Genomic DNA, 72,089 nt, shown 5'->3' on the forward strand with positions numbered 1-72,089 from the left:
GAGATGATTAATTAGAGGGTTTTTCAATATTAAAACAACTTTTTCCGATAGATTTTTGAGGTGTGTCTTTAATTCTACATTTAACGTTACAACGTTATATAAACTTTTTCCATTAACCATTAGTTGCAAACTGCTATCCATTCTAGAACCTATCCCAAATGGAACATTAACTCACGAAGAGCATTGAACGTACTTTGAAACTCAGAATTATAATTGTAAATTTTGGATCGATTGTCATGATTCCATTTTGTTAGCCCACCAATATTATTTTAGGCTCAAAAGCTTAGGGTACCCTTAATGAAGAATCAGAGTTAGATAGTCAAAGAAGATAGGTGATACAGAAGATATTGGCATAATGATTGTTCATATGTACCTTGCTTACGCAGAGCAACTTACTTTGTAAATTTTTTTAAAAATACATGCGTAACAGTCAGGCTTAGCCTTAACATAATTTCGTAATATAAGCATGATCCCTACAAATTCTTATCTCTTAAGGCTGCCTCCCTGCGAGATATTCTCCTCGGTTTTGTTCTAGACGAGAAACCTTATTCTTGGAATGGAATTTGTTCTCATATAATGGGGTTTCACTTTGTCTAATAAATGGATGTTTAACTTGAAAATAATAGTGGATTGTGTGCTCTATTTTAAACAAACCCAAGGTTACTTCACATGGGCTACCGGTTTGTTTTAAAAAGAGTATTGAAAGGAATGTCCAAGGACCAAAACTATGGAATAAATACTTTGGAATTTCTCCCAAAATTATAACAACATTTCAACGTAATGAATCTTCAGTCAGTGTCCCCTTTTCTTCTTTGAGGGGACTCATATTTGGATATAATCTCCATTATTTGGCCCCATGAATATGAAGAGAGGGAAAAATTGAGATGCCATGCTATAATTTGATCTATGTAATCTGTTGGATGAGTAATAAAGTTCCGAATATTGTAAAAAAATAAAATAAAATTGAGATGCCATGGACTGTCTTTCTTTGTTGCATGTGATGCCATGTGACATGCGATGTTGAAGAAGAGAATGTCTTCTTTCCCTACTATAGGCAAGCTTTTGGCTAGTGATATTTGTTAGCATTTAAGAAATATTTTATCTGAAAAAGGGTTTTTTCTCTTTTTTTTAAAAGTATATGATTAAGACCATTTATTTCCGGCACAAAGTTCCATTTACCCTTAGCCATTAGAGATGAAATTAGACCGTTAAGGGTTTACCTAGGCCACGCGCAAAGTCCAACATGTTTTTTTTGTATGTATTTGTGATGCACTTCTAAGCAATTGATTTCTCATATAGTGACTATGGTGATTGTGTCCTAGTATAAAAGTAAACAATATCCTACATTATACAATTCTTTTTCTTTGTTTGAGGATTGCTACCTCTCACCCCCTACGCATCAAGCAAAAGGTTTGCATAATAAGGCAAGGGCCCTAAACCTAAAGGTAAGTTCGTTTGATTAGGGGCCCCAAACCTAAAGGTAAGTTCGTTTGATTAGGTTACTTTGGTCCATTTTTTTGACCAGTTTTTAGGTATTTTGAACACCTGACTTCCACCTCTAGACTAAAGCCCAAGCACCATATCCTTCTTTAATACTTTTTCCCTTGGGTTTTTAGGTGCCCTACTTTTTCTTTTCTTTTTAATTAGGGGTGACAACGGGTCGGGTTGGAATGATATGGGACCAGACCTAGAATCAGAAATATACTATGAGACCTGGACCCAATCGGATTTGACCAAAAAATTAAGATTATTTAATGATTATGTCATATATTGGGACCCCAAAAATATTACCGGACCCGGACCCGTAGCCGATCTGCCAAGTCCAATTTTTAAACCCATACCCAGACCTTGGTCGACCACCTCTAAGGTCCGGGGTTGATTGCCACCCCTACTTGTAACGATAATAATTGAAGGCATAAATTCGGGGGGTCGGTTAGAAGAGCTCCTTGTTATTTGGCCCTACTCTGAACCCTTTACCTGTAAAGCATAGATTCTAATGGGCTTATATAATACGCCTTCCCTAAACGCAGTCTCATGTATAAATGAAGCAATGGAGATGCTCCCTCTTTCACAATTTCCAAGGTCCCCCATATCCATATCTCCTAGGCCCCATATAACCCAATTTGAAGCCCCAAACTCCCCTGTATCTTTCTCTTTCTCTGAACCAACCAAACATGAAGATGAAGGTAGACAAGGAGATCATCCACTATTCCCACTCACAACACAGGCTCAAATTTGAGTGCAGTGACGCCCTTTTCAACTGTGATGGGTGCAAAGAAGCCGGGATCGGTGCTCGCTACAAATGCGACATCTGTGACTTTGATCTCCACAAGAACTGTGCTACTCCGTCGCCGACCCTTAACCATCCTTTCTACAGGAAATGCAACTTTCAATTCTACAGCAGGCCACCGGGTGATAAGATGAGGTATTGTGATGCTTGTGGCCAAGATGTTTTAGGCTTTGTATACCACTGCAATTCTTGTGGCTTTGATCTCCACCCTTGTTGTGCTTGCTTGCCTCCAGTTCTAAATGATGGAGAGAGAAACCTTTACTTGAGTCTTAAAGTCTCGGCCGCTTGCCATCGATGCGGACGTAAAGGAATAGGCTGGTCCTACAGGTCAGAGTGCAAGAAATACAATCTCCATGTCTCTTGTGTTAAGGATATGTTAATGGAGAGTTGGCAGGAGATCTACGACTCTGGTGCCAAGAAGATCAATGAGCTTCAAACTAGGATCCCTAAGCTTAAAGGGCAAGTGAGGAGCTACCATGGCAATGCCAAGGGAGGGAAGGTGATGAAGTGTTGTGAGATGGCCGGCATGGCCATTAAGGTCATCGTTTCCGCCATTCTCGGCGATCCGACGGCCATTATCGGAGCTGTGGTTGGGGCCCTCATATCCAAGAAGTGACATGTGAATTAAATTGGGCTTCCATGGGTGTGTTGCTCTCTCTCTCTCTCTCTCATAGTGTTTGTGTTGTGTTTTGTATACATCTATGTCCTTCATGTAGGTAGCCATGCGTGAATTGTTGTAATCTTTATGTAAGTCTTATATATATAGTCGATGTTTCTCTCATGGAGAGAGAGAGAGAGAGAGAGAGAGAGAGAGAGAATGTTGTCCAAATCGTAAATGTAGTATAGACTCCTTTAGGCCCAAAAGTGTGAAATTGTAGTTATGCGAAGAGGCAAATGTTGCATACTTCTTTTCAGGTGGTGTTGAGATTCTTTACTTTGGTTGAGGTGTTTCCGGTTGAGATTTCTCACTTTTCTTTTCCCAAAGCAAATTCTTGTTTGTTCTCCATACTGACAAATATTTACTTTTTCCATAAGACCTTTTGTTTTCTCCCCCTAAACTAAAGGTGCAAATGGGCCTGGCCAAGGGCCCAAGCCAAGTACTCTTGGTGTGCACTAGACCCAAGCCCAACCAGACTTCGCTTGTTGGGAATCATGGGCCGACTATTGGCCCATAGGTGTTAAGCCTAGCCTAACCAATAAATAGCAAAATAGAAAAAAAAAATTTAAATTTTTGAATACCTAAACTTGGGTTACAAAATCTATATGGCTATAGTGATTTCGTTATCACCAAACCCAACAATCTCCACCTTTGATAGCAAAATCACCATAATTGCCTTGACAATTTTTATTGAATAGATTTCTTAATTTCTTCTCTTGCCTTCATTGTAGAATTTTCACAAACAATTTGCCTTCATATTTCTTCACCTCAAACCATGTACCCATCTAACTTCGCCATTCATCTTCATATAAATCGTAGTCTTGTCCACACCTTGTACTCTGATACCAATTGTAGGGTTCTCAGTAACCCTAGCTTGTAGAACCTGGATTCCTAATTATCGGAATCCCACCCAATATCGTGTACATGATTGGCTAAATACGAAGTAGATGAATAAAACTATAAATTGAGCGTAAGAAATAAAGCAATAAATATAATCACACTACAATACAAGATTTACATGGTTCACCCCGTAGGGCCCACCTCCACGACCTCGGCAAGAAGAAATCCACTATCACGATGAAGATTACAATTTTGGATTACAAGAGATATACTTCTTTTTAAACATCGGCAAAAATCATCACCAATCTTCCTTTTTCTAAACCCGCTCTTCCAACCGAGCACAACAGTCGATCAGTATCTTCTTTCCCATCTTCCCTTCTAAACCCGCTCTTCCAACCGAGCACATCTGTCAATCAATATCTTATTTCCCATCGCAATACTGTTATCAGAAATATAACCTCTAGAACAACCGGGAGATTTTCTCTCTCTAGAAGTAAAACTTTAACTAACCCAAACCTCATGTGAATACCACATCTATCTAAAATGTCATGTCTCTCTCTCTTGGAGACCCATCGACTTTGGAGATCTATTATCATAACCCCCAAAGGGGTGACCCCCTTAAAAGGATGGGTACTAGGTCTTCTTTTGGTTCTCTTTTTTAGAGATCACTTGAGCTTTTTTCTTGTTCACCAAAGAAACCCCTTTTTTCTTTTCCCATAATACCCTCAAATTTTAAATGAAATTTAGGTGTGGTGATTTTGACTATCACCAAACCTAATAGTTTGAAGCTTTATAATCCTCTTATAAAACCTAAATTGGTGATGGGGGGCGGGGGGGTGTTGGTCTGGTCACTTGAACTTGGCTTGGCAATGCCGATTCCAAAGGCATTGGTATCCAGTTTCTGGCTTCGCCCATCCCATCAACTCATCTTGATAGGCCAAAACCCAGTCCTTGTCTAGCCTAACTAGCGGAAAGCCCAATCATTTAGACTTTGCAGATATTAGGACCCAAAAGACAATGATCCTTAAACTATGTTTTATAAATACTGGAATTTGTATACTTAGGATTTGATGCATAATCAGGTTTTGCGAATATTAGGCCCTAAACGGCCATAAACTATTTTAAGTCACATAAACTCCACAAAATTACTAAAAGAAGGCAGTTAATGTCTTGCCATAGGAGCACACTGTGCGTTTATTCCCTCAGGTAAGGGATTTGCTTATGAAGATTCTTTCAATATGAAGGTTTGATATCGACTTTAGAATCACCAAAATGAGTATTCTCACAATGACCTAATCATTAATGATGCCTCGAAATCTGGTGAGTCTCGCTCACCAGATCCTTTTCGTGTTGTGTAGACCTGCAAGTCACATTCAAATAGAATCCTTTGGGATGCGTTCGGGGGAAAGCATACTATGATCCATATGGTCCATGTAAGGACATGGCCGATAAGGACAAATATGAATGCATAATAATATGTGCAATTGAATTAAAGAAAAGTATACAAAGAGATTATTTACGTTTTGTATAAGGATGTCATAATTACTCCTATATCTTGAATTTCAAATTGGGTGGTTATAAGAGTGTTATTAACAATACTCAAAATTCGAAAAGAAAAATTCGAAGACTTCGTGACTAATCTAAATCCAATTTGACATTTAATAAGTAGAAGTAATTGTGACTTTTTTGTAGTAAAAATAAATAACGTTATTATATACGATCCCTTGAATTAATGACAATTGGTGAGAGAAAATCTTATTCCATCACCATTCTTCCCATTGATTTGACCTTGGTGGACGGTACAACTTTCCATGACCACTATATATTGTGTTAGCCACACGTAGGAAACATATGCTCAATATGGAGAGCTAGAATGTCATTCAAAAAATGAGAAACTTTCAATTTAGATATCTTTAAGATTGTTGCTATCACTAATTAGCCACAAAATTGGGAATGATGTCTACGTATAGGTGATCCAGGTGGCGAAGGGTCACAACATGATATCTAGAATTTCATTTTTTTCAAAATTCCAAGTTAACATTAGAAAAATAAAAAATAGTGATTCTATAAGACCCTCCCTCACCCTTGTGTGTAGGATCCCAAAAGATCACCATTAAATTTGATACGGATCTCTAAAAAAGTTATCACATGGATGTGATATTTGATTTTTTTTAATGATGATCCTTTGAAGACCTACACATATGAATAACGAAAGTCCTATTGGATTATTTCTCTAAAAATAAATGCAAAATTATTTTCCCGTTGGCCGTCTTGGGAGTCTTATTAAGTCTTTACCTTTACCCGCCTTTACGGGTCATGAAAATACTCTTAAACGGTCATAATGTGTTCTTTCTTTTGTTGCTATGAGTAGCTCCTATTGTTAGCTGCATTTTGCAGATAACATTAATGAAATTGTTCCCTTGTATAATGACTTGCCAAGATCACATGGCACAAATATGAAGGAGTTTTATTTAGAATGCTAAATTTTAATTGAAAATATAAATAATGAGACTATTTATTTTTTATATAAGGAGGTCACAAGCATCATTAATCATTAGATTTGAAATTGAGTGGTCGATGATGTGTCATTGTTTAGGCACAATGTCTAAAACAAAATTTCTCAAATATTACGACACTTTTATTTATTGAATTTCACATCTAGCTAAAAATAATTACGACCACCTTGTATAAAAAATAAATGGTGTCATAGCATACAATTCCATTTTAATTTTATGACTGAAAATGTTGTGGCATTGCAAATTCAGATTTTGGAAATGTCCTACAAGATATTGCACATTGACCAGGATTGATAAGTCAAAGCATACAACGCAAGAAGAACTATAATGAAAAGTTCTATGAATCATATAATATATGCCCAAATAGTTATACACTAGAACCCATTATAATTTCCGGGTAGTCCGCTTCTGTTCAACAAGATAAGAGCTACTCCATATCAAATTTTCTCTATAAACAAAGTCATTGCATATTTAGTTAAGGGCATCAAGCATCAAATGAAAAAGCATAATTTTTTTCCAATTTAAAGATTCAAAATGAATACAAATGAGCAGGATGATAATTAATGGTACTCATGAGTCCCCAAATCAATGGTTTCAGAAAATGTTTTTCTCTCCTACTATGAGTGACAAATGATTAAAACTATCACCTTTGCTCTCCTCAACAAATCTCCTTCCATGAGTCTCACATGATTCTGCATTTAGAGATACTCCTAATACATGACCTACTCAAAACACTCCCTCCTTCAAGGTCTCTTACCCCTCTTCTGCTGCTACTTATCCCCAACAGCAGGGTCCTTTTCTATTTCACTGATATGTCACCTACCCTAAGTTGTCCCTAGCAATAGGGTTTTTGCCACTAAGATTGCCATGTATCCTACCCTTAACTATAACTTAATATATGTGGTACTGAAACTAGAGACACCATAAATCACTTGAACAGGGACCTAAAAAAAGAATCCAAGCATCAAGTTAATCAAACCCACAGTCCTTTTTTGTGTATATATGCTAGGGTCTAGGATACGAGCAGATCACCGAAATACGACCGCAAACTTCATAGGTTAAAGTGCTACGTAGTTAAAATCAACCAGACCTTGTTGTAAGATTTGCAAGTGATAGGTTTCAATTTCATGTGGACCTGAAAACACATCAAACAAACCTCTCAAATAATAAAATTTACGATTTCACTTAGAATTCAAAGTTAAAGGCTCCGTTTGGATGCTGATGTATTTCTGTTAAGGAATGGAGTTACCTAGAAATAAGGCTTTGTTTTTTCTCTCAACAACAAGCAGTAGAGAATTTTGTAGAGTTTTTTGAATAAGGAAAGGAGATGAATGAGCTCCACTCAATAATTTTTGGCGGAAATTACATTGCCATTTCTATTCATTTATAGGCATGGGAGAAAAACAAGGCAATCTACATATTGTCCAAATTCAAGCCCCATATTTAAAAGGGCCAATTATGTTTTTTTTTTTTCCATTCAAATTGGATCCTAGATTAAAGAAGATGTCGCACATGGAATTAGAGCTGGGTGGTAGAAGTGGAGATGTACAACTGGAATGTTATGTGTTTGCCGCGTACCAATGAAGCTGAAGGGGAAGTTCTATGGGACAATTGTGAGACAAGCTTTGCTTTACGATGCATAATGTTGGGTAGTCAAGAAACAACATACCTATAGAATGAATGTAGTTGAATGAGCATGTTGACATAGATGAATGACAAGACAAGAAGGGATAGAATTCAAAATGAATACATTCGGGGGAACTTAGGTGTGGCTTGGATAGATGATAAGACGAGAGAAAGTAGACTTAGGTAGGTTGGCTATGTGCAGCACAGACTCAGTACAATACCTATTAGGAGGTGCGAGTTGGTTCAAGTGGAAGGCCAAAGAAAAACAAAGAGTTGACCTAAAAGACATGGTTAGAAGTAGTGAGAATATATATGAAGACTTGTAGCCTCACTGAGGGTATTTACGCTTGATAGAGTAGAATGGCTAACCAAGACTCATGTAGCCAGCTCCAAATAGTTGGAAAAAAGCCATGATGATGTTGAATAAATCCAAATGTGTTCATATATCTATAAAAGTCATATCGAAATGGGTTTAAAATGTCATCCAATCTTAGTAAGAAATGGACACGAATCAAATTGTTTATCTGGGGTTGTAGAGTAGGAATGAGGCCCCATATGACAACGTTGAATACAACCACTAAGCCCCAACATCCCAATGTTGACGACCTTATTCCATCCAAACTAAGGAAGAAATGTTGTCAACCTCATTCCATAACCACCAAACAAGAAATTTTTTTGTTTCTTTCCTTCTTATCTTCTATTTTTTCTTACTTTAGTGGTATGTAGGGTTCAAACAAGGAATAAAGTGCTGCAATTGTCAACACTTTACCCGAGCTTTGATCCAAATTAAGGTTGAAGGTGAAATCGCTTACGGATTGCGTACTAGTAGGTTATGCTATGGAAAAGGTTGTCCTATAACCAATTGGGATGTTTCAGTGGGCCCTTGGCCAATTATCTATAAATATGCCCACTACTCTGTCTTGCTTTGAAATGGTAAAATGCATGGTTTTGTTTGTGAAGACTTTTAGGTTTATTTGAAGAATCTCAATATCCATTAATCAATATGAATATACAAGCTTGTCTTATATAGACAAATTCAGATGACAAGAATATAAATAAATCACAGACACCTATATTATACCAAAACTTAATATAAAATATAAGATATTGTACCTCATATATATTAATTACAATATACACATTCCATATTAACCTGGTATATATATATATATATATATATATATATATATATATATATATATATATATATATATATGTCCTTTCACACTCCCCTCAAACTCAAGATGCTATGAAAGAGGGAGTAACTAGAGTTTGAACACTAAGTTGTGGAAACGAGTTGTTGGATCTTCAGGTGCATATTTAGATTACTTGATCAACAAGTACAGAGGAACAACATAATATGACATGCTCAAACAACGACAGATCAATAAGCCTAAAAAACAGAAGACTCGAATAGAGCATGCTTGAGCAACAAATGAAAAATTCAAATAAAAAAAAGTCGAGATAGTGAGAAAACAAAATAACACTTGGAAGAGCCAACATAATTCGGTGTATATTCGAGATTGATTCAGTAGCTCGCAGATAGGATTGAGAAACAAGATAAAAAAAATTATCTCATGCATAAAAGAACATGAACGAGTAACATACTTGATCATATGGGAATGTACACGCTGGAGATGAATATGGCTTTGATACCATGTGAAGAGTATCAGGTTTCTTAAAAAAGACTCAATGTCTATTAATTAATATTAATGTACAAGCTTGTCTTATATAGACAAATACATATAACAAGAATAGAAATAAATCATAGACACCAATATTATATCCAAACTAACCATTGAATACATGATATTGTACCTCATATATACTAATTGCAAAATGCATGTTCTATATTAACCTGGTAGAAAATATATGCTATCCTTTCGCATTGTTTTTTTCATCTAGGTAGGTGAGATGGGGTATTAGGTTAGTGATAGTGTTTGAACACGGGATAGCATTGCGATGGTGAGCGAGCATAGAAGGCCATGCCTGTATTTACTATTTTCTTTAACCTTTGAAGAAATTTTAAATCAGAAAAACTCAAAATTATTGGAGAGATCTCTCTTTCTCTATCTTGTGCTTTAAATACATATATTTTAGCAAGGAAAAGTCTTACAAACTTCTATAAGAGAAGTGCTACAGTGTTTTGCCCCCACACAGATTTGCTATGTCCGTGACGGTTTTGCCTAAAAACTGTCACGGACCTATGGGGGCCTTGATGGTCCGCTCATATTTTTTGCGTCAAATTTGAGTGAAAAAAAATCCCATCACGGATTTGCTATATCCGTGATGGACCGCCACGGACATGCTAAGTTGTGACGGTCTTTAATCCACGGCCTCTGAAAAAATCAGACGGCGTCGAGCCTATGGGCATAAATATTGTTCATTTTTGCCTTTACACATTTTGTAGTCTCTCCATTTTGAGAAATATATACAATAAAACTATTTACTTTTGGTAATAAGAAAATCACATTCATTATTTACCTTAGATATGAAACTAATTGGCTAGGGGTGTATCATTGAATTGAATGGACACAAAGTTCAAATGTAAGTTCTCTAATCTATGTGACATTCTAAGTTATCAGATTTCATATTTGACAGATGGAGGTAATTGTGACTTCCGTTTTTTTTAAATACCTGTTTGTTGGATTCCTTTGTTTCCAATAAATTTTGACAATTTCTATCAAGCAATTAAAGGGAAGAAAAAAAAAAAAAAAAAAAAGAGAAAGAGAAAGAAAGAGAAAGAGGGGGAGAAGAAGAAGAAAAGAGAGAGAACCATTGTAATTTCAAACTCGTCTACCAAGATCCAACTTGTCACCGTGGATCCATTTCCGGAAGCCTTATACTTCGCTTGGCATGCATGATCTAAGATACACGTTTATAAGCCAACTAAATTTCCTCCACTTCCTTTAGATAACCCTTGCTTGGTTGAGATAAACCATCTTTTGGGAAGATGGCCTCATTCTTAACTCCTTTGTTAATGGTTATCAATAGTTAATTATATAACATTCAATCCATAGACACATTTGTCAGCATTGAGACCCAAGGGTCCATACTTTGTGACCAGTAATTGCAATATCAAATCCTAATGTGTAGAAACTCTTGAGTAAGGGGACGAAACATATCCGATGGCATGAGCAGCCTAACATGTCTTGCTGGTTTAGGTAAACTACAATGTAAATGCAACATATAATAGGGGGGTGACAATGGGCGGGGCGGCTAGGTCCAATCCATCTAGTTTGGTCTGGCTTAGCCTGCCTAGGGCTATATGTGGTATGTGGGGTCGGGCCCAAGCTAGGTATATCAGGTTCGGGTCCAATTAGGGTTAGGCTGAAGGGTTTGGAACCAGCCACAGCCTTCCAACAGGTGGCCATTCCAACTGCCCACGGCCTTTGCCTGTTGGGTTAATCAAAGCTTGGCTATTGTTACCCCTACATATAATTGCAAATATATGAGTGCTTATGATTTCATCTCAATTCAATCTTATCATGCATTTTACATTTTTGTTAGTGTTACCTAGAAATAGAAATGGGTGTTAATATTTAGTACGTGTCTAGGTATCTAGTATGTGGACCAAAAACTCAATACTTTTCCAACACCTCTATACATGTAATTTCTTGATATTGATCCACATGTATTAATTGTTGGAGTGGTATAAGTAGATGTGACATTTTAGAAGGCATGACATCGTGGGCTCTATGACTTTTTACTATCGTCCAACTGTTACAGAGGCTTTTGCCTCTGTTCAATATATAATGACTGAAGTAAACTTTGGTTGGTTAATCCGATCTGTTCATCAATGGTTGGCAAGTATGATGGTTCTAATAATGATCCTGCACGTACTTTGTGTTTTTCTCACAGGCGGATTTAAAAAACCTAGCGAATTAACTTGGGTTACAGGTGTGGTTCTAGCTATATTGACACCTCCTTATGAGTTTTTTGGCATCGATTACTTTGAATAAGATCATAATGTATTTGCTATATAATATAGTATCCCACACATGTTGAGAGCCTGGATTATGCTGTTGAGATAATTTTATGTACACTGTTGGCTGGGTTAATCTATAATACGTATTCGGATTAGTATGCTCTGCGTCTGCGTAGCTAGTCTATGATCTCTCGCATCAGAAACAAAATACGAATTAAAGGTTAATTTATTGAAGTGAAGTTGATATTCCACTGCCAATACTTTCTGAGGTTTATTTGACAGGAACTCTGAAATCGGCAAAGAGGCCTGGAGTGGAATTCATACTTTATAAACCAGAAAGGGAAAGTTGACCTTTAACCTATCTGTATCTTTTACAGTCAACTCTGTACATTTATTTTCAAAAATGGCAGATGATAGTATTTATGATACTTCTATAGATTTTCCTTTTTCTTCTTCTTTCCTTGATTTAGGACCTATGTTTTCAAAACAGGAACACCTTTTTGAAATAACATTTACCCCTGAAAAGTTTTCTGAAACCCGCTCTCAATTTATCAATCCTTATCATGTTTATGATAAATCAAGTTTGAATTGGACTAAACGAATCAGTAAACTTTGTGGGAAAAAAAATCTAGAAGCCATCAAAGAATATGTTCAAGCCTCATCTTTTGACCAACACCACATTCTTGCTACCCAAGCTGAACAATATGTAACCACTACCCTTCCTAGAAACCTTTTTCCTCAATGGCTTAAACAAGGATATACCCATATCCATTTTGAAGCCATTAAACTAGCCCTTACCTTTCATGGTCGAAAAAGAATGGAAGCAGTAACCAGAATAGCTTTGTTAGATATCAGGTTTTTAGAATATCAGTATGAATGCATCGGTACAATCCAAACTACTTTAAACGTTGGTACAATCTTTGTTACCTTCTTTCCTAACTTTAACATTCCTATTAAAGATCCCCATTTGAGTTCTACATTTAAAGTTCAACTCCAGATCACAGGAACCAGACAGATTGAAACTTCTTCTGTAGCCACACTCCATTATCAAATGGTGTACAGGCTTCAGAATCATGCTTTCGATATTGTCCCACCCTTACCCCTGAATGTGAAAACACTGCCTTATTCATTAAAGTTGATAATAACTCCCAACCTGTTTGCCACTATATCCCGAGACAGATATCAAGGGAAAGATTGCTTGAGTTAATTCCATCCACTTGGGTTAACAACTATGAAAACCTACAGACCCAATGTCAGTCTGTGATACAGTTTGAATCTAGAATGACAAGGATGCCAGATGGAACAGTTCAAATTAATTTTTAGTCTTCAAAAGATAATGACTCTCAAACCATGGAAATATTCCCTACACAGTTTCAAGGTCTTCTTGAAAAAGTTCCAGTGGTTGTTTTTGACAAAAATGGGAACCCTATTTATGAACAAAAGACCTCTGACGGTCACAATTGGTTTGATTGTTGTAACTGTTCTACATGTCTCCAATGTGAAGAAGATTTTGATGTAAAGCCCAAACAGAAAAATAAAAAGAAAAAATCTTCTCAAAAGCTTCATGAAAGATTTCTTAATGGAGATCCAACAGTTGGACTTCTTGGTGAAAGTTCAGGCAAGTGGGATTATTATGTAACCTATGGCAGTCAAAAACAAAAAACTTTTGAATCTTCTGAACCTTGTGAAATCATTCCTACTGGATGGGATGACCAGGATGATGCTTTTAATAAACAAAGTAAAGTTGCTGAATGTTTGATGTTTTATCCTCAAAGTTCTAATTATGCTAATAATTTTCCTTCATTACATAATTATGAAAAAATTCAAGATAATGAACGGCATGTATGGAAGATTAAAAACCCAAATACCAGGGATCCTTCTGGTATGTTAAAGACAGTCTCCCTTGCGGAAGCAAGCCTTAACTGGCAAGCTGAAAATGCAAAGTCTCAGAACTTAGCATTGCTTCGGATAGAAGAACAACAGACTAATATGTCTTCTCAGTTACAGGGTTTAATTAGTATAATTATGCAATTGAAAGAAAGGATACAAATGTTGCATGAGGAATTAATACATATTTTACATTCGGTAAAGGATCTTTATCAGTAGTCTTATTTGCTTGATCCGAAAGGAAAAGAGAAAGCATTTTTGGAAAAACAGCTTCATAGTCTTGAAAGAGATCTTTGGATGAAGTCTCAGTCCCATTCCCAGTTCAGACCATTATATTCAAATCCCTATGTCTCAAGCTATCCAACTTTAAAAAACCTTGATCCTTTTCGTCCTACAAGAACCTTATACCCTCCTACTGATTTAATCCCGCCAAGAAACTTTCGTTTTAGATCTTTCAGTTCTTTTGAAGAAGAAAGACGTTTCCTTGAAGAAATGTTCTTTCCTCAATTAAGGAAGAAACCAAATAATTCTCAACCAAGTTCATCTTAGATTCCAGTACCCAATCCTCCAACCACTACACAACCTATTCATGAGCCTTCTGTTCAACCTTCCTTTCCCATTCCTCAAAAGAAACAAACTTAAATGATCCAAGCATCTGATACTGATTTAGATGTAGTAGCTTCATCAGTCTCACCACATAGTTTAACCTCCCCTGAACCTTTGCAAGATATGAGTACCTTTTTGAAAAAATTGACCAGACGACCAGAACTAAACCTCTATGCAGAAACCCAATCTTCTGATTCTGTAACAGATTTCTCTGAAACCTCTAGCCATGAATCCTCCTATTCCTCTTCCCATGACCCTTTGTTATTAAATGAACGCATGGAACTTGACCCTAACCCCATAATTGATGAAGAAGTCAGACCTCCAAATCATCCAGAACCTCTTCCTTCCTATGGAGATTCATTTAAAGGATTCAATCTTGATGATATTCCACCTTCAAAATGAAATGATAGATTTCGTGAAATTCAAGGATAGATGCATGCATAAATGCTTAATCCTGCTAATACTTTGACTGACATCATTAGTAAAGTCATTGTAAGACTGCGAGGAAGATTATTTGATTGGTACATCAATCTTGGAGAATATTGCCAAACTCAGTTAAGAAATTGTGAGTCCATTGTTGAATTTTTTAATTATTTGGTATCTGAATTTACAGGTCCTGTTAAACATGAACAAATTACTGCACGTGAAAAATTCTTTCAGCTAAAATGTTGTTCATTCAAAAGACATGGCCTAGAAAAACATTTTTCAGAAATGAATAAAAGATATCATAAAATTGGAGGCATTGATGATGTGAATTTGAAACAATTTTATCTTGAGTCTATACCTCCAACCCTTGTTAAGGAAGCAACAGAAAAAATGGAGAAGGTCACACAATTCAGAATGTCAGTTTTAGTGAGATTTATCAATTTGTCCTCCATGCTTGAGAACGATTATGTAACCAAGTTGAATTTGTAAAGCAGATGAAAAGGAATAAGCACCTCCTTGGCAAATCTTGTGATAAGCGTCACTTGAAGATCAAGTGTGAAACAGAAAAACAATGTGTTTGTCCTCCTTTTGGAAAAAAGAAGAAGTTTGAGCAAAAGAGAAAAACGAAGAAATTTAAGAGATTTAAATATCTTCGCAGATACAGATTTCAAAAAAACAGGAAAAAAGGAGACCGTTGTTATGTCTGTGGAAAAAAAAGGACATGTTGCCAAAGATTGCCCGAACTAGAAAAAGAAAAAGAAATAGAAAATCATTGGTTTGTTATCCCAAATCCTGGATGAAGACATTGAAGATGGTTTAGAGTCAATATTCTCTCTTGATGATGAGCAAAATGATGAAACATTAATATCGATTTCATATGTAAATGATTTTGAACTCAATGAGATAAGCAATACTCATGAGATACCGTCTCCACAACCTGAAATTCCTGAAATACACAATATACCTTTTTTGCCTACCCCAATAGCCCTTGTTCAAATTCTTCATGAGCATTATTCCAAACCATTGCAAATCCAAGCCTTTTTAAATACTGGTGCATCTGCTAGCTTTCTTAAACCTGATTTGCTACCAAAACAATTTTGAGAAACTTGCAATCAAACTTTTCAAGTTGCTAACGGTGAGAAATTTGTCATTACCCAAATTAGTAAACCAATCCTCATTAAACTCTTTCCAAAAGTTGTTATTCAACACAAACTCTTAGGATCCTATTTACCCAATAAAGACCTTCTATTAGGATTATGTTCTATATCAAGTAAAACTTTAGTAGACCTCCAAAGGCGCATTTTAAAAATATGACCTTACCCTGGATTGCTAGCATAGACCAAACCCAAACCTTAAACACTTTTAGGCAAAAGATCATATCTGATTGTCGTGCAAATTTCCATTCTGAATTCCTTAAGAAATGCACCAATCAACTTTGGAGAAGCGAAAACTTTTATGTCAAATTCCCTTTCAAAAAGAATGAAGACATCAACCCTACAAAAGCCTCCCACAGAGGATTAAATCCTAATTTGTTAGAACAAGCCAAGCAAGAAATTCATGATCTGATCAAGGAAGGATTAATTGACTCAACTAGTTCTCCGTGGGCATGTGAAGCCTTTTGTATACATAAAAGAGCAGAACAAACCCGAGAAAAACTTAGAATAGTCATCAACTATCAACCATTGAATACTTTTTTTGCAGATGATAAGTTTCCATTGCCCAACCAGATTGCTTATTTTCTCAGATATCTCATGCTCATATATTTTCAAAATTTGATTTGAAGTCAGGATTTTGACAGATAGGCATACACCCAGATGATAAACCAAAAACAACCTTTTGTCTTCCAAATTACCATTTTCAATGGACTGTTATGCCCTTTGATTTGAAAAATGCACCCACTTATTTTCAAAAGGTTTTAACCACTATTTTCGAACCAATCTCAACACAAGCTTTCATATATATAGATGACATTCTACTATTCTCTCCTGATCTTGAAAGTCATGTCAATCTATTAGATAAGTTTTATTCCCTTTGCTGTAAATATGGTATCATGCTTTCTGAAAAAAAGTGTGTCTTTGCTACTACTGAAATAGATTTTCTTGGTATGCATTTCCATAATGACATGTACAGATTACAACCTCGTATAGCCAAACATCTTTTAGATTTTCCTGACACCTTGACCTCTGCAAAACAAATACAATAATTCCTAGGCATGGTAAATTACATGTCCCCTTTTATTCCTAAGCTTTCTTTGTTCACCAGTCCCCTTTATCTTCTGTTAAAGAAAAAAGCACCACCATGGAAACAAAAATAGACTGAGTGTGTTCTGGAGCTCAAAAGACTATCTCAAAATTTACCTTTTTTGAAAATACCTTCCATTGGAAAAAGAGTTTTGCAAACTGACGCATCAGATGAATTTTGGGCTTGTATCGTACTTGAGCAAATTGGAAAAGACAGAATGATTAGTGGCTATAAAAGTGGAAAATTTAAAGAGTCAGAAATGCATTATCATTCTACTTTTAAAGAAATACTGGCCGTTAAACGAGGAATTGAAAATTCCAATTTCTCCTTATTGGCCACAATTTCCTTGTAGAAATGTATTTATCTGCATTCCCCTACATGTTGAAGTTCAAAAACAAAATACTTCCAAACTTACAGTTACTGAGATAGTCAAATTGGTTTTCCCAATGGAATTTTGAATACAAACACATCTCTGGGAAAAACAATATTTTATGTTTTCAAGGAAAAAGTTTTCAGACCAGCAGCTTCTCCCAGTAATTCATTTTTTAGGTGCCATTATCAGCATTGATAACAATGAACAAGATCTCCTTGATGAAATTTATGAAGTAATCCTCAGGAAAACTATGGATTCAAGGAATGATCTAATGCAACAGAAAATGCATGAAATAATACTAAGGAACCATGAAGATTGTTTTCAAGGAATTCGATGCCATCCAAATTATCCATTCCTATCCTTATTTCAGACTAGACATTACTATAATATGCCAAAAGAAGTTATTTGCTATCTTTGGTATCTTACCCAAAACCACCACATATGTTTCAACTTCCATGTAAGAAAACTCTTATCTTACCTTAGACATTGCCATTTCTTACAATGGAACAATTACCAACATCCCAACCCTCGCGCTTTAAATTTTTATAAATTTCTTATAAAACACTACCATTATAACCAGTGGTTTGAATCCTTTGGATATCCTCATAAACCTTATATCATTATAGCCTTCCACCAAGATCTTAATCCCCAAGTTTATTCTGAATATACTTATATTACTCAACACCTCATTATTGAAACCATTGGATGGTATGATTCTAAGCTTCTAAGTTTCTGGCTATTTCAGACTGATTTATGGAAAGAATTAAAAAACATCATGTGTTATATTAACAAAATCTTGCCAGAATAGATTCCTTTGGATATTTATATAGGGAGTAAAGTATGGACCGATGATACACCTAAAGAAGCAGCTTTACTCCATCAGCTTCATCTACAGCTTGCAGACTGCCCTCCCCCTGCAGAACCAGAAGACAGCTCAAGTGATGACACATATACTGGACCTTCTCATCGCCCTCCCTCATCATCAAGTTATGATTCAGATGGGTATCCTTATGATCTCTATCCTGACACAGACTGAGGCCGCATTTATCCTTGAAGCCATATCAAATTGAGGCCGCACTTAGAAACCATACCAGACTGAGGCCGCACTCATCCTTGAATCAGCAAGGCACTGTAGCTCACTGTTTTGTCGGCAGGCATTGTAGCTCACTATTTTGTCGGCAAGCACTGTAGCGCACTATTTCATCGGTAGACATTGTTCATCAGCTTTTCACTGTTCATGTCGGGACACTTGGCACTGTTCATCAACTTTTCACTGTTCATGTCGGGACACCTAGCAATGTTTGTCGGCCACCGACCACTGTAGATCACCTTTTCACAGTACATGAGGCCACCTGTCCAGGCCAATTGTACTTTTTTATTATTGTTTGAAATCCGCCTTTGATGTCCGGGGGCTATAAATACCCCTTCAAGGCATTTGTAATGGCCAGAGTGCTTTTAGAGCCTCTCAACCTTAGTTTTCTTTGGTGTGCTTTACTTCCTTGCTTTTTTCCTTGCTTCTGTTTTCAGCTTTTATCTTTTTTTATGCTTGGAAGATCTTTGTATCTCTTTGTATAATCCCGTAAATTCCTGTGTGCTTAGTCAGTATTGAATACTTCTCTTGTCTTAATTAAGAGTTTCATGTCTGTTGATTGTTTATTTCATCAATATTGTTTGTGTATCGTTTAAGCACATCAATAGCATAGCAAAGTTCCTTTCTAAAAAGAGTGCAACTAGCCGGTAGAGAAAGAAGCGTAAATGTTAATTTGTTCTACAGTATGGACCTTAAATTTTTTATACATAAAGTGTCAATGTGAGTGTTTGAGAGTGTCAACACATGTCAACACGAGACACTAAAAAAAAAGAACAAATCACCACCTTTCATCCTACCACTTCAGAGAGATAAAGATAGACACTCATAACGCTCATTGAGCAGGGAAAGTAACCTTGAAGCACTCTATGCATTCCCCAAAGAGACCCATCGATTGGGGCATGGTTTATGAATTTTGACACCCATGCCTCTTACAAAATACCAAGGTTTACCGATTCAAAACGTGAAAGAGATTTACAGTATAACCAAACCCGCTTTAAATTCGCAGTGCATGTTTCCTCCCCTTAATCATGTCTTTTGTTTTCTTGGCATTTTGCCTTGGGCTGCAAGTAAATGGCGGAAGCCCTGGGCCTGGGCCCATCTACAAAAGAAGATAAAAGAGCGAGATTTTTTTTTCTGTAGGAACGATGCTTAATACGATAATGACAAATTTTGGGGAACCCACAGCTAATTATGAGTAGCCTTCAAAGGTGATTTGTAATTACTTTTAAAGTGAAACCGCATCGATATGATTTGACAAGGCCATCATTACCCAAAGAACAATAAGATTAAAAAGCCATCATATGCTTAATAACCATCACATTGGAGACACTTAATGCTGTACAACTAATTGCCTTTAGGGGAAATATTTAAAAGATTAAAGATAAATTAAGTCCAATCAAATCTTGATAACCTGCAGGAGACGTTAACGATTGGCAAAAGGCTGGCAAATTTTTCTCCTATTCGCTTTGAAACGAATAAGAACCTTCTCCAGCTTCAAAATTCGCCAGCATGCATTAAAATTTCGGGTTAGAAATTGCCCCAGAGATTTCTAAGAATAACCCTAATGTCCTTTTAGGAAAAAAAAAAACCAAGTCATTGTTTTTTTTTTTTTTGATAAATATTGAAATCATGTGAAAATAAAATAAAATATAGATGAGCATCAGCCATCAATATACCAAATCATCTCTCTCGAGTGGGTTTGGGCTTTAGTGGTTAGCAGTTAACGTTGGCAATGCGATTCCTACTGCTGAATCAACAACCCTCCTCCAAAAAAAAAAAAAAACCAAAAAAGTATATTTTACATTTTTAGCCATTTTATTTGCCAGTTATTTGGTGTGCAGCGCTTGTTAATGAAGAAACTAAAATTTTTCATATTCACACTCTAGAATGAAAAAAAATGGGAAGGGTCAACTTTGTAATAATCATAACTTTTGTGGGGCACTCATGTAAAAAGAAAAGGCCGAGCACAGTAGCTGGTTGCCAATAAACAAGGCCTCACATGCATGTCCACAAAAAAAGGCTTAAAGACATGTGGCTTTTCAAATCCCACTTTTCATTCCATTACCAATAGCATGGCCCCCCCAATAATCACCCACCCCATACTTTGAATTCTATGGACTGCTTTCTGACCTAGCCACGTTAGGCCTAGGAGAAACATTTTGGTTCTACTTTTATCCTCTTATAGCCAGATAATAGAGGATGAGAAAAACATTAAATATATAAAAAGACAAGCAAAACTAGACTTTTTTTTATTTGATACGAAAAAATTTATATAAGACTGAAGCCCTGAACAATCAAATTAAGGCGTACCTAAAAAAATTAATAGAAGAAGTTGTTTCGATGCTGAAAAACCCTCAAATCCAATTATCTTGATGTTAAGATACATGGACATAAAAAAAAAAAAGCTTCAAGTTTTGAAAATAGTGCATCTTGTAATGGATTATCTAGACTGTCAATTCTCAAGTGCTCATAGATCTGCTTGATATACATTAATTTTTAAGCTAAAAATTTCATAATTAGAGATGAAAATAAGTTTTCAATCCACCATAAAGATTTACAATGCTGAAACGACATCTTTCAATATTGAACGCACGCCTTATTTTCATTGTTTAGGGCCTCAGCCTTATACAAACCACACCCTTAGTTTTTTGAATATCAATATTTGATTCTATAAATTCTCTTTTGAGTGAACTTTTGAGAAAAAGAAGAGTTAGGGTATTTCTTACTTGTCAATTTCATTTCTGTCTAGTTTCTAGTAAAAGCCACAAGGAAAATGTGCACTTTTGGCTAGATTGAGGGAGATTATTATTTATATACCTCTTATTTCATTTATATATTACAATTGCTCACTTCTAGGAAGTTCACCATGATATGAGAGAGAGAGAGAGAGAGGCATGGCCTTCAAGATTGGCATGGCCCCAATGGACACATTTGTCAAAAAGTAATTGAGAATACATATTCCTCACCCCCTAATCACCTATATCTATCACCTCAATTCCCACAAGAGTTGCATCCTGTCACCCCAACTCTAGAAACAAATCCCACCCATCCACCTCCTATTACAAATATTATCTTCTATGGCTTGGAGTAGAGGTCCAAGTAGTAGCGTCTCCAAGAAAACCAAATCCTTCAATAGAAATCCATCGATCCAAATGGATGTCTCTCCTCAAACCCAAATAAAACAGGGAGAAATCCTCCATTTCAGTCATCCAAACCACCCATTATCCCTCATCTCCATCCCCTATCTATTCACTTGCATGGGGTGCAAAGAATATGGTGCAGGACAAAGATATAGGTGCAATCTCTGCAACTTTGATCTCCATGAGTTTTGTGCTTTAGCTCCATCTCACCTACAAAACCATCCATTACACCCGAAACACCCGTTGGTTTTCTCCACAAAGCCGTCAACCAGATTTCTCAAACCAAAGTGTGAAATTTGCAGCAAAACCACTAAAGGTTTTGCCTATAGATGCACCGCTTGTTATTTTGAGATGCACCCATGTTGCTCCAAGCTTTCAATTGACATGAAATACCCAACCCATGAACACACTCTCAAGCTCTCACCTGCAACTTTAATGGGTGATGGTTCTTTTTGGTGCCAGGTTTGTGGTAGAAAACGCTCTGGTTGGCTTTACAATTGCACCAATTGTCGTTATGGGGTGCATGCAGTTTGTGCAAAAGACGCCATTAATGGACTTCACAAAGAGGGCCTCATTGCACCAATTAAGCCAAGTGTTTTGGGAGTAGCTGCTCGTTTTGCTTCTCAATCAGTGCTAGGGTTTATCGGTGGGTTAATAGAAGGGCTTGGAGAAGGGGTTGGAGAAGCCATTATTGAAAGTGCAGGGAGAGGTCTTGGTGATGGGAACACAAGACAAATCAAGGGCTTGACATCCTAGAAATCTAGGGTTTTATGTATGGCTTGGCATGTAAAGAGTTGCATGAAATTTAGGGTTATAAGGGTGGAGTGCATAATATTTACTTGAGCAACATGAATTGTGCTAAAATGGTTTGGCATAAGGCTTAGGGGTGTTCACATTAAGGCAGAGACCAAAGAGTGGTTATGGAAAGATGATTCCACAGGAGCTTTCTGGGGTATTATTTTTTAATGATAGAAGCGGGTTTGAAGCCTCTGCACTTTGAAGACTTGGATCATGCCTCTACATCTAGGTGAACACTTCATAGTTGTTATTGGTCATGAAAAATGGAACTAGAATAAGGTTTATTTAAAATTGTTACAGGAAACTCTGGTAGTGAAAAAGCATGTTGTAATGTTATATGTTGTAAAAACTGCTGTAATGTTTGATGCGGCTTGCACTGAATGTATTTTGACATTATAATGGTTATACAATACCTAAATTTATAGAATCGAGATTAATGAGAGGTTAGTCTTCCAAGGAGTGCCCAATTGAGCTCTGTTATCAAACTACCCGCAACATATTCATTATTTAACATTTTACACATCCGCAGCTATTTCAACTCATAGTCTTTTGATAGGTATTTTAAATTAAATCAAACCGTACGGGTGAAATGTTTATGGTTTATCTCCCATAGCTGTTTTGATAAATTTCCCTAGAACAATCTACAATTAGTTGTGACGATCACATTTAAATAAGGGTGTGGTTTGCATAAGGTTGCAACCATAAACAATCCAATTAAGGCGCACCTCTATTTTATCATGAATATAATTTTGATATAATTTTTTTTACGATGGCTTGAGAATCTATTTTCATCTCTAATTGTAAAATTATGGACAAATGAAGTATATCTATAAACACATGAAAATCTAAAAAATGGATGGTTCAGATAATCTGTTGCAAAATATACTATTTTGTGAACTCGAAATCTTGTTTTTTCTATTTATAGTCATACATCTTGATGTCGTGATAATCAATTAGGGGGGTTTTCAACATCTAAACAACACTTTATGATGGATTTTCGAGGTGCACCTTTAATTCTACATTTTAAGGTTGCAACCTTATATAAACTTTTTCCTCGAAATAATAGAATACGGTTTGCCATGCCCTTATGCTCAAGCAAACATTCAAAAGACTGCGGTCTATCCCCTTGATTTCGAAAGAGTTCCTCACATGGATGTTTGTGCTCAAACTAAAGGAAGCCAAAAGCACAAAAGTCTATGGCCCTTCTAAGCCCTCAAACCTCTTTATTTCTCTCTTCAATGGACCGCACACCCATCTTATTGGAGGCATAAATGTCCAGCTCTCTCAAGCCAACCTTAGTGGAGGATATATTCTTATAAATCACTTGTCCAATTGAAAAGAAGAAGAGTTTACTTGGTGAAATTAGACTACATAAATATAAACACGTGTATTTTTGTATGTGCATGTGTGTAAGTACTATGATTTTGTTTTTAAATGGAAACAAAATAAAAATACGTAATACAACTGAGAATGTCGAACTTCTTAGATTTGATTGCCCTTAAATCGATTTTGTTCTTCTAGGGCAGCATGAGGCACAAACAAACATAGTAAATTCATTTTCTCAAATATCATTCAACAAAGAGTCTTGATATTAATTTAAGGGTGCGGTTTGTATAGAGCCTAGGCTCTAAACAATCAAATTAGAGCCTACCTTTAAATGGTGTTGAGAAATGTGGTCTCAATAGTGAAAATCTTTGTGATACTCTTAAAATATATTTTCATATTTATTTATAAAGCTTCAAAACTAGTGTAGATCAACAGATCTATGAAAACTTGGAAATATTGAAAATTGACGGTCCAAAAATGCATTGCAAAATACACTATTTCTCATGTACATGCATCATGATGTCGAGATGATCAATTTGAAGATATTTGGGCATCAAAATAATCTCTTCTAGTGAAATTTTTTAGGTAGGCTCAAATTTGATTGTTTAGAGCCTCGGCTCTATATAATCTTTTTCCTTATGAACTAAACTCAAATGTCAGGTTTCTTAATTAGGTCTAGTGGATAACATCTTTATTTTTAGATTAACTGAAATTTTGAATATGGGATATCATAGCGATGACTTACAAGAAGAATGACTTAAAATTCAAAGGCAACTAAAAGAACATTAACAAAATCGTAAAATGGTAAAATAAATTGAGTAGAGGATGAATGCAAAATGAATTCAACCGTTTAATCACCCCACCTTTTCCAGCTATATTTGTACATCCATTCGCGCCTTTATTAAACATATCACAAGGTTCATGCCTAAATGGCTCATCAAATCCTAAATCTAATGGAAATTAGAGGGAGGCCTCCATACCCCACAAGCCTCTTTGGACAAATTTAATGGTGCAAGAATCACCTTATATTGAAATGTCATTGACTTATGACCTCAAGGTAAAATATTCAAAATGCAAGAATAATACAAAGAAAAGATTCTTAAAGAGGCACACATTCTTGTCTAATTTCTCTCTCTCTCTCTCTCTCTCTCTTTCCCTTTCTTTTTTTGTTTATATTTTTTAAAAAAATAATAAGAGGAAAGATACGTTGTTTTTAGTAGTTTTATACAAGGTTAAGGTTTGTGTAAGGTGCCCACCTTATACCATCTAAGTAAGATATACTTCTAACATTTGTTGGAAGATGTAGTTTGGAGTCAGAAACCTTACAATGGCTTCAAAATTCATGTTTAACACAAATTATAGAATTTAAAATTTCAAAAAGAGTGCACATCGAGCATATCTATAAACATTCGAAAATTTTGAAAAAGGATAGTTTAGTTAACTTGTTATAAGTTGTACTATTTTTCGGACTTAATTTTTTTCTATATATCCATACATTTCGAGATTTAGATGATCATTAGGAAGGTTTTCCAACTTCAAATCACACTTTTCTACTCAATTTTTAAAATGGACGTTACTTCTATAGTATAAGGTTGAAAACTCATGTAAACCCCTTATACAAATGTTGATCAAGTCTAGGTTCATTTCCCTTTGCTTTTAAATTATTTATGAGAGAACGTTTGGCAACCTTTTCCACAGTCAAAGTTATCTCCAGCCCAAGAAAATCCCTATAAAAATAAGAAGAACACAAAAAAAATAAAATAAAAAAATCCACTTCTGAGATCTTCATAATCTATAATAATTTATGCAAAACGAGTAATGCATATGATCAGAAAATTATTGCAATCAATATTTTATCCTAAATATTTTTGCCAAAATATATTATCCTAAATCAAATAGAAATTCTCCTCGAAAATAAAAGAAATCGCAAAAATGATATCAAGGATGATGCGAGAAAATCCTAGAAATGAGACAAAGGTACTTTTGATTTTTTATTTTTTTTCATGTGTTTAGAAATCTTAAAAGAAGGATATGGCGGTTGCTAGAGGGGAAAAACCCCTATAATGGTCAAGAAAATTCCAGGAACGTAATTATCTCCTCAACTAGTTATGAATCTACAGGAACATAAAAGTAAAAATAAAAACATTTAAAAATTTCAACTTTAGGAGTTCTAATGCTATCCTTATCTCATTATTTCTCTTATTTTTAGAGATAGATATAAAAAAGAACTTATCTCATTAAACCAGTTAACATCGAGCAATTGAGTTGTTCTACAGAATCTATGACAATTCCATTTTTGATGTTGATGAGGGAACGTCTTTATAAACTTCAAAAGGGAAAGGAAAGAAGCACAGAATGAGAAATTGTCACCATTTAGAATGAGAAAATTACTGAAATGGGAAATTATCATCATTTAGAATGAGAAAATTTCAGCAGTTCAGAGATTTTGATGTCACATACCTAGTCAATGATGTACAACCACACTTTCTTAATACAACAAGATATCTAGTCATTTCTGGGTTGTTTCTAGTTCTAAAAATACTTCCATTCCATAGAAAATAAGTGTGGTCCATTTCTTCTATGGGGGAATAGAAAGGTGAGGAAGGTCAATGAAAAGCATGTTTCATGCTTCCTTACCACTTTTCCTATTAAGGAAGTCAATTCGTAGTAGGTTGAGTGCTGCTTCCTCTTCTTTTTTCCCCTTTTTTATTTATTTATTATTTTTTTTTTAAGCTTTTGGTAAACATTTCTTTGAACATAAATGACATAGGGTCTTAGATATGAGAAATTTCACTAAAGGGTAGGGGCCTAATTCCCCTCTGACTTATCTCTTTTTGAGCCTCAGCTACCTGTCTAGGTTTCCATGCTCACTGACGTATTCGAAAACCGCTAGTTATTTCTAAAAATCGGGTAGGGGACTATATTCCCCACCCATCTACCCAAAAAAAAAGATGTGAGAAATTTCATTCAAGTTTCCAAAATATGTCATAATTTAATCTTTTACTTCTATTTAACTCCCAAGTGAAAATTTTCTTCCATTTAATTCACAAGTTATTGAGAGTCACTCTCTCCAGAGAGAGATAGAGAGAGAGAGTAAAAAACTTGTGAATTAATTGGCTTTCCCATTTTTTTGATCTAAAATGGAATTTCATCAATCGGAGGTCAAAAAGATGTAATTTTTGTGCGGGTTCGGACCCGGATTGAAGCCTAATGGATGAGAAAATTTCGAACCTTGAGCAAAGAAAAAAGGTTACATGATTAGGGTTTTCTATGAAATGCGACCGAGGTGGGGTCTATAAGTACGTGCATGAATTGTTCACGTTACCATTGAAATGTCATCATCAAAATCCCAAGAAATCTTCTGCTTCGACTAAAACCTTCTCCTTCTACACACATTTAGGAAGACGATTCTCTGAACTGACTGCCTTAGAGAGAGCTGGATGTCACAAATTGAAGTAGAAAAACCACTGGCAAACTTCATTTTTGGAAAAATATCTTTGGGCATTCTATTTTAATATACTATTTCTCAAAAGACCTAGAGTTATTAAAAACTTTTTGATAGCATAAATTTTTTAAAATTTATATTTTCAAACCCCTTAGACCCAATTTATCTTTTTTAACTGCTTTTTTTTTCGTTAAAAAAAAAAAGAGATACCTCTATCTTTCTACTGAACATCTCTCTCTACATCTTTATTTCTCTCTCTATAAAGTCTCTCTCCAACCTAGAGAAAGAAATAAAGACATTGTATAGAGAGAAGTTTAGTAGACAGATATAGGTTTCTTGTTAGTTTTTGTTTGGACAAAAAATGAACTATAAAAATGGATACTTTGGGTCCAGGGCGTTAGAACATATATATTTTTAGAAAACTTATGTCACAAGATAGTTTTTAAAACCCTGGATCTATGAAGAAATGGTACACTAAAATAAGATGTACAGTGATATTGTCCCTTTATTTTTATCATGTAAGTTCCTTTTTTTAAAAATCCAAATGAAACCTACATGTATGCAATATTGGGAATTCATCATATCCAATTTATTTCAAAAAGAGAAAATGTTAACAAGTGGATTTCCATATTTTCCATCCAGCCCATAGGCCGGTTGGCTCATATGACCATTTTCCATGTCACTTGTCTTCTCTCATGAGGTGATAGATATCAATATATAGGAAACTTTGATATCCATATATAGGAAAACGAATGTGGGCAATTTAAGTGGATTTAAAGTACCTAAATATCCTAAGGAAATTAGAAATGATTTAAGTGGATTTAAAGTACCTAAATATCCTAAGGAAATTAGAAATGAGGATCAAGATTGTTGGGTTTAGGTGGCCTTTAAAGGCTTTATGAGTGTGTAATGAAAAACATTTATTATATTGGAACATAAACTCAGTGGGAGTGTGGTCCCTCGAGGATCATACTAAACAAATGATGTTTGCTGATACCGGACTGTGCTTGACGATCTAGACTAGTTGGTTGGAAAACCCAAGGTATCTGGGCATAAATAATAAACCGAGAAGGGTTTTGGGTTAGCTCTTGATGAGGTCGGAGCTTATGTCTAGATGAGTAGGCCGAGGGACTATGTGACCTTTGTGTGTGATGGTAGGCCTATAGAGACGAGGGCAAAATCTTCATCCATGTTCCATCACATGGCATGCATATCGATAGATCACTTGATAAAGCCAGTTATCCACTTTTGAGTAAGTCGTATGCATAGATGAGAGAGATACCCCTATGCAACATAGGGCTGTGGGCGCATCAGGTCGTGGTGACCTTGACTCGTCTCTAGGGCCAAACTTTGGTGACCCGTTAATGAGTCCCTGCTTGGACTGTGGGTCATAAAAAACATTGGGTCGGTTTGATAAAGTAAGTGTGGTCTATAGTCCACAATTGAAGGTGGAGTACCCCATGATCATTGATATAATTCCTGAACCATATGGATCCACTTCTCATCATATTAATTTAATTGAGTTCATTTTATTATTAAATTATTTTAGATTTATTATTGGAATTTTTATAAGTCATTTGATATTTTATTTATTATTTTGGGACTTATAAAATGAAGTTATTAATTTACAAAGTTACAATGTTTTAAAATTCATTTTGTTTAATTTTAAAATATTTATTAAAAAATACATGGGAGCCCATAGTGCATATGGGCCCACCATGTGGGTATTAGGTGGGGCCCTATATACCATACATGGGTGGCACGCCCGACCCTTGGATACCTTCTCTTGTTACTTTGTGTTCAAGTTTATTACATATGGTAACTATATCTTGTAGCATATGATCAAATATTGATTAGGAAATCTTATCTTGATTATTGAAGATATATATAAACTTGATATTATTTGATATATTCTTATGGAATATATGAGATGGATTATGCAATTTAATGGAATGCATAATATTTTAATAGATTTAACTTATTTAAATATATTGATGGGAAAAATGGTTTAAAGAAAGTGGGATAATAGTTCATGCACCTTCCATAATGTTAATGACCCATCTATGGAATGGATGACTCAGATCTCTCACCCCACAAGTCACCTTGATCAATAGTCTATATTCAATCTCAAGAAAGATGCAAATTATGGGAAACCCTAAAAAAACACTAGACCTAAATTTCACTCTAAATAGGGGTGCTCTTCCTCCCATCTCAACACATCTCTCTCTCCTCCCTAGGGGCCATGCCCTTCTCTCTCCTCTCTGATTTTCTCTCTCTAACTCTCTCTCCAAGAAACCCTAGGGGGCATGCCCCACCCTAGAGATTATCCCTCTCTCTCATGACCTAATTTAAGGGTTGGAAAAATTAGGGTTTGAGCTTAATTATTTTGGAGTTAGGGTTTTGTAGAGATTTAATGGTGGTTACTTAGTTTGGCCGAAATTAACTTTCACGACTTGAGATTGAAGTTAAACCGCTGATCCCACGCCATTGGATGTGGTGACTCGGTGTGAGGTGTAATAAGCCCGGTTGAAGTAATATCCAGCATCTTCTCTTTTACTTACTTTGCTCTTTTGTTTTATATTCTTAAGCATAATGTTAAGTTGTCAAAAATGATATCAAGTGGTTGAGTTTTATGTTATTGTTGCCATACTTTATTTTGAAATATTTATTGATTGTAAAAAGCCCATCTGTAAGAGATCATTTTACTAAAATACAAAAGGGGTGATTACTATCATTAAAAAAAAATGATATTCTCCAGCAAAAATATCACATAGTTCTAACTTTGAAAGATACTTAATTTTGAGTAGAGTTTGTGAGTGATAAGTTTAAATAGCTCTAATATTGTGAGTGACATAGATAAATTTATGAATACCTAATTGCATTTTTTAAGTTCTGGACGTTGTATATGTTTCAGTCGCCAGTTGTAGGACTGAAGCTTCAATATGAGGATGAATTGTAATGAATCGATTGGCTATGAGCTCTGTTGAATGCCTCAAATAAAATGTCGTTGAATAAAACTATTTAGATTTGTCATGGTCATCAGTAGAACATAATTTGTAGGAAACAACGCAAACGGTGCCATTGGTCAAGTGGAGTGGTGCACTATGCGGTCTGTACGTTCAAGGTCAAGCTATTCTTACTAACGCCGTTATCGATCTAAAGAATGAGATCAAACTACAAATGAAAAGATGCAAATAAATAATTTTCGCTGATGTGATTTAGAAATGGACATCATGGGATAGGGATATTTCTTTTATTCCCCATCTTTATTTAACTAAGGTAATATTTTAGTAATACGATTAGTTGAAATGTCACTGTACAAGTACTATCACTTAAACTCCACCACACTTTTCTTTAAAGACATTTTCATGTCTGAAATTCCAATATTCATATCACTATAAGATACGTTCTAACATGTCATTGAACTTGGCATTTGGTGTTATGTGGCCTAGTGGTTTGCTTTTAGACTTTTGAGTGTTATTTAGAATCCCGAGTCTCATTTGAGAAATAGGATAATTATTGGTAGGGCTTTGAGACTTTTGAGTGTCATTTAGAATCCCGACTCTCATTTGAGTAACAGTGTAATTATTGTTAGGGCTGACAATGGGATAGGCGGCCCGGCCCTAAAACAGTTGGTCCTAGGCCACGAATTGTGGCCCGAAGGGATGGGCTAGGGCTAGGGCCAGCCTGGCGACCCCAGGCTAGCCTAGCCCGGGCTCAACCCATTGCCACCATTAATTATTTTAGGTGATACTAAAAATTTCATTGGCGACTGGGGCTTGGGCATTGGTGGTGAAGGGGGCGAACACCTGAACATAACGTCACACCCTCCACTCTTACCATTCATATATCAAGAGAATATCTTTTTATCCCCTATTTTTTACTTTTATTTTTTATTAGACCCAAGAATTGAAAATATTACTTGTAACATAAGATCTCTATCTTTTCTATCTTCCAACCCCTATTTTTTACTTTTATTTCTTATTAGACTCAAGGATTGAAAAATATTACTTGTAACATAATATTTGTATCTATTTCTATCTTCCAACCCATTGGATCTCTTTGACCATGTATTTTTTATAAAAAAAAATACTAAAATGACACCCTCTCAACAACTATTCTCTTTACCATTAATTTCACCGTAAAGCACCATCTCTCTCTCTCTCTCTAATACTCAATGTTGTAGAGAAATTCCCCTCTCTATATCGTCTCTTTCTCTAAAAACACCAAGTCTCTAGCTAGCCTTTTTTGTAGTCCCAATATACCAGAAATTCTTTCTAAAAAAACCCACAGATCTGAAGTCCTATTGCTCTGTTGCAGCCTCAACCGACCGATCATTTGGAGGTCACAAAATCGAGCGTCAAGCATATTAGATTTACCTTGAACTTAGCTCCTAATTTTGTTTTTTTTTTTTGTTGTTGTATAGTTGAGCTGTAGGAGTCTAATTTGAGATATAGTGATGGCCAGTGTTTAAAAAAACGTCGAGTCGAACCGGACTTGCCCGGTTCGACTCGGGAATCGCCATGGACAGATCGAATCGGCGAAAAAAATGGGAATCGTCCGGTTCTAGAGAGAACCGGACGATTCTGCACAGTGACTCGCCGATTCACTGTACGGAATCGGCGAGTTCCATACGGATCTTTTTTTTTTTTTTTTTTTGTAATCCATGATCGAATTTTTTGCTTTTTTTTTTTTTGTAACCCATGATAGAATTTTTTGTAATCCATGATTGAATTTTTTGTAATCCATGATCGAAATGTTTGTTTTTTTTTCTTGTAATCCATGATTGAATTTTTTGTTTTTTTGTTTTTTTTTTGTAACCCATGATAGAATTTTTTGTAATCCATGATCGAATGTTTTGTAATCCATGATCGAAATATTTGTTTTTTTTTTGTAATCCATGATCGAAATGTTTGTTTTTTTTTTTGTAATCCATGATCGAATTTTTTGTTTTTTGTTTTTTTTGTAACCCATGATAGAGGTTTTTGTAATCCATGATTAAATTTTTTGTAATCCATGATCGAATTTTTTTTTTTTTTTTTGTAATCCATGATCGAATTTTATGTAATCCATGATCGAATTTTATGTAATCCATGATCGAATTTTTTGTAATCCATGATAGAATTTTATGCAATCCATGATCGAATTTTTTGTAATCCATGATCGAAATGTTTGTTTTTTTTTCTTGTAATCCATGATCGAATATTTTGTTTTTTTTTTTTTTTTGTAACCCATGATAGAAATTTTTGTAATCATGATTGAATTTTTTGTAATCCATGATCGAATTGTTTTTTTCTTTTTTTGTAATCCACGATGGAATTTTTTGTTTTTTTATGTTTTTTTTTTTTTGGTAATCCATGATCGAATTTTATGTAATCCATGATCGAATTTTTTGTAATCCATGATCGAATTTTTTGTAATCCATGATTAAATTTTTTGAAAATTTGTGATTTTTTTGTTTTAATCCATGATCAATTTTTTTTTGCAATCCATGATAGAATTTTTTGAAAATTTGTGATTTTTTTATTTTAATCCATGATCGAATTTTTTTTTGTAATCCATGATAGAATTTTTTGAAAATTTGTGATTGTTTTTTTTTTAATCCATGATCGATTTTTTTTGAAAATTTGTTAATTTTTTTTTTAATCCATATTATTCAAAGAGAAAATAAGAGAGATGATGATTCTGAGGCCACCCTATCCCAGCCATATTATTCACATATCGAGTCCCAACATCAACAGTGTAGGGATGAGCACGACAGTGCAGGTGAGCATGAAGGATGGACAAGCTTCGGGGATTTTAGATTGGGAACACAGCAAAACACTAACACTCAGGGATTTGAGAATAGTCAGATGCCTGCTAATATCGATGATTCGTTTTTAGATCGAATCAATGAATTGTTAAACGAATTCAATCAATCGCACCAGCGTGACCAAGAAGAACAATAACGTCGTCTATCATTTTATTTTTAGATCATATGTTACTAATTTTATGCTTTATTATAGTCCATGTATGTTGATATACTTATTTCATGATAATTCTATATTTATTTTTTTGTGTGATGTAAATTAAATGTTGAATGGCGGTTCATGCAGGGAAATAACATATCAATATTCGCATATTCATTCAAAAACATGAAAATTCTTAATGGAGTACCTTTATTTCTTATTGAATTCCTAAAAAACAATATTTATAATGAATTTTAATAATTTTTTCGGATTTTTTTTTAGCTTTATTTCTTACCGATTCACCCGATTCTCGATCCGGATCGTCGATTCGTAGATCCAGATCAATTTTTTAAATACCCGATCCGGGTCACCGATCCGTTTTTTAAACCAGGGGTGATGGCTGCGAACGACACAAGCTCATTCCACAAGAACAGCTTGGAGGTACCAGTTTTGGGTATAGTAGGCCATTATATTATAGAAGCGATCTTTTTCATTGATTCTTTTTCAAACTTGTCTTAAGCATTGAGGTTCAATCCTACCTAAACCCTACGTAGAAATAAAACTTAAGGAAGAATAGAAAAAGGAAATGAAGAGCAATCGTCAGCGTGCTTACGTTGTTGAATATGGAACGGTCTAACAGGCGACCAAGCGCAAGATTACGGGCCAATGAACCCTACTCCACCTTCTATGAAACTGCGTTTTAATATTCTTTAATGGAATTATTACTTTTTACGAAGCGCCCGCCAATGACATGAGAGAGTGAGATGCGACAAACTTGATAGGAATTTCTTTGGAATGCAACGAAAACGAAAGAGAAGACAACAAGTTGGCTAACCCCTAAACAATAAGGCCTCTCTCTCTCTCTCTCTCTCTCTTTCCAAGCAACAGCGATGTGGCCGGCTTCAGCATACTCCCCTTCTCGATCTCTCCCCAAGCAACACCGATGTGGCCGGACTTAAATTGATCGTATCGACTTCAAGATGTATGGACATAAGAAAAAAATGGATTTCAAAATCATCAATTTTCAAGATTTTCATAAATCTAAGATACACAATGCTCCGCTTCTATTTTAGAGTGATTTACATATAAACCCTAAAATTTTATCTAAGATACACGATGCTCCAATTCCATGCGGAAATTACAAAGAAGGTCAGTCACCCCATTTCTTTTGAATTTTTCTAAAATTATCCCTCGATCAACTCAAATTTTATTTATTTTAGTTATTTCTTTTGTAGGGAAGTGCCCCAAGCGTTAAGGCATGGCCCAACTAACAAAAAAATAAAAAGCCATGCTTGTGCCATTTGTATGACCCCAAATTTTACGCATACACTTCCTTCATCCCAATAATCAATACAAAATAATAATAATCAATTTGCACCCTATATATGGGCAAAATAAGTCACCTTCAATAATGAATCTAAACTATTCATTTGGTGAATTTCAAGATCTTGGCCTCTATAAACTCAAAGTGAATTTTGTTTTTATATTTTTTATTTTAACAATGTTAATCTAATGATACTAAAGCTATCCAAAAAATTTAGAATGAAAAAAGATCTTTCTAAGGCCTAGATCTAAACATCATATTAAAATGGACGATATATATTAATTGGGCTAGAAAAATACTGTGTGACGTATTTTCAAAATTTGCTTTTTTGTTTTTTTTCATTAGAATGAAAAGAATGCATTTAAAAATTTGGGTCAAATAAATGGCTCTAATATGGTTTTTGAATATTAGTTCATTATATATATATATATATATATATAAATGTGGAAGATGCTAGGGTGAGCCCACTAGCTCACAGAACAAATAAGCCCAACAGCTCAGATTGAATCTGGGCCGATCTAACGATCATGGCTGCCCGATATTGTTTAAATTTTCATTTTTTTTCCTACAAATCCAAATCACTTGAAATTATAGATGTGTGTTGATAAAAAATAGGTGAATATTTGAAAAATATTAAAAAAATATTTTACATGAAAAAAGATCAAAATACCCCTGTAAATTTTCAAGGGTACATTGATTATTTCTAATTTTTTGAATTATTTTTTTTATATTTTTATTAGGTACGGCTTGATGAGAAGAATATTCACCTAAAATTTCAAATGATTTAGATTTGTATAAAAAAAACTTAAAATTCAAATACTCTCGACCATCGATCGGCCTAGATTCAATATGAGCCATTGAACTTATACTATTATGTGAGATAGTGGGCTCACCCAAGCTTTTTCCCCTCTCTCTATATATATATTTATAGATAAAGTGCCATGGCCAACCATATTTTACGTGATTTAGAACTCAATTACTCATAGCATACAATGCCAAATCCAATATTTCATTTCGAAAATGATGTTTACCGATACTTTGGTTGATCCAAAATTTGAGAGGGAAGATGTCCTCTAAGTAGATCTTTTGTCCGGGAAGGCAAGTTTGAAGTAGTAAGTGTGCAGTATGGTCCTGGTGGAATCCTCGGAAAAAGGATAACATTTCTTACTTTACAATAATATTTATTGGTTTGCCTCATGGGCCAATAGGAAATGTTGCGTCATGGGCCCGTCCCCTCTCCTCTCTCACTAAATAAATAAATAAAGTGTATACGGGCACCTCAGTTTGACCACCCTCTCTATTGTTGAACTTAAATAGAAAATAAATTCGGAAAGGAAGCTACTGAGGCAAATTCACAGGCCGAAAGAAACACCTAAACGCATTGAAAAAGGAGCTCAGCTCCCCCATATACATACATATTCTTCCGCCTCCCCTCTTCCCCTCCCCACCCCCATAAACACACACAGAAGAAAAGTGGATGCCATGGCTTCTGCGGAGAAGCTCATCCTCTTCTCTCTCTTCCTTGTCACCCATGTATATCTCTCTCATGCTTACCCCCTCATCACAATGAGTTACCCAAACTTCAACGAAGCCAATCGTGGCGATTTCCAATTTGAAAACAATGCAACCATTAATAATGGAGCTCTCCAAGTCACTCCAGATACAGTCAATTCAGATTACTCCTTAACCCACAAATCAGCTCGTGTGGTATTGAAGTCACGATTCAGACTTTGGGATCAAAGCTCGACAGGTGAAAAAACCATGGCTTCCTTTAACTCTACCTTTGTTTTCAACACATATAGACAGCCAAACGTAACCGTGGGTGAAGGCCTGGCTTTTGCTATTTTGCCTGATTTTACAGTTCCTGAAAATAGCTCAGGCCAATGGCTTGGCCTCACGAACTCATCCATCGATGGGAATGCATCCAACCATTTTTTCGCTATTGAATTTGACACAGTTAAAGATAGCTTCGATCCGGATGATAACCATGTTGGGTTGGATCTAAACTCTGTTATTTCAAACAAAACTTTCTCTCTTTCTAAGATGGCTCTTAACCTCACTCCACCAGATGGTATAAATTATCGAGCGTGGGTGGAGTACAATGCCTCTTCTATGCTCTTGAATGTGTTTATAGAGAGAGAAAAGGAGACCCAAAAGCCTGATAATCCGATCCTATCAGAAATAGTTGATCTATCCAATTATGTTGAAAAGGTTTCTCATTTCGGATTCTCGGCATCAACTGGTGATGGAGCTCAACTGAATTGTGTGGTGAAATGGGATCTCTCAGTTGAGAAATTGCCTGAAGATGATCAGTATCCATGGCTTAGACTTGTTTTAGCAATTGGAGTACCCATTTTTGCAGTTATATCAGTTGTGGGTATCACAGTTGGGGTATTCGTGTATCGCCGAAGAAACAAAGAATATAGAAACCTCCATGAAAACCTTAGAAGCCTTCCTGGAACACCTCGAGAGTTTAGATTTTCTGATTTGAAGAGGGCCACTGATAATTTCAGTGAAAAAATGAAGTTGGGTCAAGGTGGGTTTGGTACTGTGTATAAGGGGACACTGAAGAAAGAGAATATGGTGGTGGCTGTGAAGAAGTTTTCAAGGGAGGCCATACAAGGGAGGGATGACTTCTTGGCAGAGCTTAGTGTGATCAACAGGTTAAGACACAGGAACCTGGTGAGGCTACTAGGTAAGTGGATCTCTCTTTCTCTCTCACTTTTTTTGCTGCAAATTTATTACATGTAATATAACTTCATCTAATTTGCATCTTTCTTCTGCAATTCTGTATAATCTAGCGATCTTGTATTTGACTTCCCCTTTTAAACCATTATTGAACTAGTTTCAAGATACATGTCTCTTCTCTTATGTTCCATCCATTCTGAATGCAACAGTTGGCATATATTTTTGTCTCTTAAGGCATGACAATTTATATAGCGATAAAATGTTTCCTGTCATTTCATTTTCTATGCGAGCTTTCGTTGAAAAGTAAAAAGGAGTTAATTAAAGAACTTCAGATCATTCAAAAGATGCCTATGATAAAGATTGAAAGACTGAGAAAGTAACAACAAAGTGAAAGATCATCAAGGATGAAAGAGAGATGCTTCTGCCATGGAGCCTCCATCCAAGAACAGTCATGTATTACTTAAAAAAAAGAAGAAACCCACCATGTATTAGCTAAAAAGTATTAAATTATCAAAACTAGGATAGCATTGTATTGGCTTCTCTCTTAACAAGGAGAAATTTACATTCATATAGCTTAATCTATATTCCATCTTCTCAGGATGGTGTTACAAGCAAGGAGAGCTGCTCCTAGTTTATGCTTACATGCCTAACGGAAGCCTGGACAAACACCTCTTCGATGGTGAGAGCTGCCTTGAGTGGGAAAGACGCTACAGCATCCTCGCGGGCGTGGCATCGGCCCTACACTACCTCCACAATGAGTACGACCAGAAGGTCGTCCATCGTGATCTGAAAGCGAGCAACATCATGCTCGATTCCGACTACAATGCCCGATTAGGGGACTTCGGCTTGGCTCGAGTCCTAGATCAGGAGAAAACCTCTTATGCTGAGTTGAATGGAGTCCCCGGAACATTGGGCTATATCGCACCTGAGTGCTTTCACACTGGGAAGGCCACTCGTGAGTCTGATGTCTTCGGATTTGGGGCCGTTGTCCTAGAGGTGGTGTGTGGCCGTCGCCCCAATTCTGCGAATAAGGGCTTTCTGGTGGACCTTGTTTGGGCTTTGTATAGAGAAGGCCGGATTCTAGAAGCCATCGATCCACAATTAGAGGGACAATACAATGAGGATGATGCACAAAGGTTGCTGCTGTTGGGGCTCGCATGCTCGCACCCGTCGCCAATTGAAAGGCCAAAGACTGAGAACATTGTTCAAATCATGGCTCGAACGGTGGCTCCGCCGTATGTGCCACCATTTAGGCCCCCCTTTGTTTGGCACATGGGGTCTAGCAACGATTGCAGCTCGGTGGACACCACTAAGACACAAGGGACTTATTCAGGCTGGAGCCCTGTCTATCTTAGCCAAGATAGCTATGGCTCACAAAATGACTCCGTGGTTTAGATCCGAATGGATTAGGCCTAGGGGCGAGCCCACCCCAAATGGGAGGATCCCTTGATTCAAAACTAGCCCTATGGCCCTCCTTCAAAGGAGGTGGGCTCACTCTGTGTGTGTGGTTATTTTTTCTCCAATGTCTTTGTTCATAGTAGAATTGCTTAGGTAATTTTTGAAGATGGTCAAATTTTAGTGCGTGAAAATGGAGGGACATGGGAGATTGCCCATGCAATCAAATAGATGGCCAGCTAGGATGGCCTTCTCCATCCCCTTTTGAGTCGTAAAGTGAACTCTATCTCTATTCTTTTTCTTTCTGTATTTGAGCACTCTCTCTCGCTTTATTCATGTACATGAAACATTATGATTCAAGATTCCCCTTGTTATTTGCTTCTACTTAATCCTATACATGATCGGTTTTGCTTCGGCCGAAGAGGCTGAAGCTTTTCGGATATCGGCTAAAACCCTTTCGGATTTTAGGTCTAGATCGGCCGAAGCTTTTCGGATATCGGCTAAAACCCTTTCGGATTTTAGGTCTAGATCGAAGTGAAGCTTGATCCGTCCTACTGTTTCGATCTAATTCTGGCTTCCCGTGAATCCTCTATACAGTATGGTCTAATTGGCATGTATTTTTTGGAAAATGGTAGCGTGAGACTTTTCAAAGATGCATTCTATCTACATATTCAACTTAGAAGACATTTCGGCAAATAAGACTTTGTCGATGGGGTGAAACTTCATTTCAGCAAATAAGACTTTGTCGCTGGGGTGAAACTTCATATGGAATATATATTAATTTCGAAGGACAGGCATCTGTGATCTTTTCAATAAGTACAACCTTTTCTTTTCAATTCTTTTCTGTTTTTGGGTAGTTAACTGTAGGATTCGAACTTGACATCTACCAACTTGACGTCTACCACTTCTAATGCTGACTCCTAACCGCTCCAACCCAAACATATTTCCTCCTAACATTTTAAACAAAATACAAGATGGTATTATTCTATAGGCCTCCTTTTTTAATGTTAAAGTTTAGAAATGTATACAATGTGACCATTTATTTTTCACAGAAGGAGGTCACAATCATCATTGGCTTATAGTTTTGAAATCGAGTGATTGAGTATAAAGTCCAAAATAAAATTTTTCCAATATTGTGACACACTTTCATCTATTGTATCTCACATTCAATGGCTAAAAATAATCGTGACCTTGTCATACTAAAAATAAATAATTTCAAAATATACAATCCCTTAAAGTTTATAGAGCTAGTTATGAAATCTCTTTGATGCATTACTTCATCATATTGATTTTGCAAGGGAGTGCTATCATTTATTAGAAATATGCTCCTCTTCCTCTGTGTCGACTAGTAATTAATTATTGTTACTGCTAAATGTCATAACAAAATTAAATTACATATTAAATACATAAACTTCAACTGAATTTAATCATCATAATCAACTTTAATGTTGTCCTCACAGTAATCATTTTTTTTGCATTATTTTTTTGGTAGGTTATATAGAATCTAGACCATTGAATCCCAAAAGATTGTGCTTCTGTCCTTAGCTGTCACCCCTAACATAAAAGTCAAGAGATCCAAAGGTTCGCCATCTTCACCGCATCAATTTATTAGTATTTGTTTTTGTTAGAGGAGAAACTCATTATTATGACTTTTCAATAGTTTCGATATTATTGCTTATGTAAACAATATTCCATTAACTTGACCGTGTAAACAATATTCCATTAACTTGACCGTGACTCATAAATAATAAAGTAAACGGATTATTTTATATTTTCTTCCTAAATCTTCTCCACCTCTCCTTATCTCCTTACTCAATTTATTAATGAAAAATCAACACAAAAAAAAAAAGAGCTTGATATTCTAATTCGTTGAAAATGGAATTATAAATTATGGGAAAAGTTTATATAGAGCCGACGCTCTAAACAATCAAGTTAGAGCCTATGTCAAAAATTTTACTAGAAGAGACTATTTTGATGCCCAAATATCTTCAAATTGATCATCTCGACATCAAGATGCATGGACATAAGAAAAAAATGGATTTCAAGTTTTAGAAATAGTGTATTTTGTAATACATATTTGGACCGTCAATTCTTAAGATTTTCAAGTTTTCATAAATATGTCCATTTACACTATTTTGAGGCTTTAAACTTTATAAATAAAGATGAAAATATATTTTAAGGCTATCACAATGGTTTTCAATATTGAAATTACATTTCTCTACACTATTTAAAGGTTGGTTTTCAATATTGAAATTACATTTCTCTACACTATTTAAAGGTAGGCTCTAATTTGATTGTTAGAGCCCAGGCTCTATACAAACTGCACCCTTATAATTATTATTTGGACATGGTCTACACGTTCAAAATTATTTTTATTGGGGGTGAGTTCTCCACATGTTACATAAGTCCCCATGTGCTATGTGGGGCCCAAGATGATTTTGATTTATGCAACTTGTAATGTTTTATGCCTGGTTGCCATATTTGAAAATCCCAAGGTTGAATTCTTTTAAAAACACCTCCTACTAAGGTCAAAGATTAGGTTAGATGTCCCAATTTTGGGAATCATCACCGTCCAATAAATGAAGTGGACGACGATGGAAAGAGAGGGGATGTACGTGGTTATATATATGGATCATAGGATGCTTTCCTCGAACTTTATGGAATCCCAACTCCCTGATTTTAATTAGGGGTGAGGTTTGTATAAGGTGTAAACCTTATACTATTGCACCTTATGGTGCACCTCAAATCTATGCTAAACATGCAGTTGCCGCAAAGCCTTGTGATGATATGAAAATCCACTGTTGCTCCCAACTATGGAATTTAAAGTTTCAGAAATGGTGATGATCAAGAACATCTATAAACACTTAAAAATCTTGAAAATGGATGTGCTAGAAGATGAACTATCTTTCAGACTAGAAAATTCCCTTTCTCATGTCTATGACTTTATAGGTTGAGATGAAATTTGAGGGTTTTCCAGCATAGAAATAACCTTTTCTGGTGAGTTTTTTAGGTGGACCTTACTCGTACGTAATAAGATTGACACCTTATATAAACATTTTCCTTTAATTAGAGTGTTCGTGAATTCAAGAATTTGACTTGCTCAAAATTTTCTGGTCAAGAGGGGTTCACTACCGCTTCAAATTCGTATACCTTGGAGTATGTTCTAAAGTTATAGACACGGTACAAAAGAACGTGTTGAATTCATGTCTATCCAAGTTCAAGATTAAAGTCAGATTCAAAACAATACAATCGATAAATAGAACAAGATCATAATTAAGTAAAATTGTAGAAGCAACATTAATGTGTCCACTAGGTGACTTAAATACCAGTGAAACGATATTTTTTTACGAATAAACTAAGGTATGAAAATGCTAAGGGTAAAGGATGAATCCCTGGCAACCATTAGAGTTGGAAGAAAGCATTTCGCACGTGCAGCACATGTTGAGTCTGACATTTGTGCCCCCACATACAGAGACATATTCAACTTTTCGATATACAATTAATGGGCCTTTAATTATTTAATTTCATGGGGTCTGAGTTTTTTAACTTTTTATGGTGTGTTGTGTTGAAAAATAAGCACTTTTTCTTTAGATTTATTGAAGTATTTGTTCTCTCTTCTTTTACTTGAGTGGGTGGGCTTTGAGGGGAAAATGTTTTAAGGTATGATATAACTGAACATGCATGGTTTTGGCTTTATGACCAGTGAATTATGGGCACCATTTATATTTCTATTCGACCCAACTAACCAAGAAAAAGAATCACCGTTTAGTTTCACTGGGTACTTTCGAGTGTTTTACAGATTTTTCTATTTTTTTTGGTTGAACGTTGAGATTAGTTTCATTAATCAAGGGAGCCAAGCTCCAAAAGTTCAAAGCAAAAAAGAGGAAACACAGAGAAATACAAACTGTACACCCTACTTCCAAATATCAACAAACTAAGAGAAAAGTTTTCGTTTAGGTCCTTTGATTAACGCATTTGATCTAATTTTCAAGGGTTTTAGGGCCAGAAACACACTTTCAGTCAAGAATATCTATTTCTGCCTCTCATGAATTTGGGGCTTCAAAAATAAAATGGATGAGATTGTCTTTGAAGACTTATGACTGAATGGTTCCAAAAGGAGTATAAAATAGACCACTTTTAAGTCTAACAAAGAACTCTTAGACTTATGATTATGATGGTCAAGATAATCCATGTAACAGTAATTGAGTTTAACCAAACAATAAATAAACAGTAAAAAAAAAAAAAGCTTTAGTGTAACCAAAACATGAGTGTGAACGGCTAATCCTTGGTGGAAATTTTAGTTAGGCATGTAACCAGATAATGCGCTCACAAGTTGCGTTATGATAAGGTGTATTTTTATCATGTTGATGGCCACTAACTTAGGGGAATTTTAATGATATTAAAGCATGAGGCACACTCCACAACCATTTCTTGATGGCCAATTTTGAGAGGAAGTGTTACTCCTAATTTTTTTAATGACAGATGCCTGCGTATTATTTTTTGTATGGACCGAGCCAAAGAGATCGTGGACCCAGGCCTGGCCCTGACCACGTTCGGGCCTAATAGACTTAAAGAAATATAGAACAAAATTAGAAAAACTGGTCTAGATAAGGGAGCATGAACCGGGCCGGGCCTATTGTGGCCTTGGCCGTGGCCCTTGGACAACGGTGGCTCTGCCCTAGCCCGGTCTTCGGGTCACATTTTTGTACCCCACGCCCAAGTTTTTAGGGGTAGACCTACTGGGCTGCCATTGCCCGCCCTAATTTTTTGACGTGCTCATACACATTTTATGTCCTATTTGACGTAATGTTATAATAAGGCATGATAACCCTGCCCAACACCATTGTAACAGGGTAGTTTAGAACTGGAGGAGGTTCTTCTATTCTATTGTGGTTTTCTTTAAAAAAATCTATCTTTGATATGGATTTAAGATCTAAAATTGTATAGATTGATAATCTCTACATCTGCAATGATGAAACCGAAGGGGAAAGAAAAGGATTTTGAACTCTAAAAATTGATATTTTTCAATTTTTATGAAGGAAAATGTTTTCATGGGGCTGCAGTCCGATTAAAATAAGTAAAGCATCACCTCAAAACTCACCCAAAATTGTAGCTTTAGCACTAGGAAACATTCAAATCGATCGTCTCGACCTTGGATTATTATGGTTGTAAACAAAATTAGGATTTCAAGACGTTAATTTAATTTATATTGTAACACATTATCTAGACCATCTTTTGCGCCTTAAAAATAAGTTTTCGCTGATCTGGAAGATCTCTATCATTTTTTGAGCTTCAAATTATATTGTTAATGTTGCAAGTTGATTTTAGAGCCATCATGGAGATTTTTAATATCCAAAATATTTTCCAAATGAGGATTCAAGGTAAGGCTTTACTTTGGCTTTATCGAGCCTAAGCCTTATAAAAACTCCATCCATATGTGAAAGTTGGGACAATTCCCAATTCCATATGGTAATCAGTTTGGGTACTGCGAAATCCGCTCTAAAATGGCAATTTCTAATTTGGATCGGCATTTTTTTTTTTCCAAATCCTAGTCCTTAAAATTGTTGTATACCTTCTCGAGGTTAAAAAAAAAATTGCACGTCTTGTAAAACAAAATGGCCATTGTATCAGTAGGGAATCATTCCACTACAATATATCTTATTGGGAAAGGGGCTGGGGTCGTGGTGGTAGTACCCCCACATCATTATCACCACATTGTGTTTTCATTCTCACTGACACCACCCCACTAATACCTTTAAAAAATTAACTCCTAAATTATTTGACAAAACGGATAGGGACCTGTCTTCCTCACTGAATTACCCTGAAAAAGGAAATAAGATTAGGGTTTCTATGAATCTATATAGAAATGAGTCATCTCTTAAAAATCTATTTTTGAGATAGATTTTTAGGCTTAATTTTCAAAGACATGTAATCTCTAACATGGAGATCTTGAATATGAAAAATAAATAAATTTTAAAAATTAGAAATAATAATTCTATTAAGAAAACATTTTGATTGTTTGTTTCAATTGTTTTTAGGTGGACCACCTATTTGTATCCATTTGTAAAATGGATGCTTTATACATTGGGATCGCATATTGTAAAAATGCGGTCCAGCCCACATGAAATAATTTTCGAAAAAAAGAAAAATCTAATGGTGAGGTAAATCACACTTTGTAAAGAGTTCAATAGCTGTTTTTGTATTGTATAAAACCGACACTATAACAGTAGTCTTACACCCCATAACCAAGATCATATTCATAAGATACTTGGAATAGAAAACATAGGAAGTAACGGAGGTTAGCCATTATTTTAAAGTAACATGTTGAATTTGCAACAAGATAAATGGTGACAAGAAAGATAAACGTCAACAAGACATATACTTGGTTCAGCAGTGATACTTACTTCCACGAAGGGTAAGCCAATATCTCATTCATAGGGATTATTCTGGTTTATCAGAGATTTATAGAGTTACAATTCTTGTCTTTTAGGAAACAATTGCTACTACAATAATAGTCCCATAAAATTAGAAACTCAATATAGGGAATTTAATATCTTGTAATACATAAGTTAAGAAATCAATATATGGTTTCTATACCTGTTAACACTCCCTCTCAAGTTGGTGCGTAGATATCAATGGAGCCCAACTTGGACAGTATTTGATGGAACTGTCTTTGCAATAACTTTAGTAAATATGTCTGCAAGTTGGTCTGCACTTCGAACATAAAGAGTAGTAATAATTTTTTACATAACAATTTCTCTCACAAAGTGATAATCAACTTCTATGTGCTTGGTTCTTTCATTAAAAACTGGATTGGAAGCTATAAATATAGTTGTTTGATTATCACAGAACATCTCTATTGGATTGACGGTTGGGAACCCCATATCTCGAAGTAGGTATTTTAGCCACATCAATTCACTTGTAGTTGAAGTCATAGCTCTATATTCATCGTCTGCACTTAATCGAGCAATGACATTTTGTTTCTTGCTTTTATAAATAACTAAGTTTCCTCCAACCAATTTACAATAGCTAGTAGTGGACCTCATGTCAATTGGACTACGTGCCCAGTCAACATCAGGATAAGGAATAATATTAATGTGACCATTCGGTTTCAACCAAACACCACTGACCGATGACTTAAGATGTTTGAGAATCCTATCAACAACATCCATGTGACATGATCTAGAAGCATGCATAAATTGGCTTACAAGACTAACTGCATACATTATATCTGGTCATGTCACGGTCAAATAAATCAATCTACCCATAAGTCTCTGAAAGCAGCCTACATCTTCAATTATGTTTTCTATTTGTTGAATTAAGCTTGCAATTAATATCAATAGGAGTACCAACGGGTTTGATTCACAGTTTCTCAGTTTCTTTCAACAGATCTAATACATATTTCCTTTGAGAAATGAAGAATCTTTTTTTTTAATGTGTTACTTCAATGTCAAGAAAATATTTTAGTTGACCGAGGTCTTTAATGTCGAATTTTTTATGAAGATTATTTTTAAGCTTTTTGATTCATTCGTTATCATTACCTGTAATGATAATATCATCAACATAAATGAGTACAACTGTTGTACCTAAAGTTCTACTTTTATGAATATCGAAGAATCAGTTGAACTTTTAAGAAACCCGACACTCATAAAAGCTAAGCTAAGTTTGGCATACAATGCGCGAGGTGATTGTTAAAGTCCTTACAAGGCCTTGTTTAATTTGTATACAAGGCCTTTCTCTATTTCTTTTGAATGGTCTGGAGGTAGACTTATATAGACTTCTTCTTCTAGTCACCATGTAAGAAGACATTTTTAGCATCAATATGATGCAAAAACCACCGATAATTAACTACGATAAACAAAAGAGTACGAATATTATTCATCTTGGCAACTGGTGCAAAAGTCTTTTTATAGTCGACTCCATAAGTTTGAGTAAATCCTTTGACCACCAACCTAGCCTTATGTCTCTCAACAGACTCATCATTATTATATTTAATTTTATAAACCCATCTACATCCAACTGCTTTCTTCCCTTTAGGTATCTTGACAATGTCTCAAGTTGAGAAATAACCTTTTGAAAATTGACTGGCTCAGAATTATGATAAATAGAACTCAAAAAAGCAAAATAACCAAGAGAGATATTTTTATAGGAAATAGGATTTTGAATATGATAAGAAACTACATGGTAAATATAAAAATATTGAAGTCTAGATGAAGGTTAAAAGATATGAGAAGACCTGCGTAAGGGGGGATCAAGTGGGGTCACGACTACGACAGAGTCTTCTTCTTCTAAATCAGTTTGGTGAGTTTTAGAGGTAGCTTACGTTTCGACTTGATCATCATGACTTGTTCCAGGTGTGTTGGACACATCATTAATACTAATATTAAGTAAGGGCAAACGACCTCTTGAACACTCCCTCTAAGTCCTATTTTTTAAACCACTCTCTGATGTGTTATGGAAATATGTTTCAACAAATTGAACATATCTAGAAATACGTATTTTTCTAGTTGTAATATCATAACATTGATATCCCTTTTGAGTAGAGGAGGATCCAAGAAGAATACATCTACTGAAAAATTTATCAAGTTTATTCCGGTTGTTTCCAACCATATGAACATAAGACATGCATCCAAATACTTGCAAATGGGACAAATCAATTTTTCTATTTATCAAACTTTCAAGGGGAGATTTATCCTTAAATTTTTACTTGCAAGTCTGTTAATTAAATAGTAAGCAATTAAAACAGCTTTAGGTCAATAAATTCTTGAAACATTCATCTGAAGTATCAAAGACCTTATAGCTTCCAAAAAGGGTCGATTTTTCCTTTCAGCAATTCCATTCTGCTGAGCTGTTCCAACACACGATGTTTAGTGTATAATACCAAAATTCAATAAATGCTCAGAAAAAACTTTATTCACATACTCTGTGTCATTATCCGTTCACAAAATTCTAGTCTTGTCATTATATGGAGTGGAAATCAGTTTGGAAACTCTTTGAACACAATAAAAACTTCTGTTTTTTATTTCAATAAATATACCCAAGTAACACGAGAGCAATCATCAATAAAAGGAACAAACTATTTAGAACCAGCATAAAAATCCACTGGGGTTGGTCCCCACACATAAGAATGTATCAAATAAAATGGTTCCTTTGAAACATGCATAGAAGACTGAAAGTGAAGTCTTGCCTGTTTTGACAATTTGCAAACTTCACAAAAATGTGAGTTTAAAGGAAGATAAGATAGGGCATTAAGAATTTCAAAACTTTATCAGAAGGGTGTCCAAGTCTCCAATGCCATAATTTGTTAATGTCAGAATTATCTTGACTGGCAACCAAACCCTTATTCTCTTGATTAAATAAATATAGTTCATGAGACAGTCTTCCTTCACCAATCTTTCGCCCCATTGTTAATACTTTCTTTTTGAAAAATCCCTAAGTGTATTTCAAAACAACACTTTGGTTTTATTGTTTTTTCCTAAAATGCCTTTGTAGAGAGATGAAAATATGGGTTTAAGTCCTACATTGAAGGTGAGAGAGTTCATTGAGTTGTATTTAAGAGCACGTATTCCCATGAATTATACTTTAAGTACAAATGAGAGAGAAGGCACATGTACATAGCACGCAAAGCGTACGAAGCGCAGACACATGTATGAGTGCATGGGCGAACGTGTGTGCATGTGCGAGGGTGAAGGCATGGGCACCCGTCGCCCGAGCACGTGTGCAGGTCGGGCTCGTGAGTCGTTATTTTTTTGTGAGTTTGGCTCGTAGGGGATTCAATAATCATCTAGCCGTTGATGCGTGTGAGACATCCAACAGTCATCTAGCCATTGATGAGATGGAGGCTTGTAACAGCAGTCATCAAGTGTAGGTAACTTGTAGCTGTTGGGGTGCATGTAACCCTTCAAGTGTATGTAACTTGTAGCTATTGGGGTGCATGTAACTTGTTGTTGTTAATTGGTGCATGTAACCACCACAACACTAAATGTACAACCTTTTGGTGCTCTATAAGAAGGGCCTTCCTAGCCATACGAGTTCCAGAGCTTAGAAACATTGTAAACAACCTCTTTGTTTTCCTATATCCTAAGGATGAATTTCCTTTCTTATGCACATCAAATTTTATATCGAAGGGGGACAAATATCGTCTTAAGATGGTGCTCTTGCATGCCCAGAAACAAGAAGAGTTCGAACTTTTATTTTTGAAATTGTATTATTTTCTTCTCCCATTTCACCCAACAAACTCCAATAATTCAAGATGATAATTATGGGTGAAAGAAAAGAGACTACCATGACTTCTTTGAAGGTCATGAATCACAATTTTACTTGACTTGAATGCTTCAACAAGCTGAATTTTAAGACAGCAGCAAAAGTTTCTCTTTTTGCTTACCAGTCTCAAAGTGGCTTACAATCACCAAGTTATTGCCTGCACCGTTGCTACCATCATATGACTCCTTGGACGAGCAAACTTAATCATACAAGAGATGGATGGGGGATAACTATATATGCAAGGGTCATATCTTAAATGCCTTGATGGACCTGATCTATGACATGTATGCCTCCATTGGCATTGCAAGAAAACTATGGAAACTACTTGAAATCAAGTACCTCACGGAAGAGTTTGGAAACAAAAGATTTCTGACCTCTAACTTTTTAGATTTTAAGTTGATTAAAAACAAACATATTCTCTCTCAAGTATATGAGTTGCAGCTTGTAGTCAATAAACTTAAAAATTGTGGAATTTCTTTGGATGAATATTTTCTAGTGGGCTCCATGATTCATAAGTTACCCACATCTTGGAGAAAGTACCAAAAGAAGATGAAACCCATGAAAGTTGATCTTGATTTGGTTCAACTTTAAATATCTCTTCGAATTGAAGAAGATGATAGACTTAGGGAAAAGAAAGATGAATCAATTAATTTTCACTCTAAGGCAAACCTTGTTGAGCAAAAATCAAGTGTTTCATATGACAAGAAGTCTTTTCTAAAGTCCATAATGAAAATTACAAGGACCAAAAGTTTATTGCTAACAAAAATAAAAAGAAAGCCACTTGTTACATATGTGGAAAACCAGGACACCATTCAAGAGAATGCCGACACCGGAAAGGGCTAAAAACGCATAGAGACCAAGTGAATTTGACCACTAAAGAAAAATTTCTAGCGATGGTCATTGAAGTAAATATGATCGACAAAGACAATAGATGGTGGATCGATACCGACGCTATCATCCATATACCTAATAATCGAGACATATTTAAGACTTTTGAACCAATGGGTACAGTAATTCAGTTCAAGTACGTACGGTGGAACTAAAATTTAGTCCATGCAAGGTGCTCACATTAGAAAATATGTATTATGTACTGGATATGAGAAGAAACCTTGTTTCAGGATGCATTTTGAATAAGAAGGGCTTTAAAATGATCATTGGATCTGACAAACTCATCTTGATTAAAAATAATATATTTGTTGGCAAGGGGTACTCATGTGATGGGATGCTCAAATTTGATATTGTTAATGAATTGAATGTTTTTTGCTTATATTGCAACCTTATCTAATGTATGACATGGTAGATTAGGACGTCGTATTTATGCTTTTATTAAATCTTTAGTTAAATTAGGATTAATTGATAATGGTGATGGATTAACTAAAGAAAAATGTGAAGTATGTGTACAAGCTAGAATGATTAGAAAACCATTTCCTTCAATTGAAAGAAATAATGAATTGCTAGGAATTATACATAGTGATGTATATGATTTAAATAATGTTATAACTAGAAGTAGTAAAAGATATTTTATTACTTTTATTGATGATTTTTCTAGATTTCTTTATGTTTATTTGCTTAAATATAAAGATGAGGCTTTTGAAAAATTTAAAGTTTTCAAAGCGGAAGTTGAAAATCAACTTAGTAAAAAAATCAAAATTATTAGAAGCGATAGAGGAAGAGAATATTTATGACACGATTTTAATGATTTTTATGAAAATAATGGCATTATTCATTAAGTGACTTCTGCATATACCCCTCAACAAAATGGACTAGCGGAAAAAAAAAATACAACTTTAGTTGAAATGGTAAATATAAAATGCTTATTTCTTCTTCTTTACCATTAAATTTGTGAGGTGAAGCTTTATTATCTGCATGCTTTATTTTGAATATAAATTCATATAAAAAGTGTGATAAGACCCCTTATGAGCTTTGGTTTGATAAAAAAGTTGTCTTAGATTTTTTTCAAAGCATGGGGTTGTCTTGCATAAGTTAGACTTCCGTAAGTAAATTGGGCCCTATAACATCTAAATGTGCTTTTGTGGGATATTCTCAAAATAGTAAAGCTTATAGATTTTTGGATCTAATTTCTAATACAATATTGGAATCTTGAGATGCTGAATTTTTTTAAAATATCATTTATAAAAGTGAATTGAATGAATCAAGTAGCATGCAAAATGAAAATATTTATGAAAATGATCATAATATTGATGAATAACATATAGAAAATAATGATGATGAAATAATAGAATCAAGAAGAAGTAAGAAAATTAGAGGCAATCCATCTAATAACTTTGGACCTAACTTTTATATTTATCTTGAGGTTAATCAAAATAAAATTTTGAACTCATTACCTATGGTCTCAAATGTGGAGGAAGATCCTACTTCTCTAAATGAAGCGTTGCCATCTCAAGATGCAATTTTTTGAAGAGAAGTTATTACTAATGAAATGAATTCAATTATAGCTAATAAAACTTATAAATTAGTAGATCTTCCACCTAGTTCTAAAGCCATTATTTGTAAATAAATTTTTAAAAGAAAAATGAATTCTGATGGTTCTATTAATAAATATAAAGCAAGATTAGTTGTTCAAGGTTTTAGACAAAAAGAAAGCATTGATTATTTTGACATATAAAGAGAGGAAGATGTGGGTTTGAGTCCCACATTGAAAAGGAGTGAGTTTATTGATCTTTATTTAAGAGCATGTATTCCCATGGAATATACTCTAAGTATAAACGAGAGAGAAGGTGCATGTGCGGAGCACACGAAGCGTGCGACACGCAGGTGCGTATGCGTGTGCAAGGTGCAAGGACGCTTGATGGTGCCCCTCGCCCGAGCACGTGTGCGAGTCGGGCTCGTAGCTCATTATCTTTTTGTGAGCTTGGCTCGTAGGGGGATCCAACGGTCATCTAGCCGTTGATGCGTGTGGGACATCCAACAGTCATCTAGCTGGTGATGAGAAGGAGGCTTGTGTGGGACATCCAACAGTCATCTAGCTGGTGATGAGAAGGAGGCTTGTAACAGCAGCTATCAAGTCTATGTAACTTGTAGCTGTTGGGGTGTATATAACCCTTCAAGTGTATGTAACCCTTCAAGTACATGTAACTTGTAGCTATTAGGGTGTATGTAACCCTTCATGCGTATGTAACTTGTAGCTATTGGAGTGCACATAACTTGTAGCTGTTGTGTGGTGCATGTAACCACCACAACACTAAATGGACAGCCCCTTGGTGCTTTATAAAAAGGGTCCTCCTACCCATACAAGTTCCACAGTTAAGACAATTTTTTAGCCTCTCTTAATAGACCATAATCTAACAATTTTTTAGCCTCTCTAAATAGACCATAATCTATATTTTCAGCAAGCAAACCAGTGGCCTAACTCTCTCTCTCTACTTGATTTTGTCTTTTTCTCTCTCTCTAATACATCAAGACTCTGGTATCTATTGTGTAGATTCCAAGCTCGGGTACATAGACCTTAGGAACATTGTAAAAGACCTATCTATTTTCTTATATCTCGAGGACGAATTATCCTTCTTATGCACATCAAATACTTTTTGAAAGGGGGCAAATATTGTTTTGAGATAGTGCTCCTGCGTATCCAAAAATAAGAAGAGTTCGAGCTTTTAATTTTGAAATCGTATTATTTTATGCGCCCATTTCACCCAACAAAAAACTCAAACACCCGTGGCATGGTCTTGGAAAGTCACAGAGTTGGGAGAAAAAATAGCATTGCAATTTATGCTCTTACTAATTTTACTAATAGATATCAAGTAAGAGAAAAATAATGACATGAAAAGAACTTCAGAGTTTTGTGACTTGGAAAAGAAATTGGTTTTACCAATACCATGTACATTAATCAATGAACCATTAGCAATAGAAACATGATTCATATTTTTATTATTTTTTAGGTTAGATAGATATTGCAAGTTATCAGTCATATGATCTGTGGCCACTGAGTCTATTATCCAAAGAAAAATGTCATAAGAAGACATGATAGTATATGGGTTATATGTGTTCGGGAATAAAGAAGAAGAATCATGTGTGGTGGAAGAACCATTATTGTTACTTGATTGTTGATACTTATTACTACTATTTTGAGGCATTTTTGTTTTATATTTCTCATTATTAACAACCAGGGAAAATTTCTTAACATTTTCTTTAGAGGTTTTTGAAATCAAGATTTCATTCCTACTATTGTGTCCAAGTTTAGATTTTCCAAAGAGAGAACGAGAAACAGCTTTTGACCAAACAAGATAATTAAGTCCATTCAAAAGATCAATAATAAGTTTCATGCTGGAGTAATTTTTCGAGTATGTCATTATAAACAGATAACAAGAACCGTAAGATTGACATGATCTATAAGGGCAATTAAAAAATAGAATATGACTCAATAAAAATGATCGAAGATCCAAATTTGAATTAATTTTTCTCTCTTTCTCTTTCTAAAAAGCGTCGATGTGCATATAGTTGCCCCACAAGAAAAATACCCATAAAGCCTTTTGCACGTCAATTATGTTTCAAAAGATGGTTGTTACACCACACGTTTGCAATAGATTTTTCGTCTTTGCAAGGCTTCGGTCCTCTACGCAAGTTCCTTAATTTTGTTGCTATATGAGAAACATCCCAATATAGAAAAACAAATCGCAATCTACAAAGCGAAACAAGACCTTCCGAAATCGTGGCAACGTTTGAGAACGAGAGATTGCAACAAGAAAAATAGTAACAACATAGATAAATATCAATAAGATATATACTTGGTTCGACAATGAGGCCTACATCCACATAAGATAAATTAGTATCTCATTCATAACGATTATTCTGGTTTATCAGATATTTATACAGTTACAATTCTTGTCTTTTAAGAAATACATTATACTACAATAGTAATCCTACAAAATAAAAAACTCAATATAAAGAACTTAATATATTATAATATACAAGATAGGAAATCAATATATGGTTTCTATAATGTCAACACAACCTCTTCTAGGAAATTAAGTGGTTACTTTTACAACATTTTCCAAGATTTCTCACTATATGTTATTTTCCTTTTTCACTAGATTTACTCCATCTTTTGCTACAATTTTTGTTTTAGGGGTTAATTTGTTTTTTCAATCATTACCATTATGAAATATCAGTGTTCAAGGACTCAATCACGTCCACTCGGAACTGTAACTTTGGCCTCGGCCTGTGGCGGAGGCCCCATTAAAAATTATTAAAAGGGAAAAGTTTATATAAGGGAGAGGCCCTAAACAATCAAATTAAGGTGCACCTAAAAAATTCACTTGAAGATATATGAGCATAAGAAAAAATAGATTTCAAGTCTTAGAAATAATGCATTTTGTTACGTATTATTTATACCTTCAATTTTCAAGATTTTCAAGTATTCATAGATATGCATGATTCACACTATATTTTAATATTTACATTTTGTAATTAAAGATGAAAATAAATTTTCAAACTATCATAAAGATTTATGATACTGAAACAACATATTTCAGTATTATACGAAGGCGCACCTTACTTTGATTATTTAGGACCTCAACCTTATACAAACCACACTCTATTAAAAAGTCATAATTTTTTGTAAAAAACTAAAATATATGTGTTTAGAAATGCATTTTATATGATTTATATAAAATATTATTGGTTAGGAGATGGGATTTGATTCCAAGAGAAAGTTCTAAAAAAGCAAAGAGAAGGCTGAAAATGATATAGATGGAAGTAGTGAGAAGAGCATAATGGCTCTAAAAGAATATGGTGACTTGCAGTCAAACAAAGAGTAAGATCCTTGATAGAGCGGAATGGTGAAACATAATTCGTATAGTCGACTCGAAATAGTTGGGTAAGGCTTGAAGGATGATGATGATATATCATTTTTATGATGATTTTGGGTCTTTTACATGCTCCAATTTTTTTATTTTTCTTACTTGATTTTTCTAAAGTATTTTCAAGGTATGAATCAAATTTTCCAATATTCCATATTTTATATAGTTTTTTGAACCTTTATAGATTTAATATGATTTCTATAGCTTGTTTTAATTTTGGGTGATTTATAGCTATTTTCAATAAGTTTTATATTCTTTATTTTTGTTTTTGTATGGGACTCGGTCGAGGCCAATAGGATTCGGTCGATATACGCTACTCCGGCTGGTTCAGATTCCAATGCCCGAGCCGAGTTTGAAAACATTATTTGAAAGTACTGTTAATTTCCCTATTTTCCTATACATCTATTTTAAAAACTCAAATATGCTATTATGGTCTTGACAACCGAAAATTTACCCAAAATTCCTGTTTGATTTCAAAATTTAAATATTATCCCAAATATAATTTACCCAAAATTCCTGTTTGATTTCAAAATTTAAATATTATCCCAAATATTTCTTATTTGATCATCAATTCCTACATTTTTAGAGCACAAAGCGTATTTTAATTTTTTCTCTTTTTTATAAATCAGATTAAGGTCAAATTTAGTTTGTTTATACCTTTCATCATCTTGTACAAACAAAAAGTATCAAAAAATAATTCAAAAATCATAAAAAACCAAAATACATCTACAATAATTAAGGTAATTTAGTTATTTTATTCTATTTAAAATTATTTCTTAAATATTTTTAAGGTTGTGTGATGATGAGAGTTGGTACCAAATTGAAATACACTATATACTTCCAAAAAGTGGGATTTAAATATAAATTATGAAATATATGAAACTGTTTTTTAATTTAAAAAATAACCTACTTGCTTAGTTAATTCAAAAAGTCCAATGAGCTGATTTTGTTGAATAAAACTAGGGAATATAATTTTGAATCATCAATTCCAACATTTTTATAGCACAAAGCATATCAGGACCGGCTAAGTTTATATCATGTGTTCTATTTGTCTCTCATCACGTTTTGATCAGGTCTTGGCTTGGTTGGATGGATTTTTTAATTTAATGACTACATATGGCTTTAAGGTACGGTTTTCCTAGATCTAGGTTTTTCTCAGTTCTCACAATCTCAAAGTTTTCTTTGAGCACACAAGCTAATAAGGTCTAGCCCTTGAAATAATCTTTTTATAAGCTAAAATCGTCTGGAATGGGTAATAAACCATAAAGGCTTGGGTGACATTACCAATGTTGCCCAAACTAAAATGGTCGAGGTTCAATGAACCTGACTAAAATGATTTAGGAGGAGTTGGCATGCAGAAACTGCCATTTCGAGGTAGTAAGAGCTGTGTGACACCAGTGCTGTCACCCAAACCAAATCTGCTCAAATTGGCACACTCCAGTCAAGGGTAATTTTTGAGCTGTTGGGATGCTGCATACCAAAAAGCAACCGATTTGGACTAGGAGACACCATTGATTTTCCCTTGAATTTCCTTTTGAATGTTGAAAAGTTTGTGTAGTCCCTTATGGACCACATGGTGCAGTTTCATCATAACTTATTTTGTGTAGTATCTCTCTAAAACTTTGATGGGTTATTTTGATACATATCTCTCTCATGATTTGATCTCTATCAAGTGAAATAAAAATGATCATTTGCTTCCCATTATATGAATCTCCTTAAGTTATTATTATCACCCGTGCATTAGACAATGGGACAAAATTAAGTCCTCAAAAAGCTCCTTCGTGGCCCGGGCATAAGGGGTTCTAACCATGGCCTCCCTTATATATGTTTGCATGTTAATGTGATGTATTTACAGTTGTTAAGTTATTCATGATTGATTAAATTGAGTATGTTATGTGAATATTGATATTGTTATTTAATCTTGCAGTATGAGCTTTAATGCTATGCTTTATTATTTATGTGAGTTAAAGTCTCATTGGATTATTATAATCAAGTGTATGATGTGTATGAGACATTGTGATATATTATGAGGATAAAGAATAAAGATGAAATTATCATGTAATTTTGATATAATGAAGAATTGCGAGTTCATGTCATGTAATATGTTGTAGATTTGTACATTGTGAGTATTTGGATATTGTATTGAGTTTAATTGTATTTTTTAATACGGGATTTGTAAGAGACATATTAGGTTGAATTTTTATTATTCCAATGTGTATAAACCATGTTTAGAGGCTGGAATATATGTATTATGGTTTTGTATTGAGATATTCATGCATTTAAACTCTTGAGTTTTAATACAATAGAATTTTTTTAAAAGATTGCATTTCTAGCCCATTGGCCTTATACTACCAACAATTTAATATTTGAAGAGAGAGATGGTTTCTATGAGTCCATGTAGAAATGAGTCCCCTCTTAAAAGTCTATTTTTGAGATGGATTATTTAATTCAATTTTTAAGGATATATAATCTCTAACATGGAGAACATAATATAAAAAAAAAAACATATAAATTTTAAAAATTAAAGATGATAGTTTTATGAAGAAAACATTTAACCCATTAGATTCAATTGTTTTTAGATGGACCATCGATTTGCATCCATCTTTAAGATGGGTGCTTCATACCTCCGAGGATGCAAATTAAGAAAGGCATCCTCCGATGCATAGAACAACTTTCCTTTAAAGATTATTTTTTATCTGTGAGAGATAGAAAGAGCAAGCAGAGGATTTACTATTTGAATAGTATTTGTAAAGCTTGGAAATCTAGTAAAAAACTAGCAAATTGATCATATTCACCTCGATGAGGGAAGCGGGAAATTTATTGAGATATACCTCATATATCAAGTATAATATTTAACCTCTACTATTCCAAGTCAAAATCATGTGCATTTTTATTAACATTTTGAAATTAATCCAAAATATATGAGTAAATGTTGAACAGTTAATCCTAAATCTGCATTTTGACAAATATAGTTCTAGAGTAAAAAACCAGCAAATCGATCATCTTCTTGATGATGAAGAGGGGAATTTGATCAAAATTGTATCTCGTATTTAACTATTTAACATTTTACCTTTTTTTTTATTTTTCCACGCCAAAATCATGGGTAGTTTTATTGGCATTTTGACATTATTTCAATAGTGAATCTTATAGGTGTATTTTGATGAATTTTCTTTAAAAAAAAGTGGTCCATCTTTTTTCTTTTTTGAATATTAACTTGGGACTAGAAAGGGATACAACTCTAGATATGTACATTAGGGTAGACGTCATGCTAACCAAATGTCCCTAAGGGCCATATTCGGTCCATCTTGTTTCGCCATATGTAATGTTCATGTATCTACCAAATATACACTATTTTTTAACTTCAAATCCCGGGGCCAAAAGTAGGAATGGACGTGCAAGCCATTCTAACATTTTCTTACACTAGATTGGTTATCCCGATCGGTTTAGGATGCACGACCATACCAAAGTTTATAAACATGTGGCCTTACCCAAAACCCTTTTTTTAATAATTTCAGCCAATGTTTTAAACTACGGATTAGCGCGGTGAACCGGCCATACAAGAGACCGAGCCGGAGAATCGTCGATCGGGATCGGCTATCCGGTTGAGATAATTCCTTAATAGAACAACTAAAAACTTTAAAGCAAAATAAAATTAAGGAACTTAATAAAAAAATAAAATGTAAAGCTAGATTGGCTAGTCCTCCGACGGAAAACAAACCAGCCCGTTCCTAGCAAAAACTCATAGTTCCCAATATATACAACGAAGTGAAACCGTCCTACCGATTCACAGGTCATAACCCCCATTTTATGAAACATTGCTACCGATTCACAGGTCAGAACCCCCATGTTATGAAACATTGCTACCGATTCACAGGTCAGAACCCCCATTTTATGAAACATTATTTTCAGTTAGTATTTAGAAAATCGACTCAGCCAAAATACTCGACCCTGCCCGAGCCAAGTTACTTAAGTACAGTACAAGTCAAAAAAAAAAAAATACAAAAATTAATTTATATATATCATAGCCTTTATTTTCATAACATTTAGTGTTTAATGGCCCAATGGTTTGGTCTAAGAGATGTTTTGGGTTCAAATCCTCAACCTGTCAATTTTCAAGTTTTGTTTTCTATTTTTGTTTAAAAGTAGTGTGGTAATAGATATATATTTTTGCATACAAAGAATCCGGTGTCGCTTTGAATAAAGTGGAAAGCTCTTATAATACCTTTTTCAGGATGTGGTAGGTTCAATCTTCTTCTTCATAGACTATAAAAATGCACACAAACCATTCAATTACTTGACTGTTCATGTTAAAATTAGCAAATTATTATGCAGGACATATTAATAACTCGTATACAGTGTACTAAGGACAAACTCACCTTGCACATAGATCGAAGTTAAGTTACTCATCCGAGTCCGAGTCATCTCGGCCAAGTGTCGAAACAGCTCCCCCAGCGATTAGAACACGGATCCAATTCCATGAAAAGAGCCAAAACCCCTTAACTCCAAAGTACATTTTTAAAAGCTAGTTTCTCTCCACCCAAAATGATGCATTTGCTTAAAGGGTTCCGAGTAGACTATGCAATAGCCTCTAAATTGCTTTGTACACTTTCCAGCTAAGCCCATGCATCGTCACTTCCAACCAAGCCTTGCCTTATGTTCCTTCAAAGTCATTTTTACCGAAATTCTAAAGAAGAAAGAAAGGTAATATAGAATTATCCAACTATGTGTCCCAATATTTAGTTCAATAACAATTTACTTTTTTTCATATTTACATTATTTTAAAAGTTCTATGTTTTCCAACTAAACTTCGTAAGATAATGCATGATGTACATTATAATTTCTCCAATTGGTTAAAGCCTTGGCAGGTCTGATTTAAAGTAAAAATTGAGTTAGTAAAAATCTGGCCAAAACCAATTTTGGCAAATCCTACCGGTGTTTCAAGTTTCGACCGACTAAATTAGCCAAAAAAAAAAGTGGGAATTTGATGGAAAATTGAAATGAAAAACTTCAAATAAAAGCCTCATACCACGTTATTGTTTCTTTAACCTGCTGCCCATTATTTAAAAAAACAGTCACTAATCAAAAAATTAGCGAATATTGGTTCCAACATCGAAATCTAACATCAATTATGATTTCATCTTGATAAGCATGAAAAAGGCCACGAATTAATTGGAAGAGGATCAACATAATATATTTATTTATTTCTTGATTGTAACATGATATAATTAAATCCTCCCTTTCTATTTTAAGTGGATTGTCCACAATCTACATGTTCTATTCATCTAAGCACCAATAATTGGGGGCTTGCATAACCACTCAAGACTGGTATGGGGGCGAATATCAAAGTAATCAATTAAAAATATTGGCAACTTCTTCAACACCAAAGGTGATTTTTAAAGTTTAACTCCACTTTCGATGCTGCGGATTGAGCCTACAAACCCATAACTATAAAAGAACTTGCAGTCTCGCATGCACAACATGGAGACTCAGGCGCTGTTGGTGTTGGACCTCATAAAGTAGGAACGGATAAGCACCCATTTATTTAACGGAAAAAGATTATATAAGGTTGTAATATTCAAGAAGTAAGATATCTATTTTATCTAAATACCAAATAATTAATTTTATAATATATATATAAACAATCAGACAGACCTCCAAATCTTGTCAAAAATTACAGTTTTGGTATCGAAAAAAATTATCTATGACGTGAAAACCTATTTTTAGACTTATGAAAAAACTTTAGGCTCCTAGAAAGAGTGCGTTTGAACAAATTATAAACATTTGAAAATCTCAGAAGTAGACGTTTGAGATAATGTGTTACAAGATACATTATTTTCAAAACTTGAAATTTTTTTTTTTTCACATTGGTATCTCGAGTGCTGCCGAGATGATCAAATAGACAGCTTTTTGACATCCAATAGCCTTTTCCATGGGACTTCTAGGGTGTGCTTCACTTTATATATGCTGGAAAAGGTTTTGAAAGGGTTGCAACCCTATTAAAATAAGTAAAGACTCACCTCAAAACTTACAAAAATTGCATTTCTAGTGTCAGAAAATCTTCGAATCGATCATCTTGGCCTTCCCCATATGGTTGTGAAAAAAATTAGGATTTCAAGCCCCGAAAATAATGTTTGTTGTAACGCATTACTTGAATCGTCCATTTTGTCTTAGAAATAAGTGTTCACGGATCTGCAAGATTTGCACTAATTCTTCAACTTCAAATTTCCTAACAGCTATCGAAAAATGATTTTAGAGCAATCATTGATATTTTTTATGTCCAAAGTACTTTATAGATGAAGATTTCAGGTGAGGTTTTACTTTGTTGTCATAAAGCCTAGGTTTTATCAAATGCATCCTTGTATACACCCTCATCTTTTATGGTTTTTCAACATAGACAAATACATGAATTCCAAGTAACTAATTACCCTCACCTTTGAGGCACTCTCCATAAATGCTCCATGACAAGCCATATTTATTTTCTAACTCTCAAAAGAAGAGCAAGGATGGCATGGGCCTACCCTGGATAAAATAGGTTAAAGCTTTACCAGATGGTAACAAAACTATCAATAAAATATGTAAGGAACCTCTTATTCCTTGGCAAGACAAGCCATGTATATCATCTAGTTAGAGAAGACTTCCATCATCCCTCCCATGCCTAAACACAGTAAATTGAGTTGGCCTTCACAGGCACACCACTTTCATCAATGATTATAAAAAACTAAAAAGCACGAATAAGAGTCCAATCTATCATAAATTGTTGGCTAATGCATTAGAAAATATTTTTACTATTTCCAAGTAAAGACATAAAAACGTAAGCCACATAAAATACGAGGAAGGCACCTTTGAAGTGTGAATGTGAGTTCTACTTAAGCATAAAAAAAGATTGAAATCTATGAGGATGAGGAACACAAGAATGCCCCAAAATGACCACCTCCTCCAATGCAATGATGCAATGGAACCACTTTTCAAAATCCAAGCAATGCCCATGTGTAAAAGCAGCCAATTTTAAGAAGTATCTGTCTTTACATATAAATAATTAGATGCCTTACTTGCATAGGTATGTGGCCTACTAACTTCAATGAAAATGACCACTTTTTTTGTTTTTAGTCCCTTTCCCACAAAAACACACAATCTAGAGCCTTTGAATCTTACATGTGAAGGAAAATATTTGTAAAACTACATAGAAAAGCCACATAAAATTGCTATTTAGGCTAGATGATACCATGTGTCCATCAACGTGGCGTTTCTAGGTAGGGTTTAGGTTTAAAGAAGCCATTAAAGGGGACACCATGTTAAAAGGGCGAAAAGACTATACAATGTTAAAAAGAGAGAAAAGAATATCTTCTCGTAAACTGAACCAAATGGTGCAAGACTATAATATATGAGATGAACCGCATGGTGCTATACTACATTATGGTACCAGAGAAAATATAAAGGGAAACTTCTACCGCTATACTACATTATGGTACCACAGAAAATATAAAGGGAAACTTGTACCGTACATTAGTGGTGCATGCGACAGGGAACACCATACGAGGAACTATCATCGATACCTAAGGATGCACAGTGGAGAATTATCAATGGAAAAGTTTATATAAGGTTGAGGTCCAACTAAGGCGCCCCTCAAAAATTCATTTTATTTTTTATGTCGAACAACCCTCAAGTTTGATCATTTCGACGTTGAGATACATGAACATAGGATAAAAATAAAAAAAAGTACTTAGAGTTTGCAATGCATTATCTAGATGGTCAGTTTTTAAGATTTTAAAGCGTTTATAGATCTGCTTGATCTACATTATTTTCAAAGCTTTAAATTTTATAACTAGAGATGAAAATAAAATTTCAAGCAATCATGAAAATATTTAGTGCTAAAACAACATCTTTCAATGCTATTTAAAAGTGCGCCTTACTTTGATTGTTTAGATCCAGACTAGTATGATTTAATTCTTTCACGTGTCAACAAATCAGGGACACAAAACTACCAGACACTTGAGATGTCTGTACACTTGGTCTTGTTCTTTCTTTTGAAATGTAATCCGAAAAAAAAAGAAAGTACTTAGACGTTGCCCCTTATTCAAATAATGTATGAATGTATGTATAGCACTCCTATCTGTAATCCACAGTCACATATTTATATTTGTGGCCATGTAACATAGCACGGTACCTAATAGATACGCAACACCTCCTCCACCCATCCCAAAAGGAACGTGGGTGCCCCTATAGTGTAAGATATATGCTGCACAGATAGGGCAAGGGCATGTTTGGATGAACTCTTTGTCAATGATAAGTCACCATTTCAATAAAAGTAATTATATGTTGTTTGACAATATCTATCTTAAAGTTATTTGGGGTAAACTTATATATAAATTTATCGCTTTAAAAAATTGATTTTACTTTATTCAAACTTTCAAAAGAATTTGCCGAAAATCACAAGTTTTAACTAGAAATAAATAAAAATAACTTAAAATTTTAAAAAAATTAAATGCATATATAATATTATAAATAACACGTTAGCTGTAAAAAATAGCAAATAATATTATCTACAGTATATTAATATGATATAACATAATCTATTTCAGATAAATTTAATTTTCAAGCAAATAAGCCCCAATACCATACTCACCACGAGAGCGATCGATATTTTTAAACTTTCAAAGCACAGTATTTCCCGTTGTGCAAAACACAAATTGCCCCATTAAACATCTCATAGACTTTAAATACGAAAATACTGTAGGAACCAAGTACAGGTATTGGGCCTAAGCTTTGAATGGACGGTGGAGATTCTCCCAAGCAATCACAGCACCATAGGTTTGGGCCGTCCATAAAAAGGTTTGGGCTCATTCGTAATCCTCGCGTCGCGTTATAAGCCTCTCATCGTGGCAAGTCACATCGCATCAAGCACCAAGCGTGACAAGGCAGGTAGTCAATTTTCTTTAAAACCAATAACTTCATTTCATGAACTCGGCGGGCGATATGTAGCGTGATCCCTTGACGGAGCATACTATATATACACTCCAAGGACAATACTCTTAGTTTGCTTTTCTTTTCCAATCTCAATTTTTGGTATCCACTTTAGGATCAATGAGAATTTTGAAATATTATTATTTATCCCTTAAAATCATCTGAGAAGTTTCCTTTTGTTTTTTTTCGTGTCGTCTCCAGGTTTACTTCCCAAAAACATTGGGATCATAAAATATGCGATTTTAACCTATAGAGAGTGTACACCATGCTCCGGCGGGAGCATAAAATCATGTGGCTCAACTTTTAGGCAATTTGCAGCGCCAGGAGGTAGGGTCACCGCAACCTGGTCAAGGTCATTTATCATATGAAAAAGGATGCGAGAGTGAGATGAATGCATGATTTAGATAGAGAGAGAGAGAGAGAGGCACTTATCACACAAAAAAAAAAAAAAAAAAGAAGAGATACAAAGGCGTTTTTATCCTTATGAATAATGTTTTCAGAATGGGGTTGGAGTTGTTGGGGTGTCTCACTTGTGATACAGTTAAGTCTAGGTTTTTATTCTAATCCAACACGTTAAAAACCTACAAGCGGTTTCAAAAAAATGAATAGGGCTCATCATCCCCAATGAATTACCCCAGAAAAAAAAAAAAAAAAAATCTACTAAGCGGTTTCAAAAATTTGAATAGGGCTCATCACCTCCAATGAATTACCCCAAAAAAAAAAAAAAAATACAAAGGCGTGCTAATTGTGGATCGTTTGATACTAGGGAAAGACCAAGAGATAAGTCATCAATATAAAATAGAAAAACTGTTTCATGAGGGGCTCGACAGCATTCTTATATATGCGGTCTAGAAAGTGCAACGCATCCACATTGAAGATGAATGCAAGTAGGTGTTTCATCTAAAAACAACGGAAACTAAAGGTCAAAATGTTTTTTTACTAAAATTATTATTTCAAGTTTTTAAAATTGATTTATTTTTTCATAACCATGATCTCTATGTTAGAGATTACATGTCCTTAAAAATTAAGTCTTAAAATCTATCTCAGAAATATATTTATTAAGAGGCCTGTATTTCTACATATGCGGGCTTGGCTGCATAAAATCGGGTCCATATAAGATAAAGAGAATATGAAGACTATGCATGCACATTTGTTTCGCATGAAACTATTTTTAGAAAATATTTTTAAAAAATATTTTCACATAAATTATTTTTTATGTAGTTAGGTGTGAGAATAGTTTCACACTAATGATTTTAGTGTATCTTTTCACACAAATTGACAGATAATTAATGTGAAAATGTTTCTACACCAAACCACATGAAAGAATATTTTCATGTGAAAATAATGATCATAGGTGCATCTTAATCCACAAAGAAAATAATAATAAAGAAAGATTTGTCATGCCTACGAAGGAAAAATACTCGCAATGAGAGAGGGAGATAAAAAATATTAATTATTCCATGAACAAGGGAACGAAGGGCTTTAGAGGCTAGGTTTTGACGGCCCAACATCTCAAGTTCCATTCTTATGCCAGAGAAAAAAGGGCTTTAGACTTTTTAGTATACAGCAATCTTTAAATACACAGTTCAAAAAACCACATCATCAACCTCAGAACCGATCGAGAATGGTGGATTGGCAATTTGGATTGACGATGTTATTAGGAGAATTGGACAAAAAAATTGAAAAAAATTAGAAATAATAAAAAAATAAAGGTGGGGTTGGCCGCTGGATAGCCTCTGAGAATAGGCAGGTTCGAAAATAAAACCGGGCGGATGGAAACTAAAGTAGCATCAATGATTTCTTATCTGGATAAAACGATTCCACCTACCGTCAACATTTTTTTTTTCTTGACTGCATTTTCTGAACCCTATTTTATAAAGCATGGGAAAATTGTTATTGGAAACTTAAATAAAAGAAAAGAAAAAACAAAAGTGATATATAGACGAAGTGGATAAAATGACTCGCAATTTCCAAAAAAAAGCTGTCCCACATTTGACATGAGAATTCGGCCTTAGGAAGGGGAAGGTGAAGGTGAAGGTGAAGGTGAAGGCGAAGGCGAAGCCGTTAGAGAGTACAAAAAGACGACGTAACCGCCCAGCCCCAAAGGCCACGCTGGTCTCGAACCCACAGCCGTACACGTGGAGCTCTTTAATATCGACACGTGTAGGACCATATGTCCGATGATTACTTCTCGACACGTTCAAATTCACACGTGTGAACTAGACATGGGCCCCATAAAGGCGGCAAATTTATAGACGTGGCATAAACGGCGTGAGCCCTAGCCGCGAAAATTCAGACGGCATTTTGCAGGATAGCGTGCTGCCGAGCCCTCCAGCCGTCTTAACTGACGGCGATAGCCGTCAAATTAAACGGTCGACGCCGCCACTTAACTACAGGTGTCGTCATGATTAACCATGGTTAGTGTTTTCTCTTTGGGGTTGAGTCAGCGTTCTGCGAGGCTTAATTTGTCATATGTCACGAGACTCGGGTAAAGGAATGTGGTTTAGGTGGCCCTTTAATCACCGTCCGCTAATTTTCCGGCGATAAATGCCGGCCGTCCATCACCAGTTTCGGCAACCTTCCATCTAATTGAATGAGAGGCAACATTTTTATATCGCCCTTCCTTTATCCAACACCCGTTTTTCTCTCTATTCGGCATCTCTATCTCTATCCAACACCCGTTTTTCTCTCTATTCGGCATCTCTATCTCTCTCCTATGGGATTGACTTGATGCTATCGAACTGGTTTTCCCGGCTAACTTTCCGGTGATTTCGGTTTCGTGGACAGGGCCTAAAGGTTACTTTTGAGCTTTTCTTTACAGCTGAATAAGAAGCATCGAAAAAGGCCGTCGTTTCATTCTTTTTGCTTTTTGGGTTTTATAAAGCTTGGTGCGTTGAGGTTATTCTAATGTTGGCTCTTATTTGCAGCTTTGGTATTTGCTCTTACTGTGTTTCTCTATTAACTGGAAAGCTGGCCATCGAAAATCAAACCAGGTTTGGTCTGGTGGGTTGCAAGAGAAAGAATGTAATGGTGAGCTCGCTTCTCCGATGTCTTGATGTTTTATTGGTTCTCTTCTATTTTCGGTGGGTTGGTTTGGTTCGAGCAGTCTCGCTTGATGTTTTCTGGGTTTTTTCACTTGTTGTCGAATTCAATACCTATGCCAATTTATCTCTGATAATATCTTTGATGCTTAATGAGATTTGTCGATTTCAATTCCCAAGATTTCTCAGTCTAAACTAAAGAATGGTGAAGGCGGTGCCGCTTTTTCCTTTCTTGGATTTCGTTAACTCATTCTCTCCTCTCTCTCTCTCTCTCTCTCTCTCTCGTTAGTAGAGTAGAGTAGAGAATGCTTGTGTCTGTCTTTTTGAGATTGTGAGCTACGTTTGTTTGGTGGTGGAACAGGTAGGTCCGATGATAAGACCGGGAAACGAAGAGCTGTATCCTCGCTGGTTAAAGCCTCTGTTGCAAACGAGCTTTTTCATCCCTTGTCTGGTCCATCACGATGCCCACAAAAACGAATGCAATCTCTATTGTCTTAACTGTATGGGAAATGCCCTTTGCTCCTACTGCCTTGCCCACCACAAAGACCATCACGTTGTTCAGGTAATATCTCTCTCTCTCTCTCTCTAGAACCTCCATTTTTTTCTCTACCTATGTGTCGAGAACCTCTTTTTGGGTTGTCTGCTGCTGGTGTGTATTTCTTTCTCTCTCTCTCTAAAACAGTTTGTTGTGGATGGATGTTTGCTGTTTCTCCCTCTAAAACATTAGGATTTAAGTGTGTATGGATCTCGATTATCTCTTTTTGGGTTGCATTATTTTGGAGGAATGTGTTGTGGTGGTATCTCTCTCTCTCTAAAGCAGTGATTCTCTCTCATTAAAACAGATAAGGAGGTCATCTTACCACAATGTGATTCGAGTGTCTGAGGTTCAAAAGGTACTCGACATTTCAGCGGTCCAAACATATATAATAAACAGTGCGAGGATTGTGTTTTTGAATGAAAGGCCACAAATAAGGGCAGGGAAAGGGGTGACCAATACATGTGAGATTTGTAACAGGAGCCTTCTTGATACCTACAGATTCTGCTCTCTCGGTTGCAAGGTAACTCACCTACTCTTTTTCTCTCTCTCTCTCTCTCTCTCTAGATTTTCCTACGTATGACTTTGTGTTTTTTTGCTCATCTTCTCTTTCTGGGGATTTTTGGTTTACCTTTTTCATTACCAAACCTCTTGTTTCTCTTGGTTTGTGTCATTGACTCAAGAAGTTTTTCTTAGCTTTGAATCTTTGATAATTGAAATGGAATGCTGGGTTCTCCCTCGAGATCTGTTTTCACCACAAGCCGTTTCTCAATCCATCTCCAGGGTTAAGATTGGAGAAAACAAACACCACCTTATTCTGTCTGGATTTTTACGAAGTTCCTCCATTTATATGCTTCTCTCTCTAAATTCATACAACTTAGATTGTTTTGAGAGGAATGTACATTCTACATTTAATTTCTCTTCAACCAGGCCGTTTTCTGCTGTCTGGTTTGTTTATTTTCCTTAATTTGCAAGATTAGAAAGAACGCTCCTCTCTTTCTCTCTCTAAATTTGTGTATATCCGCAAATCCCATCTCTATTGTTTTTGTTCATTTTGCTCAGCTTGGTGGAATTAAGAGAGACCCTGAACTGACTTTTGCTCTCCGGCCTAAACAACAAAGGGAAGCAGCACAGGGCTCAGAATCAGAGGAGTCCTCAACCCCAAAGAGAAGTACTAAGAGAAACACATTTCAGCGCTTCATGGATGAGAACCCAGATTATATGATGAGATATGGAGAGAAATACTCGAGTTCAAGTGACGAAGCCAATAATTTTACCAGCTTCATTTCACCTGCAACTCCGCCGATCATTAACTACAGGAATTCAAGGAGAAAGGGCATTCCTCACAGGGCCGCACCATTCTAGAGAGAGGAGGAGAAAGGGGGAATACAATATTGTGAATACAGGTGGGGAGGGTTTACGGTCTGTGTAGATGTGCATATACACAAAATAAGATGTCCTCAATTTGAATCTAGTGACAGGCATGGAGATCACCTTCAAAGCAGAGAGAAAGATGGGGGAAGATAGTTTTAGAGAGAGAGAGAGAGAGGATTAAAAAGGGGGGTTTGTATATTTAGGTGTGATACTGAGAAGGCAGCCCGCCATGAAACGCAAGACAATGTATAGTTAGTCTAGTCCCTTGCTTCCATGAGCACTGTCGAGGCTGAATGGTACTTCTCATACTTGGAGAGAGAGAGAGAGAGAGAGAGAGAAAGAGATTCTTTAATTATAGGGGTTTGAGAGCAGAAAGAAAGGTCGATCAGTGTCGGCAAAAGATAAATGTGGTCAGAGCTTGTACTTGGAAGAATGATACATCATCCTGGATCCTAGGGTTTCGACATGTAAGTAATAAATATATATGAACACAGTCATGTACAGATAATAATTGTGGGTATAAAAAGGAAGAGAAAAAAAAAAAGATTTGGTGTAATGGAATGTGTCAGTGATCGTTGCTCGTGTGCGCCTTTTCTAGTTTTTGTCTCTCTCCTGCATCTCCTTCTTCTAACACTTGTCTGGCTTTGCAAAATTAGTAAGCGAAGGTGGTGATAAAGTAGATGGATTTGATTTGATGGGCTCAGTTTTGTTCTTGTGGAACTCGCTCTCGATGCCATGGATCTTTCTTTATTCCATTTTTTAATCTACTAATTGAGGTTCAGGACCTTTTTTAACCCCTCTCTTTCTCTCTCTCTCTAGTTGAGGTATCAGCATTTTATTAGGTCATATTTTTGGAGCTAGGGCACGTACATGGCATGTTTCTATTATTGTTAAAGAGTGATTTCCGTACGGCTCCTAAAACTTTAGGTAAAGTATGGAATGCAGGTGGTACAAATTACATAAAGCTGGTCAAGTCACTTGATTTTAATTTTTTAAAAAAAAATTGTTTTGGTCAGGTCGAGTTAAGGATTTTTTTTGTTAGTGCCTTGAAGCTTGAGGTACAAGCCTGCTAACGAAAAAAATTTAAAAATAAAATGAAATTCAGGTTTACGTAAGGAATAATTTTGGGCAAAAAAAAAAAAAAAGTTGATCTTCTTTGTAATTTTCGTCGAAACATTTTATATTTTATCTAAAATTTCAAAATCCGTACGTAAACAACTCTTTTTGTTATCACATTCTTAAAACCCTTTTTGTTATCACATTCTTAAAACCGATCTAAAATTTTAGAGTCTGTACGTACATAAATTACTCTTATTGTTATTACATTCTTAAAACCGAGAAAGGTGCTGTAAAACTATAGGAGTAACTTCTTGATGAACAGGATAATTAAATTTGGATGCTAAGAATTAAAATTAGTTATTGAAATTAGGAATGCTCAACTCCACCAGACAATTTAGTCTCCTCCAAGTTTCTTGCAAGTGAGGAGTCTTGATTGGGACTAACTTGGTTTGCTTATGCTCGCCCCCCCCCCCCCCCCCGTAAGGTGAATATTTCAGGAAAACTCAACTGCATCAGATAATTCAGTCTCCAAGTTTCTTGTATTTGATATGAGCGACTCTTGAATGGACTCTGTCGCGTAACTCGGTCGGCCTGCCCCTATAAGGTGAATATTTCCGAATTGTTCCAGGTGGGACGAGTTGGAGTTTGGTGAACAATTCAGTAGTATAAAAATTTTTAAAAAATCTTTTTGTATAAACTTTTTATAAACAGTGATAGGTATGCTTTTTACTACAATCAACACTTTATTTATTTTTAAGATTTTTTAAGAATTTGAATTTTTAAATGAATTTTTTGTATTTTTGTTTTACATCTCAATTAATTTTTCCGGTCGTTTTGTTTTTTAGTTTTTCTAGTTGTTTTTTTTTTTTTTAAACTTCTCTAGGGCCTAAAAGCTTCACCTTCGATTGGGCCGAGTAACACCCTCAGCTAGGGAGGGGTGTGTGTCCCCCGGCCTAGGCGAGATTTTCTCTTTTAGAATTTTACCTTGAAATTCTTTGTCAAAAAAAAAACAAAAAAAAAAGGAATTTTACCTTGATATCTGGTTTGACTAAGCGACGAGACTCGACGAGTTAGTTGGACTTAGATATAATTTCCTTTTTGACAAAAACTCACTTTGTACCACCATTGCGGCCCTTTAAAGGTTCTCTAGTGAATTGTGGCTAAATAATCAGAAGACCACGTATGCTACGCTCCTTCGAGTGTGTAGTTCATTACTGCTACTTCGCTATGATCTATTTGGAGAGGTTTACCAATCTGAAATTTTAAACACCCACCTTGGTGATTGTTCTTAAGAGAATAAATTTAAATATGAGGTTTTTTTAAACATTTAGATATTATCCTTTTAAAAAATTGAGAAATTATGTTTTTCAAGTATTTAGGAGGAGGAGATTTTTTTTGTTGAGACTGGTCCATATGTTAAAGTGGTTATATACCTAAAACTTCGTGTCCTAAAATTATTGGTGTACAGCGTTTGACCCGAGGGAGTAGATGGAAAGTATAGTCCCAAAGAGTAGACTATCTTTTGGATGCTGAGATAGGCATTCCATAAGGAGTTCACGAAATTACGAGAAAAGGAAAACAAAAAACACAAGAAACTCTTTAAAAAAAGTATATCGGAATGGAGTGCCACTTGCTGCTTAACTTGAGTTTGCGGCCCAATTTTTTTTTGATTATTTACTCTGAAAATATAAAGGGCAAATAAGTGTCACTCAAATAATACAAAGCATTTTTCAAATAAAAAAAAGATGGTTTCTAAAGTGTAGCCATCAAGGTGGGGGCATCTCACATCGGACAGCTCTACGGACGACACCGAAGCAAATACATATACCTCTCACCGTGAAGCCGTGAGGAATCTGAAATCCCCACACGGGTCCACCACCTTCTCTTTCATTCTTTTTTTTTCTTTCCTTTTCTTTTCTTTTCTTTTTTTTTTTTTTTTTTTTTTTTTTTTTTTTTTTTTTTTTTTTTTTGGGAAACACAGAAAGTATGTATTTTTAGAGAACGATGAAGCAGAAAGAAGAAAGGTAAGGGTGGCAACGGGTCGGGTCGCATAGGACCCAGATCCGGATCGAGACTTTATCCTGATCGGATTCAATTTAAAAATTAAAATATCCATACATTTAATTATATTTAAATATAGTTAATATATTGGGATGCGAAAAATATTGTCGGACCTGGACTCGGCCTACTAGGTCCAATTTTTAGGCACATACTCGGATCAGATATACCCTTTAGGTACTAGGTTGGGTCTAGGTCCGCTACCCCTAAAGAAATAATGGTGCACTACAATTATCTGCTCGGACTTTGACATATCAATTTTCTATTGGAAATATATCAATTAAATATGGTCAAAATTTATAACATTATGTGCACGGATTCGAAGTATTAATTTGTAATGTAAAATATCGGAAAAATATTATTGAAGGAGTTGAATTCCATACAAAATCACAATGTTACAATTTATGGTTTAGGGTTCATTGAAATTTTAATTT

The 72,089-nt window shown here is 35.2% G+C and overlaps 4 protein-coding genes and 1 long non-coding RNA gene across 5 annotated transcripts; 4 read left to right on the forward strand and 1 right to left on the reverse strand.

Moving 5' to 3' along the window:
• Nucleotides 1–2,040: 2,040 nt before the first annotated feature.
• On the forward strand, nucleotides 2,041–3,204 carry LOC18439613 (protein VACUOLELESS GAMETOPHYTES). The gene has a single exon (XM_006849775.4). The coding sequence runs from the start codon at nucleotides 2,175–2,177 to the stop codon at nucleotides 2,904–2,906; it is 732 nt and encodes a 243-aa protein (XP_006849838.1). The 5' UTR covers nucleotides 2,041–2,174; the 3' UTR covers nucleotides 2,907–3,204.
• An 18,284-nt stretch (nucleotides 3,205–21,488) lies between these two features.
• On the forward strand, nucleotides 21,489–22,824 carry LOC18439614 (Cysteine/Histidine-rich C1 domain family protein). The gene has a single exon (XM_006849776.4). The coding sequence runs from the start codon at nucleotides 21,559–21,561 to the stop codon at nucleotides 22,375–22,377; it is 819 nt and encodes a 272-aa protein (XP_006849839.3). The 5' UTR covers nucleotides 21,489–21,558; the 3' UTR covers nucleotides 22,378–22,824.
• Nucleotides 22,825–35,908: 13,084 nt separating this feature from the next.
• Nucleotides 35,909–38,927, forward strand: LOC18439615 (putative L-type lectin-domain containing receptor kinase S.5). The gene is made up of 2 exons (XM_006849777.4): nucleotides 35,909–37,157; nucleotides 37,749–38,927. Exons 1-2 carry the CDS (start codon nucleotides 35,945–35,947, stop codon nucleotides 38,543–38,545), a joined length of 2,010 nt encoding a protein of 669 aa, XP_006849840.1. The 5' UTR covers nucleotides 35,909–35,944; the 3' UTR covers nucleotides 38,546–38,927.
• An 8,412-nt stretch (nucleotides 38,928–47,339) lies between these two features.
• On the reverse strand, nucleotides 47,340–59,098 carry LOC148782662 (uncharacterized). Its single transcript, XR_016052634.1, has 3 exons — nucleotides 59,004–59,098; nucleotides 58,850–58,890; nucleotides 47,340–47,393 (listed from the first exon to the last, which is right to left on the reverse strand). It is a non-coding gene; the product is annotated as an uncharacterized LOC148782662 (long non-coding RNA).
• A 7,198-nt stretch (nucleotides 59,099–66,296) lies between these two features.
• On the forward strand, nucleotides 66,297–69,094 carry LOC18439616 (PLATZ transcription factor family protein). Its single transcript, XM_011627098.3, has 5 exons — nucleotides 66,297–66,384; nucleotides 66,516–66,618; nucleotides 66,991–67,191; nucleotides 67,472–67,687; nucleotides 68,227–69,094. Exons 2-5 carry the CDS (start codon nucleotides 66,616–66,618, stop codon nucleotides 68,527–68,529), a joined length of 723 nt encoding a protein of 240 aa, XP_011625400.1. The 5' UTR covers nucleotides 66,297–66,384; nucleotides 66,516–66,615; the 3' UTR covers nucleotides 68,530–69,094.
• Nucleotides 69,095–72,089: the final 2,995 nt, after the last annotated feature.

Source organism: Amborella trichopoda, chromosome 3 (assembly GCF_054954075.1).
Source record: "Amborella trichopoda isolate Santa Cruz 75 chromosome 3, AtrichopodaSantaCruz75HAP2 v2.0, whole genome shotgun sequence".
Taxonomy (NCBI): domain Eukaryota; kingdom Viridiplantae; phylum Streptophyta; class Magnoliopsida; order Amborellales; family Amborellaceae; genus Amborella; species Amborella trichopoda.

What these genes read in the sequence shown, in the direction of transcription:
- LOC18439613 (XM_006849775.4), top strand. Translation starts at nt 2,175, where the DNA reads ATGAAGATGAAGGTAGACAAGGAGATCATCCACTATTCCCACTCACAA.
- LOC18439614 (XM_006849776.4), top strand. Translation starts at nt 21,559, where the DNA reads ATGGCTTGGAGTAGAGGTCCAAGTAGTAGCGTCTCCAAGAAAACCAAA.
- LOC18439616 (XM_011627098.3), top strand. An exon ending in AAGACCATCACGTTGTTCAG is followed by an intron (nt 67,192 to 67,471) that starts GTAATATCTCTC and finishes TCATTAAAACAG; the next exon opens with ATAAGGAGGTCATCTTACCA. An exon ending in TCTGCTCTCTCGGTTGCAAG is followed by an intron (nt 67,688 to 68,226) that starts GTAACTCACCTA and finishes CATTTTGCTCAG; the next exon opens with CTTGGTGGAATTAAGAGAGA.
- LOC18439615 (XM_006849777.4), top strand. Translation starts at nt 35,945, where the DNA reads ATGGCTTCTGCGGAGAAGCTCATCCTCTTCTCTCTCTTCCTTGTCACC. An exon ending in GAACCTGGTGAGGCTACTAG is followed by an intron (nt 37,158 to 37,748) that starts GTAAGTGGATCT and finishes CCATCTTCTCAG; the next exon opens with GATGGTGTTACAAGCAAGGA.